At 44.4% G+C, this 61,306-nt stretch overlaps 1 protein-coding gene across 1 annotated transcript; it reads right to left on the minus strand.

Moving 5' to 3' along the window:
• Positions 1-22,560: 22,560 nt before the first annotated feature.
• On the minus strand, positions 22,561-51,001 carry KRT23 (keratin 23). Its single transcript, XM_063138096.1, has 8 exons — positions 50,522-51,001; positions 41,389-41,471; positions 37,900-38,056; positions 31,737-31,898; positions 28,963-29,088; positions 26,167-26,387; positions 25,282-25,310; positions 22,561-22,923 (listed from the first exon to the last, which is right to left on the minus strand). The coding sequence occupies exons 1-8, from the start codon at positions 50,933-50,935 to the stop codon at positions 22,829-22,831; spliced, it is 1,287 nt and encodes a 428-aa protein (XP_062994166.1). The 5' UTR covers positions 50,936-51,001; the 3' UTR covers positions 22,561-22,828.
• Positions 51,002-61,306: the final 10,305 nt, after the last annotated feature.

A 61,306-nucleotide genomic window follows, 5' to 3' on the forward strand; every position in this document is an offset into this window, starting at 1 on the left:
AAGTTGGGTTTTTTTGCCCCAACGTGCACACTGGGTTAAACATCTTAGAGTCCTCGGCAATGTTGGAAACCAAGTACAACTGGGCTTCTTGACTGTGGTATGGATTCTAAGTGTGTTCAACCAACACTCCTTTGCAAAGAATAGCCCATCTGACCTTCCCACTCAATTTGGGAAGGTTGGGGTGTGTGTGCAGGTGATGTGGACGTTGGGGTTGGTGCATGCATGCTTGCACCCCCTCCACATTTTATTCTCACATGTATTCCTTGAATGCCTTGATAGTGCTAAAGTGTGGCTTTTATGAGATTAGGAACCAAGGGGAGATTGGGCACTTTTAGGAAGCCCAATACTCATTTATAAAGGGTGTGGACTCTCCCTTGTTGTTTTCAATAGAGGGCTTTTTTTAGGGATGTCCGTAACTGTGCCATTCGGCCCTCAACACAATACTAGCACATGTGAGCTGCGGTTTGTGTAATTTATGCAAATTCCAACCACAAATTGAATAATTTATGCAAATCATAATTGCAGTTTGTGCAAATTACAGAAATTGCAGCTAAAAATTGCGTAAATCATGCAAATGGTGGTCGAAATTAACCTAATTTAATTTACCTAAATTAAAAAACAACAATGGAAAAACTTGTGGGGAAGCCAGCCAAGGTCCAGGGGGCCGAGCTGATGGAAGCTTGGCTTGCTCCACCCCCCCCATAAAGTGCACTTTGTCTGCTAGGCCTTTTCCAAACTAGCTGACATTTCTAGACAAAATGTAGCCTTTTGAGCCATGGTGCTTGTGAGGGGACACACAAAACGGTGGCAGAGTAGTGCTCTCCAGCCGATGTGTCCTGTGAGGATCCTAAAACACACTAGAACAGCACCTCCGATGCCCTAATAATCCACATCGATGTGCCCGTCCACCTGGTAGTTCCTCAAGGCAGCATCACGTCCCTTTTTCCAGCATAGCTTTCCCACTAGAGGTCGCCACCAGCCTACATGTTGCTACTATCTCAAGTGATGCTGCAGGCCTTTTCATATTCATAAGGCTTAGTTCACTTGCTGTTTCTGTTAACCTCTGATCGTTGTTAAAGCAGAAGGCAAAGGGGAGGCAAAATGTGAAATCTGCATGGCCCTCTAAGCCCAGAGTGAAAACATGTGCCAGTTTATGGATGGTCTTATTATGAAGATACAGGGATCTGCAAGTAACATTCTTTCACTTACTAAATTCAGCCCAACAAGTGTGGATTTCCTAACCTCAAGACTGGATGTTATCTCCAGCTAGCCACTTTAAAAGGGCTGAGACCACTCAGGGCTTTGCTAGACCTACCGGGTGTTCCATCGTTGAGGAGCGGTGAAAGCGGATTTTCCCGTTCAGCCGTGACGCCTCATGATCCACACCTGCCTTCGATTTGTGGCGGAAGTTTGCGCCGGTTGTGCTGCTGCCGCCGCGAGCACAGTTGCGCAGCCACACTGGCCTGATTGCTGCTGCTTTTTTTTTCGCTCGCTGCACGATTTGCGCAAGTCCGAAAGACCGCAAACTTGCGCAGCCATCAGCGATGCTGCCGCAGGCCCCGGCGGCGGCGGCGGAGCCGGCGGCGGCGGGGGCAGTGCCAGTGCCAGCTGAAGTGCTGCTGGTGCTGTTGAGGGCATTGATGTGCTCACTTCCTGATGGGGGTCGTGGTGGGTGTAATATGACCCGAGGTCAATCGTCTGCATGGGCACTCTGTGCCTACATCTCCCATCATGCCTCTGAGGTGTCGGCGGCGATGACTGCCTCTGTGCCCTGTGCCCCATCCCAAGGAGCCAACCCACATCTGGCCGTAGCCATGGCAGCAGCCCACAAACAGCTCTGCCCTCTGCCAGCCTGGTACCCACACTAACAGGCAGCGTACAGCACCGCCATTATGCGGCCACGGTAGCTGCCCACCGCAAGGAGTCACCAGCCACTTTTCCGTTCCTCCGTTCCTGCGCAAACTGTCACTGGGGGAATAAAAAAAAAAAGCCGCTCCGCCGCGCTGCCCCAGCTGGCGGACTGGGCGCAAATGGCGGAGGCGGCTTGACCAAAGCCGCTGACCACTCCCCTAGCACGCCTTTTCCTGCCCAGTGCGGACCGCAGTGACCTCACATCCTCCCACACGTACTCCGAATTACCGCGGGACGGCAGGAAAAGGCGCACTAGAACTCACTTTTTTAAAGTCGGGAGAAAGAGGCTTCACCGCAGGATAACGGCGGATCCTCGTGAACGTCATCTGGAAGCCTCGACGTGACTGTGGAAGGTAACGCGCGCTAGAGCCCCATCTAGTAACGCCCTCAGACTCCCAGCTCTAGCTTGGTTCTCTTAATTGATTTGTGCTTTTTTTTTTTTTTTTTGTCTGATCACATTCAAAGATGTGCAAAGGAGGCATCTGGCAGCTTCCTACCCCAACAGCTGAAGATCCTTAGATGGGGGAAGTTGCCACAGCCCAAGGTATCTCACTTGCCATGTTCATTTGCACTGGTCAACTTTGAAAGTTGGTTTAGCAAGCAGCCATTCCCCATTAAGATGCCTCTGTATGACAAGGTTAATTGTACGCAAGCCAGTAAAGAACTAATAACTAACTTACTGACAGCAACTAGATTGATGATAGCTAGGAAATGGAAGGAACAAGGGGAATATCAAATAGAAGAGTGGTATAAGGAAATCTGGGATATTGCTATTAATGACAGACTTACATGTAGTATAAAAGTTAAGGAAGGAGTATTGAAGCGGAATGACTTTGAAGAGATATGGAAACCATTTGTGGAGTTCGTGGAAAGGAGAATAAAGATCCCGGGGGTGGGGGCCACTTAGTACAATTATTTTGGTTAATTTCTATTAATTTTCATTATTATGTAGTACTTTAGGTTTTTTTAAAAAAAATTAATTTTTTTATTAAACTCTATTTAACAAAGCGGTTTAAAAAATTTATATATATATATAGACAGCTTTTCTAATAAATACACAAACACGATTTCTGTAGATGCCGAACCGAGCTTGTTTCCTTCAATTTACTGTGGTCAGAGGAAGATTTGTTGAACCAGAGTTGGATGCCACATCTGTACCATTGACGTAATCGAGAAAAGGAGACCATATTTCATTGAATGGGTCATAGCTAAGTTGGTCCGACGAGACTCTGCGGTGGTAGGTTAATTTTTCAGAGCAGGCTATATCCCACACTTTCCCTTTCATCCTGTGAGTGTAGGGCCCTTCGGATCCTTCCAGTGTTCGGTGATTTCTAAACGAGCTGCCATAAGGAGGATAAATACCAATTCTTTATGGGTAAGGGAGGGGTTTAGAGCATTGGGCAGGGACAGCAGGGCCAGGCTTGGTTCTGGCAAGATTATCTTGTACTTTAAGTTGATGTATGGCGATATTGTACTTGTTTATGTTTAATAAAAATTTAAAAATAAAAATAATAAATAAAATAAAATAAAATAAATAAGCACCATTTACATCAAGGGAAAAAAAAGATGCCTCTGGGTGCTCACCATTGTAGCCTGTGCCAAAGTATGAGGAAGACAAATCAGGTACATTTTATTTTTTACTCCTTCCTTAAGCTCGACAATGTGGACTAGGCAAAGAAAAGTGTTTCCTGTGGTCAACGGTGAGAACCACCAACAAAATTTCTATTCACCCGCAACAGGTGACTGGCTAGTCCCATATCGAATACCCAAGGAACACTAGAGAGTGTAAGGGTTTTCCCAGGGTTAAAAAGACCGTGCAGTCGGGAACAGAAATCCAGATCACAAAAGGGAAACAGGTGCAATTCAATTTATTGATTACAAGTATAATGTATTGGCCACGAGGTTACACTACAATGCATTTGCCCCAGGCAACCACACAAGTCTCCAACCACAACAGGGGATGCAATTACCAAACAATAATGGCACATGGTGACCTTGACAACTTCAGCAGAGGGGGATGGCCAGACCTCCATTCTCCAATCTCTGGGAGGAAGCGAGTCCTAAACCATTTCCAGTCAGTTCAGGGCAAGGTAGTTTGTTTATTGATAGAACAAGCAGACCACTGTGGGACCAGTTGACCAGGGAATTCTTCTTTAAAAGCATAAAGATCTTAAATCAACACAACTGGAACAAATTGTATTTGATAGTTCTTGCTTGCTCACTCACGTAACTTCCCCTTTGCTGGCCCCAACATTTATACTCTTTTCAGCAAAGCCAGTATACAGAGATGCAGACCACTCCGTATGCCATCCTGCAATGCTGAGGTAATCCGAACAATGTAGTGATGTCAGCAAACCAAACCAGAGGTCTGCACAAACCAATATAACAAGTTCAGTGGATCAATGTATGTATGAATCCTAATAAATGAGTTCACGTATGTCCAGCAGGTGTTGTGACTATAATTATATTTAGGTTTTAAGTATCATCTTAAACCACTTCTACCTCCTTAGAAATGCTTTTTTCTACTTCTTCGTGGACGGTGTTCTTTAGGCCTTCTCTTCATGCTTATTTCTGTGCTGCCCTGCTAATGTCATCAGCAGTAAAGTTACATGTAGATATTCATGAAACAAGAGCTGCTATCTGAAATTGTGTAAAAACCACTTTAAGCGATTATATATATATATATATATATATATATATATATATATATATTTCTTACCTGCCTCTCCCTCTGGATTGAGGCAGGGTACAACACAAATATAAAACACCATAAAATACATATAATTGATTAAAAACATATAAAACTAATACAGTATTAAAAGGCAGCACATTATTAAAAGGCATCTTAAAATTCGACTGGGTAGGCCTGCCGGAAGAGATCAGTCTTTATGGCTTTCTTAAATTCCAGAAGACTGTTAAGTTGGTGAATCTCCTCCAGCAGGCCATTCCACAGTCTGGGAGCAGCAGAAGAGACGGTCCTCTGGGTAACGGTTGTCAGCCTAGCAAGCATCCCGAAAGGAAAGGAAAGGAAAGGAAAGGAAAGGAAAGCGCTCTCTCTCTCTCCATGTCTCTCTCTCTCTCTGTTTCTCTCTCACTCCCCCCCCCCCCCCGAAAGGTCTAGACTCCAAGACTGGAGATGGATTTCTCATGCATTAATTGTTGCTTGGATATTTACTAGCACCCTCTGGTCTTGCCTCTCCATCACTTTCTTTTTTCTCCACGCATCATGCCCTGCTTTCTGAGAATTATATATTTTCTATACACATATCCTGGTCTTATGTAAGACTCCCAAGACTCCCATCCAAGGGACAGGTCCATGCCTGCTTGGCTGCAGCAATCTCGCTGCATCCACTGGGCCCTCCTTCTTGGTGTTTGGTGTGAAGACAGCACTGGTAGTTAAGGAAGTGTTGTGTTTCCCCCCAAGGCATTTCTTTAAACACGCATTGTAACTTGTAAGGGCCAAGTTGTGTACCATGCACATTTCTATCCTCGCGTTAATCACCACTGCCAGTCCTCCCGTATCCAGGATTGGAGAGGAAGTCTTCCAGGTCAGACAAAGTGGCTTCCAAGCAAGCTCGAATCGTGGCACCTTCCTTTTTTAGAAATTACAAAATATCCACAGTAGTATGCCAGGTACTGTATCTGGCACTGACATGTAACAGTCAGCTTTATTATTTCTGACTCTTGCAGTCAAATGCAAACTAACTGGTACATATTAATCAGGCTGTAGACATTCAGTTCAATTATCACAAGATTCACCCTCTCCTGCCCCCCCCCCCGCCCCAGTGCTGTGAGCAGGGCAGGATATACACTACTGCTTTAAAATGGTTTATAACAGTAGTGACAACTGTTGAGGTCCAGGATGCACTCCATGTACAGTTTTCAAAACGTTAGTGCTTTACCTGGTTGGTGTATATCTGGCCCAGGTCGCAACCTGGAGAATGTGCATATTCCTTTAAATCCCCTGATGGAAAGGGACGCAAGCCAGCCATGGCGAACCCTTACCATTTCCTGGTTCTATCACCTACCCCCTTCCCCACCTTCTGTCATGAGTAGGGTTGCTGGGGAGAGTGTGACAGGACCCTAGAGAAAAGTTGTGTGAGATCAGCCATGGCTGCTTTGTCTGAGGGGATCAGTCTGAGGATGACACAGAGAGACCATGAGCCAGGGCTGAAACCTAAGAGGACAACTGGACACAAGATTGCATATGAAAAATGTTGAAGGTGTTCCCCATCAGATGTAATTGGGGAGCAGGCCCACCCCCTTCATGCATCCTCACTGGCCAATCCCTTCCCTAATCCACACATTGGGGGGGGGCAGAGTGTTGCCTGCTGTTTGCCCATTGGCTGTCTGCATGAGTTGGAACTCTGATCACACAGGGTTCCGAATCACAGGGAGAGACAGTATACCTACTGCAGGATCCCTTTGATGGATGTTCCCTTCGTATATGGCAACTAGGAGTTGTGGCCAGTAGGGGCAGAAGCAGCATCCCTGTCCATGCAGTGGTGTTGTCAGGCCAGGACTTTGGGAAAGAGATCCAGAGCTCCGCTCAGCCAGTGGAGGCTGGTGGCTCCTATTTCAATCGGGGTAGTGAATTTGCTCTGGGTTTCAGTAAGAACTAGTCAGAATTCTAAAGGAGCTGTCCAAGGTGTTTGGGGATAGGGCTCAAGATTTTGGATACCTCCTTTAAGAGTTCTAACTGGTTCTCAATGAAACCCGGAGCAGATTTGTTGCCACCAGCCTCCACTGCATTCAGATGAGCAGCAGGGCCCACAAATACAGCAGAGCTCACGTACCACTTTTGGGAGTATGTAAAATAACACACCTTACCATCTAAAGTGGGCGGCAGGCTGTCCAACTGCGCCCCTGACACCACGCTAGGTCTGCTTGAGGATGAGGAATTAGATCTGTGTGAAATCTGATGTGAACTGACCGAATCCACACTTCCCAGGCTAACATGTGTATCGAAATGGAGTTATAATTTGGATTTCACACTTCTCTGAATTTTGCAATGAAGCTTTTTCACCTCAAAGAAGTACTAAGGTGTGTTTAAAAGTGCATATTTTACGACACTTTAGAAATGTATATTTTGAGGGAAAATACATTCAAAAACATATTTACATTCGTACTTATATGTGAATGTTTGCGCAGGTTTTAATTCCACCTCCCCCATTAATTTGGAAATAGAACAGAACAGTCTTATGAATGGACACATGCAAAACTGACACAGACCCTGCCTTCACATACACAGCGTTGGCGCTGCTCTGCTGCCAAACCCGACAGCATCAATGCTGTGGGGTGATGGCGAGTAATCCCCACTGGAGGAGGCAGCGTGGCTTTCTGGCAGCTATGTGGCTTGCTGGGCCTGTCTCCTGCCCATCGCCTGGCTTCCAGTGACCAAGCGGCGGTTGTCTTCTGCCCAGGAACACCCTCCGTGCAACGCCGGAGTGAGGACAGACAGCGGAAGAGCTGTAGTGACCTTGCTCCAGCAGGAAAAGTCGGGGTAAGTCCCTGACTTTTCCAGCATGCAGCTTTGCGGGAAAGCCCCGCTGTGGTTGCGAGGTGGCTGCTGACACAGCGCCACGACGCAGCCACCATGGGGCTTCTAAACCATACAGACAGCCCCACAAACTAGAAATACACGAAGCTTTGCACCGTTATGCCATATAATTGTTAATTGCATGGAGTGAAGGCCCACATAGGGTTTATCCCCTGCTTAAAACCAAATGCACTTCCATTTCAGTGGAATCTGCTTCTAAGAGTGCAATCCTATGTATATTTAGACAGAAAAACGTGCTATATTTTCCAGCATTCCCCAACCAGTGACACTTTTTCTGTCTAAACACGCATAGGCACCCTAAGTAAACTGTTTAGTCCTTGAATACACAGATAGCTTGTTGCCTGGCAAAGAGCTGTTTTATGACTTACTGAATTAGCTTTTCATTCAAAGAAGCCTAAATCAATATTTACCCTTAAGATAATGTTGACAGTTGTCTGCAACAGTGGGAAGCAAATATCCTTCCTCAGAAGATGAGCATTAATTTGAACAGGATTAAGTTGAAATACAGTAGGTACTTCCTTAGAAAAAGAAATCGGCAGAGGTCCAACAGTGGTCTTTTCAAGAGATTGGCAGAGGTATGATAGAAGCATCATAACCCGAGGTGTGCACACCATCCCACAATAGCCCCTGCTCACAGGTATTGCAGGTTTTTTGCAAAACCTGTTTAACCAGATGCAACAGAGGGACAAAAGAAATATGCCTCCACCCTGGAAACAATGCTTAGAGCAGATTACATTCAGCTCTCTTGAAAACTATTGTGTATCTCTTGACAAAGGAAATGAAATTAGTGAGGTTGTTGCTGATACCATAAAGGATGCAGTAATTAAACTGTGTTGTTTAGCTCAGAATGTAGAGTTTTTACGTATGCTAATGCCCCTCCAGTGTTTTAACTTCTCCCTTTTTTCCGGTTTAGGAATCCCAATGTCTTCCCGGTGACTCATCCACAGAACTTTGCATCACGTACATAGATGAGCAGAATGTGGCAAACTTTAGATTGGGAACCTGATAAGTGACATTCTTGAAAGTGATTAAAAAGAAGCAAAACACTGCAGTGAATAAAAGGTTGCAGGAAAATTGCTTTAAGGTGTTGCGTGCAGTGAACGTTTTGTGGTTTTTTTTGAGTAACATTTTCATGTGACTCATTAACAGCGCCTGAAACCAAGGTGGGGATCTCTATGTCAGGATTATTATTTTTGTTTCTATAATTGTAGCCCGGCTGCTTCCTGTGGTATATATTTAAAGAACACAACAACTGTTTTCTTCCTGCAGTCTTCTTCCTAAACAGCCACACCCTCCATATTTCTTTTACTCCTGCTCATCAGTTGTCTAACACCTGCACACCTGTCGCCCTCCATTGCAATGGAACTCTGACATCCACGTGACTAAAAACTGGTTCACATTTCTATAGCATATTTTCATTTACCAACTCTGCAACTGAGAAATAGGTGCAGCAGCCTTGCATTGGCTTTATTTAAAAAAGGATTATTGCTCTGTGCCGTGGCTCCTAAGCCATGGGGTTCCGCAGGGCTCTATCTTATCCCCTATGCTGTTTAACATATACATGAAGCTGCTGGGGGAGGTTATCCGGAGATGTGGACTGAGGTGTCATCAATATGCGGATGATACCCAGCTCTACCTTTCCTTTTCATCAAACCCAGGTGAGGCAGTGGTTGTTCTGAACCAGTGCCTGGGCACGGTAATGGACTGGATGAGGGCTAACAAACTGAGACTCAATCCAGCCAGATGGAGGTACTGCTGGCGGGTGGTTCATTTGTCCGGCGAGGTGATGTTTGCCCTGTCCTGGACGGGGTCGCACTCTCCCTAAAGGATCGGGTCCGTAGTCTGGGGGTGCTCTTGGATCCAGAACTGTCACTTGAGGCACAGGTGAACTCAGTGGCAAAGAGCACCTTTTATCAGCTTAGGTTGATATACCAACTACGCCCTTATCTGGACAGAGATAGCCTAGCTACAGTTATCCATGCTCTGATAACCTCTCGCTTGGATTACTGCAATGCGTTATACGTGGGGCTGCCTTTGAAAATGGTCCGGAAGCTTCAGCTGGTACAAAACAGGGCAGCCCATTTACTAACAGGGTCTGGCCGGCGAGATCACATTACGCTTCATTGGCTGCCAGTCCAGGTCTGGGCCCGATTCAAAGTGCTGGTATTGACATTTAAAGCCCTAAACGGTTTGGGGCCAGGTTATTTGAAGGAACTCCTCCTCCCATATGTACCTGCCCAGACCTTAAGATCATCTACAGGGGCCCTTCTCCGTGAGCCCCTGCCAAAGGAAGTGAGGCAGGTGGCTACTAGAAGGAGGGCTTTCTCCACTGTGGCACCCCGGCTGTGGAATGAGCTCCCCAGAGAGGTCCGCCTGGCGCCTACACTGTACTCCTTTTGTCGCCAGCTGAAGACCTTTTTATTCTCTCAGTATTTTAACACTTAATTTTAACTTAAATTTAAATTTTATTGTTCTAACTCTGTATTTTAATCTTATATCAATTTTGCTGCGTGGTTTTATCCTGGTTGTGCTTTTTATACTGTATTTTGTATTTGTGCTTTTAACCTGTTGGTTGTTTTATTATGGTTTTAATTTTAGTGAACCGCCCAGAGAGCTTCGGCTATTGGGTGGTATAAAAATGTAATAAATAAATAAATAAATAAATATTCGCTTGACTCTTTACCATGCTTCCACTGGTTTCTCTGGTTACTTTTACGTAAGATTGGTAGTGATGCTCAAAGATTCTGTTTGGTCCACATTTTTAAGCAAACCACCCTGGTTTACATTAATACATGACTCAGAATGCAGTTACCCTTGAGCTTTCACACTAATCTGAAGTTAGGAATATAGTTCTTGGCACAAAAAATGTATCAAAATGCATATAAAAACATGGACGTTAGGTTAAAATGCATAGAAAAAGACATATTTTAGAATAAAATGCATTCAAAAATTACTATTTTTTAAAAAATGTGTTAAAATGATGGAAGATTGATTTGGAAATGTGATGGAATGGATTATGAATGGACACATGCAAAACTGACATGGACCTGAAATAAGCTGATACGTTTATCCCTAGACACTGATGTATTTCTGGGCGTCACACCTGCATCTTAAGGTTTGGAATGACCATTCCCTTTTGACAAACAATAGTGCACAAGTAATTCAGTTTTGGGGGAGAGAGAAAGGTACCGTCATCTTCTTTTTCAGACATGGCCTACCCATGTGAGCAGTGCAATGAGGGAGGAGGGAACAGGCCCTTTCTACACCTAAGGATTATCCCAGACAAATGGAGGGATCATCTCTGCCTGCTCCCGGGATCCCCTGTGTGCCATTTGGATGCATAGGGATGATCCTGGGACAATCCCGGGAAAAAAAGGCAGGTGTAGAAACGGCCTCAGAGAAGACTGCACGCCAGCTTCGGTGTGCTGAAATTGGAAAGTGAGTAGATCACAGTTAAAAGCACAAGGTGTACTGTAACTCACTCTTGACAACATTGTCACAGAAAAGGTTTAATTGACATTGAACATCTTATGTATGTGATTCTGTGGTTTTTCTCCATGTGGGAGGAGAAAGAGAAGCAGATATATTTGCCATGAGCGTTGCTGGCTAAATGCTGTTCTCTCTCCCAACTTTCCCAATCTGGTGCACCCATTGGCATGGAGATTGCTGTGTGTAGAATTATTATTATTAACCTGTTGGTTGTTTTATTATGGTTTTAATTTTTGTGAACCGCCCAGAGAGCTTCGGCTATTTGGCGGTATAAAAATGTAATAAATAAATAAATAAATAAATAAATAAATAAATATCCTAGGAAACTGTTGGGCAGTGTCCATCACATCATAGGTGACAACAGAGATCAGTGGGCTGGCTTTGTCACATGGAAAAAGTATTTAAAATGTATGTTTTGGGTGGGTGAAAAATACAACTTGAGAGCTTTGACTGAAGCGAATAAATATTTTAGGCAGGATCTACATTATTGCTTTATAACAGTTTATAACAGTATTGACAAATGTTGGGGCCCAAGACACACTCCATATACCATTTTCAAACTGCTTTCAAAGTGTTATATCCTGCCTGGTGTAGATCTGTCCTTAGATCAACAAATGCAGTTTTAGCTCATCTGTATTACAGATCTGATATGAGCTACAGCATAACAGTCTCCGTCCTCATTAAACATGATTGCATTCACATAAATATTTACAAGAGTGCACTGCAGGCCATAGATTTTCCAGGGGATTTCCATGACTGCCATTGCTGCTTGTGACAATGCATAAATACTGCTACTTACAATGTAGCACTTCAGTGCAACACAAGGCGACTAGGGGGTCATCTACACCAAGCAGGATATTCCACGATGAAAGTGGTATATGGTATATGTCAATGGGCCCCAACAGTTGTCAGTGCACTTCAATACCGCTATAAAGCAGTCGTGTGGCTCCTGCCTTTTATATACCGCTTTCATACCACTTTCATAGTGGAATATCCTGCTTGGTGTAGATGAGCCCTAAGAATCAGCTAATTAATCCCTGCAATGGTTCTGCTAGCTCAGTGGATTTTATTCCCCTTTCATTAATCAGCAAGCTTAAAGCTGGAAAAGTGAGAGAGCATTTAACACCCAAAATAGTCTTAGGATGAGCAATCCTTTCATTTCAGTGGGACTTTTCTTGGTTTCACATAGCAGATGTGTAACAGCAATGATTAGAATTAGAACGACTGCTTTTGCCAGAATTTATTCTAACGCAGAGCTGGACACATTACATACACACACACACACACACACACACACACACACACACACACACACACACAGTTAGGCCTCATCTACACCAAGCAGGATATTCCACTATGAAAGTGGTATGAAAGCGGTATATAAAAGGCCGGAGCCACACTACTGCTTTATAGCAGTATTGAAGTGCACTGACAACCGTTGGGGCCCATTGACACACACCATATACCACTTTCATACCACTTTCATAGTGTTATATCCTCCTTGGTGTAGATGAGCCCACACACACACACACACACACACACACAGAGAGAGAATGTATGCAGTAAGAAGAATGCTTTGGAGCAGTTGAACATATGGGTTCTTAAAAACAAGTAGATGAAGATAAAAAAAGATTAAATGATGTTAAGAGGTTCCTTTGAAGATGAATTGATGTGGAAAAATAGAAAGCTTGAAATCCATGGCATTGCATGATAAATAAAAATCCTCCCTCGTTTGTTTTTTTACCTGTTCACTTGTTTTAATAAGTAATTAAAGGGTTAAAAACAAAAACAAAACCAGTTTCTAAAGGAATTCTCCTTGCCCTTTCTGGTAAATCCTGGCCCGCAAAACTTCAGTTGTGAGATGAGAGAGAGAGAGAGAGAGAGAGAGACCTACCTCACAATGATGTTTCAAATTAAAAATGCTGTTTAAATAAACAATGTCTGAGATGGATTTATGTGGAACTGAAGTCAATCCAGCGTGTGTATGTGAATCACAGCTTGGGTTGGGTTGGATCGGGGAGGACAAAGCCCTCTTGCTCAGTGCCATTCCTCACAGGTGACGTCCCCAACTCGGAAAACATTTGCCATGAGTTTATGTTGTTAGTGGTCTCACTGTAAATAATTGCAACATTCTTTTCTGAGGGCAGAGCAACTGTGCTTCCATGAGTCACTTGGGGCTGTCATTTGAGAGTGAGGCAAAGTGTTCTGAATGGGCCACCTCTGCTTCCTCCCCAGGCTGTCTGTCGATTCAGAGACTGGGTTCATGCATGACTACCATTTGGATTATTCCTGCGCAGCAGCGCAGGTTGCTGTGTCATCCGAACCAGGCACACGGTGTGGTGGGGGTGGCTTCACACCCAACCTACAGGCTATGATGTGCAGTAGAGGTTGTAAGGTAGATCTGAGACCCCCCCTACTGTACTGCGCACAGGGTTTGGATGACATGCTGACCCAACCCGTGCTGTAACTTGGGGATAATGCAAATGGCGGTCACATATGGGGCATGTGCGGGAGCGGGCGGAGATGCCATGATGAGTCCCCGCTCTGCTCCACCGCCGTCGTCACATGGATGGCGCCGGCGGCGCCAGGTAAGCCAACCCCCCCACCCCCTTAGCTGTGTCCGTCATCGCGGGCTTCAATTGAGGCCCCGGCTTGAAGCCAGAAGAGGCCTTGGCCTTCAGTTCTGGCTTCAAGCGGGGCCTCAATTGAAGCCTGTGATGACCGCGATGGACACAGGTAAGACTTCCTCCCCCCTGCCCCCTTACCTGGCTCTGTCGCCGCCGTCGCCACATGGACAGGTAGGCCAACCCCCCCACCCCTTACCTGCATCCGTCATGGTCCATCGCGGGCTTCAATTGAGGCCCAGGCTTGAAGCTGGAAGAGGCCTCGGCCTTCACTTCTGGCTTCAACCGGGGCCTCAATTGAAGCCCGCAACAGACCGCGATGGACACAGGTAAGCCTCCCTCCTCCCTGCCCACTTACCTGGCTCCATTGCTGTTGCTGCAGGGACTGTGGCAGCGGCTGCAGCGCCAGATGAGTCCCCCTCCCCCCACTTACCTGCATCTGGAGCTCCGGATTGAGGCAATCCTCTTCACCTTGATCCGCAGCCCCCCCGACTCGCTTCGCCTCCGCCTTTTCCAGAGGCGAATCAGGCCACCTCGCTATTGCTTCTCTGATGCGAAGAGAAGCGGATCACAGCCCTACTATGAATCCGTCACTATTTTGAGCTGCTGCTTACTCAGGGTCAAACTGTTTGTGAGTGCAGCAATTGATAGATTATGTTTTAACTTTGCTGAGTGCCATAATATATGACAGGCAATTAAGAGATATATTGCTTTCTGCATGCTGCAGTTCTTCTTCTTTTGGGGAAGTGCATGTAGGTCAAACTACATGAGATACAGGAGTGTCAGCTGGAACTCCCAAAAATGAGCTATTGAGGATTTAGACTGGAGCAGCAACATGGGGGAGGGGGTCTAACTCTCTGACCCCACACCAGAGCCTTGTTCCAATTTGTGCTTCTCCCAGCTGTCATCAGCCACTGGGAGGAAAATGAAGTTGTAAGTTGCCCCTCTGCAGCTAAAGAAGCTTTCAAAGGATTTGGATCCGGCCCATGATGTAGAGGCCCTCCCTCCTCATGCCACCATCATGTTCCAAATGCAAGGGGAGGGCACAGCAACTGCATTTTGTAGCACCCCGTTTTTAGAGATGTTTATATGGGGGGAAAAGTGCATCTTAGAATCGAAGAAATACAGTAATAAATTGCTATATTGCATGAGATCAGTGGTCCATCTAACTCAGTAGAACCCTGGTCAGCAACTAATTTTACTGGATGGCTACTTTGACTAGGGGGCTGGAGGATGGCAAACAAGCCCCCCCACATCCCGCAAAGAGTACCGCTGGCCATTCTCACAGTTACAGCTACTGCTCCTCTGTATACTTTCTTGCCACTGGGTTGGCAATTGCAAGTATAGATTATATAATTCAGAGATCCAGATTTGGCCATTCCTGAGGCCTAGTACAGGAGATGTTGCTGTTTGAGGCATATCGCATATCTAGAAGTTGAGACATTATCTAGAAGTCTGGAATGAGGGATATGTAAGTGGCTTGTACCTCCTCTTTGGGGATATCTTGTCCCGACTGTCACTATCTCTCCAAAATCTCAGATTGAGGTGAAATGTTCCTTTTGGTAGAGACACCAAAGTTTTGAGAAATGTGCCACCTGCCACTGTGATGTAGTCTGTCTCCTCCTTTCGGTATTTCTGTTAGTGATCTTGTTGAACAGTGGAATTTTAGGATGCTTTTAGGATGTTTTTTTTAAGGAAGTTTTAACAATGTATACGATGTTTTAAATCAGTATTTTATGTGTTTTATACTTACTGTTGTTCCCTGCCTCAATCAGGATGGAGAGGCGGGTAAGAAATAAAATTATTATTATTATTATTATTATTATTATTATTATTATTATTATTATATGCAACTTGATAGGGCTTGCAAGAGCCTATTTAAGTGGCAGAATATGGAGGCATGAGAGTTCAAGAGGAGGTGGAAGAATTGCTGGTAATATTTATGGACAGCATATTGCGAGAACTGATGAAACCTATAAGAGCACAAAGCAAGAACCAGTGTGTTCATTTCAGTACTTAGGTAAGTGCTGGAATTGCACATCAAATTCCAAGGAAGCCATTAACGCTGTGGGTGGTTTGTGATAGTGAGCGATTACCTAAGAATGATGACATCCTAGAACTGAATCACAGCTTTGCACAAGGAACCGACAGCTCAGGTGTGCACATATGAAGATGCTCTATTGCCAATGTCTGAAGTTTCCATATAAGCGGGTGTGTAAAAGTTCCATCACACCTACCCATTTGTCCCATAGCGTATGAAAGCTGTTGTTGTTGGGCTCCATTACACCAGCCTCTGCGCTCTGGGAGGGCTGGTCCAGGCTCCGTGGCGCTTGCTTGAAGGCTGCCGAGGGAGGCCCTGCTCCTTGTCTTCCTGTTTCGGCACATGCCCCGGGAGGGCTGGGCCTGTTCTGGGCTCCGCGGTGCTCACTTGGGGGCTCTGAGGGAGGCGGCTCTACTCCTCGTCATCCTTCCGTGCCCCCAGCGGCCGCTCAGAGTTCAAGAAGAATCACACTTTCTGAGAGGCAAAATATGTCGCTAAGAAGGGGGGAAGAACCACAATCACAGCAGGACATAGTCAACATCATCCGAGTCCTTTGCCGCGATAGGAGACTAAAAGGTGGGCATCATAGAATTACAGAATCATAGAATAGCAGAGTTGGAAGGGGCCTACAAGGCCATCATGGGAGTCTTCTGCATGAAATTCACCATGAAAGCTCTAAGTCTCATTAGAACATGTGCAAGTTTGTACACGAGCACATCATGCAACACTAGCATAGCCAGGAAATTATTCATTATGTTTATATCTCCCCAGAAGTCAAAATCTTTGCTAAATCCTTCCCCATTTTTCAACATCTTTCTTGAATTGTGGTGCGTGGAATTTCATGAAGGACTCCAGATGTACTCATACCAGAATGAAGCCTTAGAAACAATGCTTTTGTTGATACTAACTAAAATAGCTTTCGCCTTATGTGCTGTAACTTCACATCATTGGTTCATGTTCAGAGTGCTAGCCATAATAGCCATTAAAACTTCTCCAATTGCCTAGCAGTTACAGTATCTCCCATCTGAGAGGTGAAAGGTAGTATAGCATAACGACAAAAGTTATGAGCCAGAACGTCTCAGGTTCAAATCTTAATTGAGCCATGAACCACCTAGGTGGCCTTGAGTAAATTACTATTTCACAGTTTTAGTTCCCCACCCCCAGAACTGGATTATATAGGGGTAACAACATTGGCCTTGCTTCCAGGGATATTGTAAGACTTACCCAAATAATGTACAGAGTGCTTTTAACTCTTAAAATGCACTATGGTTGTTGTTATGTAATCCTGCTGCTGCATTTGCTCTGAGGTGTATAAAAAAATCGTGGTGCTTTTTCTGCATTTTTTTTAATTATTATTATTGCATTTATATCCCGCCTTTTTTCCTCCAAGGAACTGAAGGTGGTATACATAATCCTCCTCCTCTCCATTTTATCCTCACAACGACAACCCTGTGAGATAGGTTGGGCTGAGAGTTAGTGACGGGCCCAAAGTCACCCAATGGGTTTCCATGGCTGAGTGGGGACTAGAACCCGAATCTCTCGACTCCTAGTCCAGCACTTTAGCCACTACACCACACTGGCTCTTTTTCTGCATATGCAAACTGAACAAAAAAGTTCCCCATATGCAAATTGTGTTTGTAGAGTGCTGACATGGATACTATCATGGAAGGAGAGTTTATTGATTGCATGTACCCAACAGAGCAGGAAGGCTGTTCCAACTGCCCTGATGGAGAATGAGATGTTGTGCTTCCTGTAAGATGCCCAAATTCATGTTCTTAAGGATGCCTCATCCCTAGCCTTCAACGGGCCCCCGGACTCTTCCCCAAATCCCTGTCCTGACGGTACCACTGTGAGGTGTCAGGGAATGAAGATGCTATTTGAACAAATTGGACTCTGGAATAATAAAATGGACTGCAGACATCCAGAAAACAATATGGCAAATCCAAACTGTAACTGGAGAATTAAAGGGGTTTGCCCAATTCCACATTTACTCTATGGGTTCTCCAGTTCAGGGAACTTTGGTAGCACTGTGGGCAGGGCCGGCACCAGACTATTTTGCGCCCTAGGCAGGCACGGCGTACTGAAGCTGCCCCCTGCCCCCCGCTCCCGCTCCTGGCTTCGAAGCCAGGACGCTGGGGTTGAGGGGCGGGCGGTGGCTTCAGAATGGCGCGCCCGGGCGTGCCGTACTGAAACCAAACCCCGCACCTGCGCCCGCTCCTGGCTTCAAAGCCAGGACACTGGGGTTGGGAGGTGGAGCGGAGGCTTCGAAGTGGCACACCCAGAAATGGCTTCTGGGCGTGCTGTTCTGAAGCCCCCCCCCCCTCGGCATCCTGGCTTCAAAGCCAGAAGCAGCTTCCGGCTGGGTGCTGGTTTCGATGCCAGGACGCTGGGGTTGGGGGGCAGCCAGGGCGGCGGCTTTGGAACAGCGCGCCCAGAAGCCGCTCTAGGAGAGCAGCTTCTCCTCCTTTGCTTGGTGCTCTAGGCCACTGCCTGAGCTGCCTCTATGGCAGCGCTGGCCCTGATTGTGGGGTAACTAGGAGTGCATTTTTGTGTTGAAGGACTGTGAGTTCCGTTCAGTTCTGGTACTCAAATACAAATTCTTGTGCTCAGTTTTGGTGAGATGTTGACATTCTAGAAAAATAGATCCCACAAACCTGAAGTCTGCCCACCGCTGCAGTTGATTTGACAGTTCCTGAAAATACAGGCAGATGGTCAAGGAGCCTTTCAACCAGTTTGGCTTCCCAGGCACGAGGAATACATTGTGGTTTCCTATTGTAAGGCCTTCTAAGAACATTCTATCAGAGTTGGAGGGGGGAATGGGAGCAGAGAATGTTGCAGTGGCTGTTGGGACTGTCAGCTGTTGAAGCTGACTGAAGTTGCTAAAGAGGAAAAAAAAGTGTGTTGTGGGAAGTTGTAGAGGGACCAAGCGAACTGCCTGGGAGTTTTGGGGAGAGAACTGGATAATTACAGTGGATTACACAGTCCTGTGTGGATTGTCATGACCTTGTGGTTTACATTAACCTGGTGGATTATAGTAACCTTGTGGATTCATTTGTTTGTGCATTTATCATTTAAGGATTGATTTTCTCCCCAGGCAGACTTTTAACTTCTCCTTCTCTTCATGTGTTCCTATACTTTGCGTGCCTCCATGATTTGTATGTATAAGTTGTTTCTGTTTGCCTTTCATCTGTAAATATTCAGCTCTGTTCATTTATAAAGTTATTCCAAAGTCCATGTTGTGTTTGGTTAGTTTAAATGGGAGTGTAAACAGAATCCAGTCCAATCTTGATGTGAAAGTGAGAGCATCGACTTCAACTGGGCTTTCTCCAATAGGACCCCTGGGTTGTGAGGTGTGGAATTGTGGGCAGAAATTAGTTTTAACACTGGCTGTGTTGAACAGTGAACTTGGCAAAACATTTTGCAGGTTGCTGAGAGGCAACGCTCAAGGATTTCATTTGATCTACATTTTTCAGCAAAATGACCTAATTTGCACTTCCGGCACTAATTGGCAGATCTTCAGTTATTCTTCAATTTTTGCAGTCTCCTGAATTTTGCAAGACAGTTCTTGGTTCAAAAACCATACCAAAATGCATATTTTTGGTATATTTTGGCCGCACAGGGTATTTTATATATAGTCAGAATATAAATTGAATAAATACTACTAATATTTTAGGATGAAATGCATACAAATGCATGTTTTGGGATATCATTTGTACAAAATGCATACTTTAGGAATAAAATGAACAGGGAAATGTGTGGTTTTGGGTAATACACTACCGATTTTCCTAAAGTTGTCAGCTAAAGAGACTGAAAGTTTTGTAATGTTTGATCAAACAGTTGGGTATTCAAAGAACATGAAACTCATGGTGAGCTTTGTGGAGGCAAAACATAATATGTGAAAATTCATTAGGAAAAGCCTTTGATCTTCTTTCTCAATTGGCATTATGAAAGCGCGTTGGGTAGCCTGTGAAGGTTTCACGTCTGTCAGTGTATCTTGCTTCCATACAGAGGGAAGATTTGCAGCAGTTCATAAAAGAAAATAAGGCTCTTGTTAAATCATAATGGATATTTTGCTTTTCTGCTTTTGTCAAAGTTCATTCTCCCTTCCCCTCCCCCCCCTTCCAGGCCTGAACAAACATGAAACCACCACATGTTGTGATGGTGGAGAGTCTGTCCCTAGCTAGCAGATCTAATATTTAGAACAGCCCTCCATGCATTTTTGAAGCCCATTTTCAAAGCCTTCCCTGACTCAGGCCTTCTGCGGCAACAGGCTTCATAGGTTCATGACGGGTTGCATGAGGGAATGCTGTCCTTTGTTCATTATGAACCTGCTACCAATCGGTTTCATTGGATGAGGCCAGGTCTGTGGCGTGTTTAGAGATGGTTGTTAGTTTCTGTCTTTTTCATAAACCTATCTCATGTCCCATCAGGGCCAAACTAGACGTAATGCGCAATGAGTTCTGTCATTGGAGCTATGGATGTTTGGTTTTTTCTCATCCCAAAAGCAGCCATGCAAGGTGGGAGGGATTTGGATTGGAGCCACAGCACGCCCTCCCTATTCCTTAATTCAAATACTTCTCCCCACTTCAGACTCCCCCCCCCCCAGTATTAGCCACCAAAGACAAAACATACAAGCATCTGTGTTCTGCTGGTATGTTCTTTCCTCTGCACTTAACAGTAGCTTGGGTTGGGGAAATTTCCTTGGGAAATCACTGCTTGGGAAAGGGTTAAAACCCCTTCTTCCTGCACCACATCTAACCCCAGCTACTTTTTGTACATGAAGACATTGGGAGCTTCGATCACAGAACTACTGTGTCACATCTAATTTGGTGTTCAGTCCTCTCTCTTTAAACTAAGCTTAAATATTCCAACTGCTTAAGCCTTTCTTCATACTGTAGGCACTTCTGCACTCATCATTTTATTTGCCCCCTTTTTGTGCTTTCACTAACATTGCTGCATCCTTTTAAATGATTTGACAGGAAGAACAAAATATTGTGTGCACATATGAAAATAGCATTACGGCATTATGAAGCCATGCCAACCATTCTAATTTACCCAGGAGCAGTAACTCCCAGATCTAGCTGACTGGTTGTTGTTAAACTGAAAGAAGACTCAATTAGTCTGGAGCCATCTATCTGGTATTACTTGTTCTTCCCAGAAAACATTAGGTAATCCACTCAAGGTCTTTTGGAACCTCCCTTATGCAACCAGGGGTTTTGGTCATCAACCGGTCTTGACATGCCCAGAGAAAAGTTTGGCACATGGAAATGAATTTTGTATACAGCCTTCCTATAGGCAACTTAAAAATATGCTCCCATGGAACTGTACCAGTGGGTGTTGAGTGGTTTCAATTCATAGAAAAGTAAGCTGAAAGGAACAAAAATGACATCTTTCTTGTCCATACCTGCACTGTGATGCTGGGCTATCTTCATGCCTGCCTGATCATAGCAATCCCTGTCTTCAAGCCTACTGATGGAGCTGGGAAATGAAAATGGTGTGCAAGTATTCTGGTTATTGAGGAGGGTGCACACAGTGGCATAGGCTTCGCTCAGCAGGGCAAAAATCTTTGCAATTTTCTCTCCAGCTAAGTCATGATGTCATTGTTCATGTTTTTAAAAATTCTCTCGAATTTTCAAGACAGGTCCAGTCTAAAACGTTATTAATGCCATGTTGTGATAAGAAGCTTTGAGAGAGGAACAGCCTGCCTTGGGAGGTGATGGACTCTCCTTCACTAAAGGTGTTGAAGTAGCTGTCGGACAGCCATCAGTAAGGGATGTTGTTTTTACATGGCATTGTAGATCCAGCATCAATCAGGGGGTGGGGTTAGATGACCCCCAAGTTCCCTTCCAACTCTAACATTCTACGTGTGGGATTTCTTTCAACATGCAAAGAGGTTTTGCATTCTCCTATATGAGTCTCCCCAAGTCCCTGTGCATTCAGGTGGAAGGAAGGCTGGCATCCACTTAGCAAAGGGTGCCTCACCTGTGGAATCCTCAACTCTATGAAATGTGTGGGGCCAATTCCCTATTGACCTTCTGGAAGCCTGTCCAAAGCCTTGTTCATACACAATTATTGTACCACTGAATAATCTGCATCATGCCCTTTCTTCATTTTCTTTAGACCAAACTGGTTGTCGTGCCACCACTGGAGGAGTCTTTCTCAGAGGAAAAGCTACAGGCCCCAGAAATCCAGGGCACCACAGACCAAGGACTGCCACCAGACCCACAGGAGCTGGAGCCTTTGAGGGAGATGGTAGACGGGCCATCCCTGTCAAGGGAAGGGGATTATGCCCTTTGCCCTGAGGCAAAGTCTGAGCAATCCCCTGACCCCTGGGAACATCATCACCTCCAGAAACAAGCTAGTAGGGCTCCTGTATGAAGGAGTGCTTGCCTCCAGAAAAGGTCTCCTCAGGAGAAAGTGACTCCTCACGAGTAAGGCTCTGGAAAGGGAGGCTTGATTACTGCAGGTGAGCTCTGAGTGGGGTCCAGCAGGCTTTGGTGTTGAAAGCCTTCAATGAAAATCCAGCCTTTGACTTGTTTCCTGAATTGTGTTGGTGATTGCTGCTCTGTTTCCTGACCTTTTGGACTGCCCAATGACCCTGCTTCTGGACTGTGTCATGTACCTGACTGATTTACTGCATGTGACCTCTTGCCTGTTGTCATGACTGCTGCTGTTGTTGCCTGGTCCTCTTGTCTGCCTGTGCTCTGACCTCTGCTTGGACTTTAACCACTTCTGTTGTAGCCTGAACCCCATCAACTCACCACCTGTAGGCTTGAGTGTTTGCTGACTCCACTGCATCCAGAGCTTGCTACAGCCAAAGCAGGACACTGGTCTTTTTAAATGCACAGTTGTGCAGTATTTTTGACCTTATGGGACCAGCAAGCTTCTTTGTTGACTAGTTGCCATGCTTAAACTCCAGTTACCAGGATCAAGAATAAGTTAATGACATTTATTTATCTTGTGGTTTTTAAAGACGTAGGAGCCAAAAGAAGACAGAGCATTCTTTGCAATTGCATTAAATTAAATTACAATCAGTTTGGATAGCAATATGTAAATGCTAGACTGAAGAAAGCAGGTTCAAGGCCCCCGAAAGAGATGTTTAAGTACACTACTAAAATGAAGTAGAACTCTTTTCATTAGACAGTCAGACTTCCATGGTTTTTTCTGAAGATGAAAGTGCTTCTGTTCTTTGAACTAGTGAAGTCACACCTGCCGTTTGATCTCAGCGGTATGTGTGGAAACTACCTGTCCATTCACCGTCTCCTGCACAATTTTCTTTAGATTTTTGTTGGTTGGTTCTGGAAGAAATTTGAAGATGCATTATTACATAAAAAGCACTGTATGATTGATTATTTAGAAAACAATGTTTGGAACTGAGTGACCATCTCAAAGAGCTTCAGAAATGTTAGGGTACTTTCATGCATGTCTTAGAACAGGGATGGGGAAACTCTGGCCTATGGGGTTTCCCCATCTGGTCCATGAGCGTCTTCTTCAGACTCCACCCCTTTTCTCTTTAGCCTGGCAAGAAACTGCCACTCTTACCTTTGCTTGTTGTGTTCCACTTCTGAGCACTGAAGAAAAACAGGTTTCTTCAGCACTGCGCAGGGTAACCCCCTCTTATCTCCGCTCAATGATGGGAGATAAGAGAGGATTTAAAGGCATAAATACCCTGCTCTTTAAATACCTTTAAATTTTAAAGAACTTTATTTAAAGTATTTAAAGACCTTTAAAAGTTAAATCTATTTAAAGAGCATATTTTTTAAAACCAGGCCTGTGTAGAAACCCGAGGCTTGTGTTTTAAAAGTTTGTTTCTGTGGTTTAATTCTGAGCTCCATTTCGGTGTCTTACTGCTAAAACACCTTGATTACTAGAAAAATCTCAACACAGGGCATGTTTACATCAAATGGTCAAAATATTGGGCATTATGTTTTGGATGGTGTTATAGCATAATCTTATACATGTTCACTCAGAAGTAAATTAGAGAGACTGCCATGAGGCATGGACCTAGATAGGCTGCCTCAGCTTCTGTTCACTCAACTCAGTCATGGCTCAGACTGGAGCCCTTCCCCAAAGCAATTTTATTTGCTGTATGCAAAGCAAGCATTTCTACATGCATCTTAGGGTCCTTGGGATACTCAAAGCACAAATGCAAACTTTCAAACAAATACAGTAGATTTTCCCTGCCATCAGGGTTGCACAAAGAAACAGGCATTCTAAGAGTAGAATTCTGGATGGTGAGTGATTTGGCATCGTGTCTGAGTGTCCTCACCCTCCGCAGTCCACAGAGACTCAAAGCTTCAAGCTTTATGAAGCTCAAGGCAAGACTTTCCTTGCTGAGGATTCAAGGAAGCTCTCAAACTGCCCGGGGGCTCTAAATGACTATTCTAAGATCTCTATTAGGGAAGACAATCCATAGAGTAGTGATGTTACCATCCATTTGCCTGCAGACATCAACATTCAAACCTGTCTCAGAGTGACGCCCCTGCCTGAGGGTGGCTGTCTTCTACTTTGGCTTCTAAGAGTGACTGTCCTGGCACAGTGTTTCAGCCCCCTCCCTAACTCCACCCACTTCTGCCTGCTTTGACTTGTGACGCACTCTTCCATCTCTCAAGTCACGCCCTTCTTCCTCCTTCTTGGAAATGTGGGATCCCACGGCAGAGGGGTGCAAGCGACAACTCGGCCTGGTTCCATCTGTTTGTCAAGGCCCTGAGAAGACTCTCTCCCAATGCCTAGGGGCGCTGGGGTAGATTCCTCCCTTGTTCTCTGATCTAGCTGTTCCAGCTCTGATTCGGAACCAGAGTCATCAGAAAACTCAAAGGGTCCTGGACTCAACCCTTATCCCGATACAACATAACACGTGTTCACCTGAACAACTTACATTTGAAACTTAGCTCCAGTGGAATGTATTGCTAATTTGAAAGATCTCTCATAAAAATAACTTAAGTGAGCTGGAACTCACGTTCACCTAGCTCATATTCAGATGGTCAAATCTGTTTAGAGAATGGATGAGCAACATGTGACCTGTGGATTGCACATGGGGCGCTGTGCCCTCCTGCCACCAAAATTGGTGGCAGTAACAAAAACTGCTGATTAAATTGCCACCAAAAATAGGGGGCAAAGTGCTGTGAAATGTGACAATGGCCAACTTGAGCTTATTTTCAAGGTAAATTTAGCTTGATTGATTTTTGCTACGGATGCCTAATTCCACAGGGCGCCAGCCACAGCAGGGGTGTGGCCTGCTGGAGGTGAGGACCAGGGGTTGAGGAAAATGGTTCCCAGACCTCCCTAAGTTGCCCACCCCTGATTTAGCAGATGTGCTTCAAGTGGGTCTGTTTCACGGATATCCATTTTACACACTGGGACCATAAACAGAACACAAAAGAACATTCAAGATGTAAGACCATAAGAACAGCCCTGCTGGATCAGACCAAAGGCTTATCTAGTCCATCATCTGGTGTCTCACAATGGCCAGCCAGATGCCTACGGGAAGGCCAGAAGCACGGCGTAATGGCCTTCACCTGCTGTTGCTCCGGAGTATATAGTCATCATGACATACCACCATCAATCCTCCATGAATTTAATTCCCCTTTAAAGCAGTCTAACTAAGACCTTTTTGAAATAATAATAATAATGAATAATAATAATATGACTTTTACCTCTAAAGCTTGAATTGGAGTCTGTCATCCTGTGAAATGATAAGAGTAAAGGCAACATGAATCAATATGCTCAAAGCAAATTTATTTAATACTATTTCTAAGATGGTTGTTCCTTTAGTTTTGGCCAAGGAAAGTCTGTTTTTATTTTAGGTTTTACCCTGATGCTAAGGAACCCCACACCTTCTCCTTGTGCTTGAACAGAATATAAGGAAGGGAAGAGATAACATACACCCTCTCTTTGGACATGTCTACACCTCCCGGCGATCCCTGGGACGCACAGGGACGATCCTGGGATGATCCCTGGGATATCGCGCGGTGCAGACATTCCTGAAAACACAACTTTTTGCACAGGCTTTCCCTGGGCTATAACTGCTGCTGGGTTTTATTTTGGTTTTATACTGTGCCTTGTCATGTTGTATTTTATGGTTTAAACTGTCCAAAGAGCCTTGGCTATTGGGCAGTATAAAAATGTAATTAAAATAAAACAAACAAACACAGAGAAGTAGTTTGCGAACTCCTTCTATTACAGAAATATATCTTGAGCAAATGAAGTAATAACAGGTATCTTTAGATGTGCACCTAGCTTGTCTATATCTGCGGAGGGCTGCATGTGTGATGCTTTCTATCAAGCATACAGTTGCATGTCTGAAGGGGTAGTGTCTGGTGTATCATTGTTGCATGCCATGTAAAAGTAGCCCTAACTGCTGCATAAATTCTTTCAGGAATGTGCACCAGTATACTTTGGCCTGCTGTTAGACTTGTCCATTCACAGCCTCAGCTTTTCTGTTGTGCATTTCCCTTGCATAAAAAGATATCCATAATAAACAAACTCCAGGCATGGGTTTCCCCTTTCCCTTTTCATGCAAGAGGATAACTTTGCCTTACCCATCAACTTTTCCCTCCAGAAGCTGGCGATAAGTAGAAATCTCCTTCTCCAGCCGGGTTTTTATTCCAAGGAGCACCTTGTACTGGTTACTTTGAGACTTGATGTCATAGCGAAGTTGGCTGAGTTCTTCTTCACATTTGGAAATTAAGTGTTGGATGCTTTGAAGTTGGAAGGCGTAGCGAGACGTGGTTTCATCCAAGTTGTTTTCTAGGGCGAATTTCTGAAAGAGCAAAGAATTCCCATGATGTTATTATTTGAAAATATGTGTGGTGACGATATAGAAACCCAAGAGATCACAGTTATTTACTTTTGGATTTGTAAATTACAGCTTCTATCTATTTGCAGAAATCACATCTCTAAGTTATGCCTACAGGTATATTGTATTGTAGGGAGGTATTAACTGCATTCCTCTTCTTCTGTTGTCTTCCTTGCCCCTCCTCCTGATTTTGGAATGCTATCCTATACACATCTACTCAGAAGAAGTACAATGCGGTTTACTCCCATGTAAATGGACATGGGATTACAGTCTTTGTTTTTGTTTCTATTTATTTAAAGTATTTCCCCCACTCCTCTGCCAAAAGGACTCCCAGAGCAGCTTAGGTGCAGTCATTAAAATGGCAGCTCCTGTCTGCAGTTTTAGAATCTAAAAATAAAAACACCACACCCAAGGAAAAAGGGATGGGAAGGGAAGAGGAAAAAATTAAGTAGTCTTTCAGCAGGGCTGGTGGAATGGCCCTGCCTTCCCTTCTCATCTTCTTCTGTACAGCCTGCTGGAATGGGCAAGGACACGTCTTTTACAAAGTGCCATGAACATCAGCAGCGGTATGATTTAATTACTCTCCATTGTTTGCTCATCGTGTGGAGAATGCCTATCCTATGATTCCTTGCAGAATATGTGGTGAGACAGAATTATCCCAGAACCATCCCCATTGTGGGCAGTGCCACTTCCTTGATTATGATTGGCCCTTTCAGCAAGACCTAATCCATGCTAGGGTTCAATGGTGAGGAATACAGACACCAGCATTGACTACTATGTGCAGAGTCCCTTGTCCCTCACCACCGGCTAATCACAACCACTCTGTTTGCATTGAGGATTGGATAGATGTAGGCCACAGCTAGACCTAAGGTTTATCCTGGGATCATCCAGGGTTCGCCCCTGCCTGAGCACTGGATCCCCTGTGTGCCACCTAGATGAACAGGTTTGACCCCTGGACAATCCAGGGATAAACCTTGGGTCTAGCTATGGCCCAAGTTTCTGGTTACATAGGTGTGGTTTCCAGGCAGACTTAAACCTCAGCACCTTCTCTTTAAAAACTAACCACCGTCTTGCACAAAACAATTACATGGGAAATATGAACCCTACAGTAGTAGGTATGAATATGAGAGTTCTGTCTAGAAAGTGATGGTAAAATGCTAGTGAAAATAACAGCTAGCTTGTTACTGCTAGGCTTGATAATAGGTGGCTTGTCTGTCTTTCAGAACAACGTTCGAGTCCTTGGCCATTCAAGGAGCTACTAGGACATTGTGCCCCTAACTTCATCCCCAGTGGCTTATCCCGCTGACTGCTTTGCATTTTTTTTCTTTGTGGTGATGATGCTCATAGAATGTTATTGTAAGTTTCCATGAGATGCCATATTCCTGGGGTATTGTTCTATCAATGGCCATTAGGCAGAATAGCCTAACACAATCTACCCCCAAAGGTCAAATACAGGAAGGCCACCACCCTTGTATCCTGCTTGGGGGCTACCCGAGGCATCTGGTTGGCTGCAAAATGCTACGTGGGTGTTGGTCTGATCCAGCAGGCTGGTCTTATTTGTATGTAACCACAAGTCATTACAAAGAAACAAAATAGGATGTTACCAAGAGAACGCAGCAGGACACACATTTATAACCCAACTGAGCACCTTCATTTAGCTCCATATAAGTCAGCAGTGAGCAACCTGCAGCCCTTGACCCAATCTCATGAAAAGCCCTAAGCAAGTAATCATTTCAGACCTCTGGCAAAAGCAGTTCTGCCTCTTGGCCAGTAGCTTGAAGGGCAGGAAAGAAGAGCCGGGGTTGGGGGGGGGGGGAGAAGGGGTGGTGCCTGCTGTCTTTGGACCCGCCTACTGCCAGCATGAAGCCCCCAACAGCTTACCCTTGTGGGAATGCGGCCTTTGATAGAACAAAAAAGTTGCCACCCAATGTAAGCAAGGCTTATGTTCTTTGCTGAAGCCAAATTTCCACTGCCGTTCTCCTCTGTACAACACCAGCAGGGTCAGCCATGGGTGCACATGTGTACAACCAGAGCTAGTTGTGGAATGGTGGATAAAGAGCTCAGAAAACTGATCCAGGGGGTGTCTATGCACCCTGTCTACCTTGTCGTGGCGGCACAGTGGTGCTGCGCAGTCACGCTGGTCGCCCCCCCCCCCGGGAAACTGCACTTTTAAAAAATGTTGATTTACGCCGTCTTTTTCCTTTGCTCCAAGGTCACCATGCTTTTTCGTGTGTCAGTGGTGGCCTCGGTTCAGGTTATACTGGTGGGTGGATCGGTAAACATTTTCTCATCAGAACAAGGGGTTGGCTTAACAAGCTGAATGGCTGCTGGTGCTGTGGCTTTTAGCCTGCACTTCCTCCTGCCATCTGATGTCACTTCCTCCTGCCATCTGATGTTGTCACTTCCTCCTGCCATCTGATGTTGTCACTTCCGCCTTCCAGCTGTGAGGTTTTGGGGGAATGAGGTACCAATGCAGCGTCGTATAGAACACACCCACCCACCCAGCCGGTGCATGCCCTCCTACGCCCTTGGTAGTTACCTTGTTAAGCTGTGTCTGAAAATCAATTTCTAGGGTTTGCAGTGTGCGATTCAGCTCATGGATTTCCTTCCGGCTGCTTTGTAGTTGATCCTGGTTGGGGCTTTCTTCCTGTGATTCACTTGCAATCTGCGGAACAAAAGCAGATGTAATAGCTGTTGTTGCTGTGAGCAGGCTCAGCCGAGCGTGTTTTCAGCACTCTGTTTTCATTGGGTCTTGTGAGTTCCAAATGAGAATTCTGTTTCTCCAGGCTTTCTCCCCGAAATGGCTCTTTCCTCCGCAGAGTAGGAGTCTGCTTGGAGGGCTTGCTAAGGAGAGCATACGAAGTTTGCATAGCCTGTTGCCCCTGCTATCTTTGTGTGTGGGCTTCCCACCCTCACCTAGTACCTACTCCATTTTAGGATGGTGATGTTAGCTGAGCAACTCAACAGGAGGGTTATATTAAATGTAGAGTTCTGCCAGTCTAGAACACTTTACCCAAAACAGTGTTTTGATTGGAAAACAGAGAGAAGGAACAACAAGCACTTGATTTAGGAAAGGAAACAAAAGGCATGCAGTTTTTCATTGTCCTACTTTGCCTTGGCATTGGTATAGTTAGTTAAAACTAGATGCAATTGGCATCTTGAAATCCTTCACCGGGTTTCTGGGCAGAGAAACTGTGGGGACTGTTTCACCAAATTTCTCCAGGGAGAGGAGAAATTCTCCAAAGATTTCTCACCAGTAGGGTTCATCATCAGTAGCACAGGGCCTTTCTTTTTTCCTGAACCTTTTAAAAAATTATCATTATTTGCTGTTGTTGCAAGTGGCAGCAGCAGCCGCTGTGTCGGCACCCTCCGAAATGCCCTGAACCTTGTGTCATTTTAGAGCATTGCAGGAAGGCAATGGAAGTCTCCACCAAAAAATGATGGAGAATATTTGGAGAAAATTCTGCAAAGTGATGTTCTGTTTCTAGGAGGGTGAGCAAAGGAAAAATCTCAGGCATTTTCTCAGAAAGAAGTCTTCTGAGAAACCCTGGGTCAGCTCTAGTTGAAATAGCCCAGAAGACTTCAGAATGTTATGAGGCTACGAATCATTACAGATAATTCATATCAAAAAGACTGACAGCCTTCCCTAGATGGCTGTTGCTTAAAAGCCATCCTCCCGTCCTCCCCTCTGGAAGAATGATCTTTGGAGGATGAGCTGGTGCCACCTGAGCCAGAGAAGCAGCCTGTGTCAAGGGAGACTCAGTTCAGGGGGATCAGGGACAGAAGTTGACTCTTCCCTTCAGGACGAGGATATCCCCCTCTATGAATCAGAGGCAGACACCAAGTAGCCATCTAGCCCTAGGGAGTGCAGGCGCCTAAAGGTGCGCGCTCAGTTGGCCGGGAGATGAAGATATGCCTGCTGCAGGAACAAGGACTCCTTGTGAGTAAAGTGATATTTGCGAGCAAGACTTCATCACAAGTAGACCATTCCTCAGGTGTTGCTGAAAGACTGCAGCTGTGCTCTGAAGGATCAGGCTTAAAAAACCCTCAGTTGTAGGCAGAGAGTGCTGGAATGATGAGCTCCAACATCGCAGTGTCATCCTCCCTTGTTTATCTTTTCGCCCAGCAACAGTCATATGTCGTCGTCCCTGTCCTGCAGTTGTCTTGCCTCTTCCCCTCCCTTTTCTAGCTTTTTCTAGAGTGGGGAAAGTCCGGTTTATTTCCTCCATGCGAAATAAAAGCGCCCTTCCGTCCCCGTGCATTGCGGTCCTCATACTATGTTGCTCTTATTGGGGCCGGTCCTGCTGATGAAAGAGGAGGGCGGGGCAGTTCTCCTCCAGCTTGCTGAGTCTGTTGGTGGAACGAACGGACTTGTGCTGAGCCTGTCTAACAGACATTTGCTGCTCCAACCCCACCCTCATTGCCCACAGAAACGGCACCGATTAAACACTGAATCAGTAAAAACCCTAGACAACAAAACCAGAGTGAAGGCAACCACATCTATCACCCCACAAGAACCAATGAACTGGAGGGGGGAAGAGAAGGGGCAGGGTGGGGCAGGCACAATAGCAGGAGAGCAAAGAACAGCGGCAGTTATGAAAGGGACCAGCGCTTGCTGTGCTATTGAAATGGAAGTCAAAATCCCGGGTGCAAACCAGGAAAAAAAAGTAGGTGCGATGGAGCTCAATGTCTGTGTACCAGCTTCTGTTTCCCTCGACTAACTAGTGTTTCTCTGCACTACTGCCTTTGGTATCTTGCTAATTCCTAGCTGCTCTGTGTTTGCACTGATGGAAACAGGATACTCTTTCCCTGGGAAAACCTCTGTTTTTCCAAATAACACTTTTGGATGTAGAATTGATTAGGCTTGGATGTTGTCACTTGCCAATTTTTGTCTAGGCGCCGAGAAAAGTTTTTATGTCAGTAAAGTCAGCATTGGCACTCAGGTGAAGAAGTGATGCTTGTTAACTATGCACACCTAACCAGGCACGTTATCTGTGTGGAAGTAAGCTCATTGGGAATGCAGGGACAATGGGTGCGAAACAATTCCCTGGGGCACTTCAGCTTCCTAAGAATGGGATTAAATCAGTTTCCACCTAGCACCCTCAGGCCAGCTCCTAATTTGTAGATAAGTAATTTATCAAGACTGCCGTCACCCTTCCCCAACCTGATGCCCTCCAGATGTGTTGGTCTGCAACTTTCAATCTCTAAGCTTGCAAAGAATTATGAGTGTTGCAGTCCAACACAGCTGGAGGACATTGGGGTTGGCTATTGTAGCCCAACAGGGCTTTTCCACCTCCCTTGACTTAAGGCTACCTGTTGTTGGAACCAGGCATCCAGACTTTGGCGGTTCTTTTCAATAATTGCTTCATAATCTGCTCTTATCCCTGCCAGGACCTTGGCCAGATCTTCTTGTGGAGTTGTTTTCACCTTCACGTTCACCTTCAGTTCCTTGGAAGAGCCATGTGCTTGCATATCCTATATGTGAGGCATAAAGAAGGACATCAGTATATACCTCATCAAGAAGTGAGGCAAGCAGATTACACCATTGCATTCCTTCCTATCTGTCACCTCTTCTTTTTAGGTGGGAAGACTGACTTCTCTCTTTCTGATTTGTACATCTGCACTCTAAACTTTGCATTTATTCTAAGCAGTTTCATCTTAATTGACATTTTCCAAAGTAGGGGTGGGCAACCTCCAGCCCGTGGGCCTAATCTGGCTTCCTGGAGGCCTTCCTGGGGAGGAAAGGGGAAAGGAATCCCTGATGGGAGTTAACAGGACAATTCCTGTTACCTAGCATGCCACTCGCCCACCCAACTGGGAGGGGAATGGCACACTAAACGCTTTGCCTACCCTGTGTTCTCCCCCAATGGGGCAAAGTGAAGGGCAGGTGAAGGAAACCTGACTGAGGCACAGCGTGGAGTAGTAGTCAGGGCAGCTTCAGTGTGCACAGGCTATCTTTGGCTGGGGAAAGACCTGCACGCCTTCGTTGGGCTCCACATGGAAGCATGGGGATGGGTCTCAACATGGGGGAATCCTTCACGCAGTGCGTCAGCTGGGGAGGCTTCTTTGCATATGGACTTTCTCAGGCACACACTGAAGTTGAGTGACATGAGGGATGTGGCCATGCCCCCTAATGTCATTTGGCCTGTGTAGGCATGGGGGGGGGAGAATTCAGCCCCTGCCCCCTCCAAAATTCTCTACCCCGTCTCAAACAACGTTAATATTTAATTGAGCAGGCCACAGTGCCAATCAATGTTCTCAAGTTCAAATATTACGTGAGGGGAGAGAAAATCTTCTCTCAATACACTTTCTACACATCATGCAACAACTTGATAGACCTATATATCTTCCCTTTCTACCGTTTCCCCCCCTAAACTAAAAAGCCCCAAATATTGTAGTCTCTCCTATGTGGGGGAGGCTCTCCAGTCCTCTGATCATTTTGGTTGCCCTTTTCTGTATCTTTTCTTGCTCTACAATATCCTATTTGAGATGAGGCAACCACAAATATATAGTATTCCATGTTTGGTTGCACCATAGATTTGTATAAGGGAATTATGATATTGGCAATTTGTTTACAGTCTTCTTCCTAGCATGGGATTTCCTTTTTTTACAGTTGTCACATGCACTTTTCATGGAGCTATCTACCACACTCCCCAAGATTTCTTTTCTGGTTAGTCATCCCCCAGTTCAGGCTCCATCAGTGTTTATGTGAAATTAGAGTTCTTGACCACAATGTGCATCACCGTAAATTTCCTTCCTTTAGAAGTTTAAAACAAATGATGCTAAACTTGAACTCCTAGGAAGCGCAGATATAATCTTGCAATGTTGCCCTTTTAGGGAAGTTAACTGCCACAGGTACCCCTCCAGTTTATTTTAATGAATATTTGCAAGCCTGGGGCATTCTCCTTTACAGTAAACCTGGAAAAGCATGAGGATATGAAGTGAGAATGAGAAGACCAACTGCTGCTAAGCAGGTTCTTGTGAGAAAAATACAGACGTCTAACGGAAGCCCCTTGGATTGGGGGAAGTTCTCAAAACAATGGTCAAGGAAAAAAAACTTTGTGCACGGCCCATTTCTAAAACACAGATGTTGGGGTCATGGGCAGGACATAAGCCTGGTAGTTAATTAGAAATGGGATCAGCCAAAGTGATCTGGCTTAAAAAGGAGCTGACATGTTTCAGTTGATCATTTGGACCTGAAGCTTCCCAGACTCCTTAGAGCGCTTTGAGCATGAAGGGAAGGCATTATATTTGTCCATCATTTGATGGATTCTCCTTGGAAACACCTACTCAAAGATATGGACTACATAAGTGCTAAAAAGCCTTCTAACGGCCCATATTCATGCTCTCCATTACTTTTCATGAATTTCAGGTTTTATGTGCTTATTTCAGAATCCACACTGCACATATTCAAGTGTTTCAAGGCAAGGGAGAAGAAGTAGCAGATCTCTTCCTGAAGTTGGAGTGGTGGGACGGTACCCTTCCAAATGACCCCTGCCTCCTCTCTTTTACTGCCAACAGTGCACTAGCCCATGCATACTGTGTAAAAATGGTGCAGTGTTTTTCTAAAGAGGTCATGATGTGCAGTTAAATAAGACTATGTTTGGAAGAGAGATTGTCACGAATTGGTAAATAGTTGTGTTGACAAAGGAGAAGCGGATGGGGTGGAACTAGAATGGTTCAGCATAATTTACACCTGCTTTTCTGGCTCATATTTCCACCCATTAAAATGTAATTAACCCGGAATTTTAGCCTGGAGAGAGATCCTAACACCCTATTCCAATCCTGGGAGGGTGATGCTAGTAAAACAGGCTTTCCAATCCTCATTTGAAGGTGACAAGATTTCTTCATATTTGATTTTTCAACCTGGGTCTTGAGTGAGAATGTTCCCTTAATTAATTCCCTCAGAAAGCAATAAAATCAACAACTTAAAACTCAACCTGACATATTCCTCACTTTTCTAATTGAATTTGCTTATCCTCCATGGATACATGCATGCCCTTGTTCCTGCTGATTGGTGATTTTAGGTGCTTGTTTATTCTTTTTTCTCATTTATTTCAAGTACATCCATCCCACTCTTTAACAGAGTTCTTGGGGTGGTTTCAAATGAGAATGTCAAAACATTTAAAATAACAGACCTAGCATTGATCACTTCTTCCTCTAAAGCTAGCTCATAACAGAAAATTGTTTCCCTGTTGGCTTTATCTTCTTGAGAGTCTTTAAGTAGCTAGAAATATAAGAGCAAGGCTGTACATAACAAGAGTTCCCTAGCTCAAACCCAAATTACTGCACCAAATAACTCACATTTTGCATACAGAATGATTTAGCGAAATAACCCATAATTATTACTTATGTATTTATTTATTGCATTTCTATACCGCTCAATAGTTGAAGCTCTCTTGGCGGTTTCATAGATTGTGAAAATTGGTATCCAAGAGTAGAGTTTTTAAAAATGTTGGGCAACGTTCTGATGGGAAGCAGTGGCATGGAGCTCTATAGCTTGGCAATGAAAGACGCATTGGCTATGTTCGTACAACACAACCCACACTCAAGGTTTAGTATGGGCTAGTTTGTGTTATCTTCGAACTGTGAGTTGTTGTGTTGGGTGGTTTGTTAGCATGGTTGGGTTCACACAATATGACAAGCCATGATTCAACAACAACCCATGCTCAATCCATACTCAACCTCGAGTATGCGTTGTCATGTTGTGTGAACCCAGTCAATAGCAGGAGATGATTTGGATGCTCTGGGGGGCGGGTCTTGTATGTACCAGCCGTATCCCTGCCACTGAGGCCCTGTTTGTGGAAGACCAAGCAATTAGGACATTTTTTAAAATAGGAGCATTACCTTCTACTGAAGGTTGAAAGGATATCAGGGCAGGGCCAGAGGCATATTGCGAAAAATCTGATTGTCTGAAGCACAGTTAAATTGGGTTTTAGGAATCCTGGATCCTTGCTGAAATATAACTTGAAACATTTTTGTGGGAAGAGCAACATCCTCTTTTAAAGCTGAAGTAGCACCTTTTATCTCTATCATAGAATCATAGAATAGCAGAGTTGGAAGGGACCTACAAGGCCATTGAGTCCAACCCCCTGCTCAATGCAGGAATCCACCCTAAAGCATCCCTGACAGATGGTTGTCCAGCTGCCTCTTGAATGCCTCTAGTGTGGGAGAGCCCACAACCTCCCAAAGTTAAAACATTGGATATGTTTTGTTAAAACATATCCAATGTTTTAACAAAATTGGATATGGCCATGTTTCCATACAAAAGCCAATGAAGGTTCTATATAATTACTGCAGGAGCCTAATGACTATGTAAACAACCTAATTATTAGACAAGCTGAACTGGTTTGGTAAAGTTCCCTTCACTGCAGTATCATCTTGTGGTTTATGTATTGCTAGTGCCTCTGGGAAGCAGAGAGAATGAGGTTAAAATCAGGCAGGATTCAGAGAGCCTAAAAGCTATGATGCACGGTGCTGATTGCTCAGTTAAAGGGGTCGGCAGCAATGCCTCTTTCTAAGCTCTTCTAAGCACAAAATGGCATCAGTGGAACACAGTCTGATATTGATTTCAGGTTCTACATTTATTTGGCTTGTGTTCCATTTGATATTTAACTGTAAGAACTACCACTAGGAATGGGTATGAAGTACATTCTGTCTGAATTTGTATGTGAATTTACCAAATTTGCACCTCATGAACCTCCCCAGAGAGGTCCGCTTGGCGCCTACACTGTACTCTTTTCGTCGCCAACTGAAGACCTTTTTATTCTCTCAGTATTTTAACACTTAATTTTAACTTAAATTTAAATTTTACTGTTTTAACTCTGTATTTTAATCTTATATCAATTTTGCTGCGTGGTTTTTATCCTGGTTGTGCTTTTTATACTGTATTTTGTATTTGTGCTTTTAACCTATTGGTTGTTTTTATTATGGTTTTAATTTTTGTGAACCGCCCAGAGAGCTTCGGCTATTGGGTGGCATAAAAATGTAATAAAATAAATAAATAAATAAATAAATACGTGAATCAGATCACATTGCACACCAACATTTTCACTTTCCCAAATTTTGTGATACAGTTCTCTACTCAGAAATATGCACATCAAAATGCACATGTTAGGGAAAAGTGCACACAAAACAGTCCATATGACTTGAATTCCATTTTTTGATTTATACCCTGCCTTTCTACCAAACAGTAGGAGAAAGTGCACAATACTGAAAATTATGCACAGAAATTCATTGTAATAGGGACTATAGCTTGCAAAAATGCATGCATTTGCAAAAGGCATGTACAAAAAATGTATACTAGAAGTGTGCATGAAAATACATATGAATTTTCATGCAGACTTAGATCTGAACACTGATGTAGAAACAGTAAACAAGTTAGGAGATAAAATGACAAACTTGAAAAAAACGAGAAACTGAAATATTTGTCCATCCCTAGCGACCACCAGAAATTTTAATACTACAATGATTGGATTTCATCTGAAATGCTGGAATCAGTTAGCTGAACTACGATAAAGTTGCCTTTGGAAGATCCAGAAATAGTTCTTTCCTGTGCACCCAGTGTTAAAGGGACATTAACAATGGTCTAAAATTTGGGGGTATTTTGATGCGTCCTTCCCAGTAATAATGGCTGGCTAGAGAATAGTTTTGAAATAAGCAGAATTTGCTGGATGGTCTTACTCTCAGCAATAGAGTATACAGTAGCCGTACCACTCTGTGGTGAATCTTGTGGGCTTCTGATAAGCATCTGTTTGGTCACTGTAGGAAACAGGAAATTGGACGAGATGGGTCTTTGGTCTGATCCAGCGTGGCTTTTCTTATGTTCCTTGGTTATGCAAATGTAACCCCTGATCACCAAATTGTGATATAAGTTGGCACCCAGATGTGCCAACGGCGGTGTAGTGCGAATGAATGGCAAGGCATACAATCAAAGGAGTGCTGTGCACGTCTATATAAGCAGGGTGAAAATTCAGTGTGTCAATTTTTAATTGACAGGAATTAAGCTCGTTAAGTGCTTGCTCAGCTGTGGTTAACAACTGTTACAAAGCTTAATGGTCCTACTCCTTGGAGATTTAAGTCAACGTTTTCTTTCCTTTGTGACTGAATTATATTTAGTCTCCCAATGGCTTATGACTGGAGCCTTATGGAAAATTTGGAGGCTAATGAGCCGCAAATGGTTATTTCGTATATTAAGGATTGCCGAATGGATAGGATAGGGCCAGCCCTTGCCAGCCCTGGACAGAAATCTGCATTTTGTGTAAATAATAGTGAACTGATAATACTCACTTAAGTGTCCTGGATCCCAGCAAACTCAGAATAAGTTTGAAATGACTTAGAAAACTGCTGCTTTCAACCAGACACTAAACTGAAGAGGATTACTGGGTTAGCTGTTTTTAAAAAGTGTAAGAGTTAATTAAATAAATGGAGATCAACCTAGGCAACTCATTTTAGCAGCTGTGGGAATGTATCCTACCTCCTCATGTTCTTTCTTCTTGAGTATATTATCTTCTCGCAGACCTTCAATCTCCATTTCCAGGTCTGTTATTATGATTGTCATGTTGTCGAGTTCCTTACGAATGTTCTCAACATCATCCTGCACACATTGACGAAGAGCTTTTTCTGTCTCATATCTTAGCAAAGAAAAAAAAGTGGTATAGTTGAGTGGGTTTGAGACCGCAATCCCACTTGGGATTTGCGCCTACAGTGTTTAGGCATTTTGCCAGGGTTAAGTTTTCCTTTCCCCACCTTCATGCCATAAAACCAGTACAGGTTAGAAAGACACAATGGAGCATTATCCACCCAAGGGTATTCGTGAGGGCCAGTGGAGCTCAACAAAACCACGGCGAAGTTGACTGATCAAGCAGTATTAGTACTGGGGCCAATTAAACATTGCCCCAAAGGCACTGCTTCCAAAAGCAATTTGGTGAGATGTAAAACTCATGGGGCAAGGAGATGATCAGATGGGGGGGGGGGGTTTCCCTAAAAATATTCAGTGTCCTGATGCGATACAATTCCCTTGCAAAAGCACACATGCACAGTGCAGTCCTCTTAAGACAGACGTATTGCTCCAATTTAATTTTGTCCCATAGAGTAGGATGAAAATGCTAAAAGACATGTGGTGGAGCTATAGGGAAGGGCCATAGTTCAGTGTTTTGTTTGCAGAAGTTCCAAGGCTGAATCCCTGCCTTCTCCAGTTAAAAGGATTAGGTAGAAAGGTAACTTGTCCTATAAAGGTAAAGGATATACTTTGCATGCAGAAGATCCCAGGTTCAATCCCAGGCATCTTGAGGTATGGCTGCCAAAGACCTCTGCCTGAAACCTTGGAGAGCTGCTGCAAGTCAGTGTCAGCAATACTGGGCTAGTCTCACTTGGTATAAAGCAGCTTTCTACGTTCCTATGGTGCAGTCATCTTTTACCATTTCCACCTGGGGGTAGCTGGTTGCCAGTCTTGCATTTGCCTAGAACCTGGTAGATCAGGTATTTTGTGAGATTGTCCTAAGGAAAATCTAGTCAGGGCAGCCTTATTAATCTATATTACATTAACTCAGGAAGAAGCCGTTTGGACGGTTTTAGTCAGCTTTGCTCCAGGGAGAACTGAAGCAGAAAGAGGTTTGTTCAAAATGCCAGTCTTTAAGAATGCATGGAGTCTACGCCAAGCCAAATATTACGGTGAGTCTGAGATAAGGAATGGGATATACCTTGAGGGTGACTTTAGCTTTTTTTAAAAGCTAATTACTCTTGCAATTTTTTCCATATATTATTCTACTTTTTTTATGCAGTGTTGACTAAAGGCGCTACACAGACCCCTGCTAAACTGAGAGGGTTAAACCCTCAGAAAACATTCAGGTTTGCAGCCTCAGGGTTTTTCCTGGATTATTTGCTCTGTGTGTGGTCGGGGGGGGGGCAACATTCACCCGATCCTCCTTGTGAGAAAGTTGTGACCATTTGGGTCAGATTTAGATGTCATCGGTGCTTTTGAAACCTTGAGGTTAGGCTCCCATCCCATTGCTCTCCATTGGCTTCCCTTCATGGTTGCTTGGGAACTTCAGCCAGCACTAAATGGGACAACTTGCCTTGTACTGTGGCGTGCATGGATTGCCCAGAACCTACTTGAAACCAGTGCTCCAACATCCACAGTGGTTTCCCATTGTCTTCTGGACACAAAGAAATGTGCAGGTCCTGATCCATGAAGCCCTAAATGGCTTGGCTCCTGCATACCTAAGAGATTATTGCCTTTGTCCCACTACATTCTCAGATAGGTCATCTGATGGCCAAACCAAACACATACATGTTTATTTACTCATAAAATGGGGTGGGTGGGTTAAGTTTGATTTTTATATCAAAATTAATATGTGGGGGAAGGAATTAAATTTCTCTCTGCAACTTACAGCTGCTTGAAGCCATGTTTCCTCTAACCAACTCCTATAGCTGGAAGTGAACAGGGCTGGTGTGAAATGGCATAAAGCAGCAAAGGTAAGGTGGAAAAAAGATGGCTTTTGCTCCTCTTCCTTTGCACACTCATTTTGATAGCAAAAGTCAACATTTACATCTGTGCTGTATAGGTAAACGGGTCAGCAGCATGTGTTTAGTAAATGCACATGTCTACTTTGGCCCTGGTTATACCCTCTTAATACCACTGATCTATGAGCCAGAGGTTAGGGTGGCCTTTTAGTAGGGCTGTGCACTGTTTCAGACCCGAACACTGAATCTGAGCTGAGGTGGGCTAATTTGGCCTGCATTTGTCCAAATCCAGATCGGGACCGGATCAGGTCAAGGGGGTTTGAAATGCTTTGGGCCGCCTTGGGGCAATGGTGAGCCGCTGCCCCCGTTCACCCATGGAACTTACCTGAGCTGTCCGGCAGCTGCCCGTCCTCGATGAGACCTGCCATTTTAAATGAAGATGGCGGATCTGGAGGTCTAAGGTCTTAAACTACAACAGCTGTAAAGGGCCATTTCTAGGAATAGCCCTTTATGTTTAAAAGGGTGGCTCTCATTGAGGATGGGTGGCTGCTGGACAGCTCAGGTAAGTCCCGTGGGCAGGGGCACGGGCTCTCGGTATGGTGGGTGAGGAGGTAGGGGGGAATCCAAAGGACTCTTGGTTGGCCTTGTGCCCGGCTTTCCCAGGTGTCCACTGAGCAGCAGATTGGTGGGTGCCTGGGAACCCACAATGGGCAGCCCACTTTGGGTGTCTGGATCGCTCTTCAAATCCAGATCTGAAGCAGGTTGGCCTCCAAAGTGAAGGGGGTGGTCTGTACAAAACTCTACCTGTTAGCCACAATGAAACTCCTCATAACTAGCTCCAGGAGGAAGGAGAAATGGGCAAATACAAACAGGTTGTGTTGCCTACATCACCTGAGGACAGACATCACGCTTGCAGCATCTGCTTTGTTTTTTACTAGAACCCGGAGTTCCACCAACTGGAACCAGGTACAAAATAAAGGGAGAAGGGCGTTGTCAGACATGCACAGAATTAAGGAACAGAATTCCTCTGACTACTTGCTCAGCCTAGGAATTTGCTTTTGTATCGGAATTACAGCCTTTTGGCATAAAAATTCACTCCTGCTCCTGCTCCTCAGCTTTCTCAATTTAAGCAACCTAATTTATGTTTTTGGTGATGATGGTGGTGCTGGTATTTTTATTGCTGCTATTTTTAAACCATTGGGAATGGGAAACCCTTGCTGGTCTACTGCAACTCACCCCACGATCCACCAGAAGATCCTGACCTAGTTCCAGCTTGCCTCTGGCCTACAGAATTCCTGAGGTCTCCTCTCCCATTCAGGAAAGGCAGCAAAGCTTTCAGCCTTAGGTAGCTATGTCTACGCTGGCAGCTACAAACGAGTGAGTGGCAGGGAGGGAAAGCCAAAGCCACCCATTTGATAGTTAAGAATGGTTAGGGCCACATTCTAGGTCCTTGTTCATCTCTGCTTTCAAGGACAGTTGAGGAATTCAAGAAAAAACTTACTTGAGCCTGAAGTCCTCAGTTGCCATCTTAGCATTGTCAATTTGCAGCACGATGCCTGCATTGGTTACCCGTCCAGTCTCGATCTGTAAATAATAAAGATAGAATTATTCTCACTGCAGAGTGGAAATCTCAGGATTTGGAGGTTTGGCTGATGGTAGTGGTTACGGGTAGGGCTTTAATTCTAAGCACATTGGATCTGGAAAATACAAAAAAGAGTCCTATGGCATCTAAAAGGCTAATAGGGTTGGGCATAATTCTTTTACACTCCCCTAGCAAAACGATGAATACCATCACACAGGATCTAGGAAAAAATCTAGGAATCCAGGATCTAGGATCTAAAATCTAGGATCTAGGAACCCTGTGGTTCCAACAGCAGAAGCCTTCCTCTTAAGGTCCAAGACGGTTTAGTCTCCTGAACTTCCATGAAACTTTTGGGTCCTTCTCACGCCCTCAGTTATTTTCTGCCTGGTTACTGATTGGTTAGAACCTTTGTATAAGTTTCCTCTTCTTGTGAAATACTCTGATTGGCACTGTGTCAACAGAATGCTGGACTACATAGACCCTTGGTCTGATCCAGCACGGCTCCTCTTATGTTCTTATTTTAGGGCTGAAAAAATGGTCCACAAACATTTGGGATTTTCTAAGTTTGGCATTTCAAATCTTGAATGAGAAATTTCAAAGCAAAATTCAAATTCATATTTTTGAAAGTGCCAACTATTTAACTCAAAATCCAGGACTTGATTCTCTTATACTTGTTAGCATCTCTTGTTTTGCTTTTTAAAATTTTTGTTAGCTTCTCATCTGAATTCTCAACTGCCAAATACTAATTACCATTGCATTTTACACATGTTAATTATCACTGCATGCTACATTTCTCAATAAGAACAGATGAAAGACAGCCTTCAGAATACTGCTGATTTTCTTCTGAGATGTACATGGGTGTGTGTTGTAGAACTTGCTAACTGTTATCAGTTTACAAGAGAGGATGGTGAGGACTTACAGTGCCTCATGTGAACTGAGAGCATGACTAGACCATGCCTTATCCTGGGGATCGCCCCGGGATCATCCCTGTGCATCCACATGATGCACAGGGCATCCTGGGACCAGGGAGGGATGATCCCTCCCTTGCCCCGGGATATCGCCCTACCCGTTTCCCCCGCTTTTCCCGCAGTCTTGGGATGATCCCGAGACCGCGGAAGGTGTGGCCTGCCATCACTGGTATGTCCCGGCTCCTCGCAAGTGACTGCGAGGAGCCGGGACCCAGGCACGGAGCTCCTCAGGAGCTCTATGCTCATCAGGGGTAGGGTAGGGGGGAGCGGGAGGGGTTTTTCTCTTAAAAAACTCACATTTTGCGCAGGAGCGCTCCTGCACTTCTCTCCGATTTAAAAAAAACACTAAAATGGCGGGTGCGACGTCCTCTTCTCCCTGGGGCACTGCGCGCCATGTGTAGACGAGGGGGATGATCTCGAGATCATAAAATCACGAGATCATGGCCCGCCATCCACCTCGTCTAGCCATGCCCTGAGAGTGCATCCCACAACATGTCGCACAATTCTCTGCAATGTTCAGGAATTCTGTGGCAGATTCACAGATCTGGGTTCAATCGTCTTGGAAAATGAAGATGAGCCAGGCTGTGGCGAACCTGCAGCTAAACAGGAGATGCAATGAAGCCTGCTTCCTCCCTTGTCTTAGCCCCACCTCTAGTCTCCAGCTTGCATCTGGAAGAAGGTGTTTGGGCCAGCCTCTGCATCGGACTGGTGTTCCAAGCTTAGAGCACCTATCAGGTGCAGAAGCTGATGAAGCCCCTCTGCCCCCACCTTGGCTAGCTTGGAACTGTTGGGGAGTAGGGACTTGTTTTCTGCCTCCCCCACCCCCAGTTCAATGCCAAGAACGAACATCAAATTATGTCAAGATTGTGCCCTCAAATGGGAAGCTAAATGTTCCTGCCCTGGGATCTTGTTCAGGAGTGGGAAATAACAGAGGAGTTGTGGTAAGAGTGGTTCTGGAGGACGGAAGGTGCCAGGCTTACAGAGAGGTTAGTATATGGTGAAGGAATAGACAGAGCTCAGCTTATTGAGGGTGGGGGCAGGGGAAAACTGTAATGGAATCACAAGCTCCACCTCATAGGTTCCCCAAATAACTAAGGGGTGATCGCAAAAGGTATGGGAGTGTGGGGCTTCTCTGGCTCCCATGCAATTTGTACACTGGATGGGCAGGATAGCAGGTGCACCGTGGGTCTCTGTGAAATATTTTTTTGGGTAGGAACCTGAGATACCCTTGACCTGTACCTAAGGCATCCCCAAGAGGTCCTCCCCTGCCGTTCCTTGAAAGACCTCAGCAGTATTACAGTGCTGGGAGGACTCGTGTTTGGAAAGTATTCATTGAGCAATAAGAGGGAACATTTCTGGGCAGGTAATGTACACCTCTGGTGATGCCAGATGGTGTAATGCAGAAGGCCTTAAACATCTCAAGTGGTTCAGAAATACAATTAACGATCATTGCATTCCATTTTTAAGGTGTGTCGTTGTTGTTGAAATGTAGAACAGGAAAAGGACAATAGCTAAAATCTTGGAATCAATGACCTATATTTTCATGTTTTTGGAGACATGCCACATGATGGACTGTTATGATCAAAGACGCTTAGCTGAAAACGTGCTTACCTAAATCCTTAAGTTGCTGGGAACCACAGTGACATACCGATCACTATCTATTTAAAGAACGTAACACACCTGTCAGCTTCTTCCTCTTCCTCCCTCAACCTATGCAGCCTAGAGTACCATAAGCAAAGAGGCTGCACAGTGAATACCTCCAGCAAGAGAGCAAAGCCACATGTTACAGGACACACACACACACACGGACTTCTCTCAGGTATGCACAGTGCTGGCTCCAGGTGTTTGAGGGCCCTTGGACAAGGCACCCCAAATGGGCCCCCTCCATCAGTAAGTCTACCTTCTTACTGCCATGGTCACCAGCTGCTATTGTTCCTCATTGCTGCCACATGTGAGCTCTACGGGCTGAGAGCCAGTGAGCACGTAGGCTGTGGCATCTGCTGCTTCTCCTTCTCACCATCACTCTTGTCTGGTCCAGAGCAAGAGGCAGATGAACAAACAGGCTGCAATGGTGAAGAAGAGGAGAAACTCCAAGGGGCTCTTGCGGTGGCCATGTGCTGGGATGTGAGCTCTCAGCAGCTGCCCAACCACAAAACTGCAAAACACAAATGTGCTGCAAAGCATTTGCAAAATAGAATTGTAAACGTTTCTTCCAACTGCCAGATGAGCAGGTTCCATCAGGCCTGAGGTCTGGTCTGGGAGCGGAGGGGCAATCTAACTTGCAGTAATCACTTCTAAATATTTGAGTTATGAAATTCAGTGGAACCAGACTCCATACTAAAGTACATGATGATTGCATAGAAAGACAGAGATTACAGGGGGGGGGGGGGAGAATCCAGGCTATTTAGGCAGCTTGAGAAGAAGTGAAAGGACACCTGGTACATAACCAGATGCTTCAGAGGAGCTTTCCTCAATCTGGTGCCTTCCAGATAAGGTGGTGTACATCTCCCATTATCCCCAGCCAGCATGGGTGGATCAGTTTATTTCTGGTCCATCCATGTCAGCTTTGCATGTCAGTCCATGCTGTATTAATCTGTGAATCTTTTTTTTCAATCTGCATATAAATTCCTATTTAAATGCATATTTAAAATATGTATTTTTAAATGTGTTTTATCTCAAAATACATATTTGTAACCTTATCTCTTTTCACAGTATGCATTTCTGAATGTATTTTATGCTAACATATATGAAAATATTTTTGTACATTTTTTGGAGATCACAAGTGCATTGTACAATTCAGAAAAGTGTGAAATCTGAAGGATAGTTGTGTAGCAATCTATACATCAGTCCAGGAGCTGCAGATCAGTTCAGTTTTCTTTAAAATCCTTGAACGAAATCCTTAAGTATCTCTAGTTATTTGACGCAGGACCAGTGGTTCCCAAACTTTTTCAGGTAACTGCCCCCTTGTTTCCACAAACTCATGCCCAATGCCCCCTACCCTACCCTATAAAAATCATTATTCAGAATAGCAATTTTCAACGACCCACTAAGGAAGATGATAACAATAAAATTCAAAACAGTAACAATTGAATATTTATTCAAAATCCAATTCCATCTTTCCCCTCCCTCCCTTGGCAAGCCTGGGGTGGGTGCTTCCTATTTAAAGGGGCCGCGCTCCTCTGGATCCGGGTTTGGGTGCCAGGGCTGAGCAGCGGTGGCAGCGGCGGTGGCCGGGCGGAGGAGCTGAGCTGAGAATGAAAAATGGGAAGCACCCACCGCAGGCTTGCTGAGGTAGGGAGGGAAAAGAGAGCGAACACCTCTGTTTTGCAGCCAGCGTGGCGGGGCACACCAAGAGGGTATGTCTCTTCATTAGCGTTTTGGTGCTTTTGAAACATTTCACTTCACTGTTAAAAGGACTCTTCTTAAACGGTATTAATACATGTGTGGATTCTTCCCCTATATGGCTGTTTGTGTCTGTTTGGCATATATTATCTGAAGTTTATACAGTTAGCACCCACTCGCACAATAATTCACCTCACTTTAATTTATTATTGAAATCCTTCTCCATTTAACCCCTTTCTCCACATAGTTTGGAGAAAGGCGATGTTTGTCCCTCGCCTCAGGCGTATCAAGCGGTGGTGCTTGGCTTGAGCAGGGAGTAGCCGCGGCCGGGTCTGTTGTTCAGAGCCTGTGTCGTGGCATCTACATTTATAACTCTGTGGGTGTCGTTATATAAGAGCAAAAGAAGAGCTGTGCTGAATCAGACCAAAGGCCTTTCTAGACCAGCATTCTGTTCCCACAATGGCCAACCAGATGCCCACAAACACAGCCTGAGTGAAACAGCAACCTTCCACTTTTGCTCCCAAGCAACTGGCACTGAGAGGCATACTAACTCCAATTCTGGAGGTAGCATATAGCCATCATGACCAGTAGCCAACGGTACTATCCTCCATTACCTAACGTGAGTTTTTACCTTGGCCCAGGAAGACAAATTCTTCACCTGGCAGGGCCCCCTTTTACTCAGTTCAAGCAAACGAAAGCCTGGGTCAAAATTTGAGGAGAGAGTTTACAGGCACAGCACCGGAAGATGAGACCTGAGGTGAGAGAAGGTGAGAAGGGAGAGTGTACTAGGAAAGGCCCTGTTTGAGCTGCCTTTAAAATGCTTGTGTAGCACTTCTGGCCTGGGCTGTGGAAAACCATTCAGGGCCTAAAAGACATGTAACCTGAAGAGACCTTTATGTTGGCTGACTGGTTCAGGCTTCTTTTGTTGGCTCTAATCCCACACAGGCCAGCACAGAGGCTGTTAACCGTGCAGAAAGAGTTACCTAACCCCTGGGAGCAGTCCCACTGCTTGTCATCTTTCAGATCTGTCTGTGAAAAACCTCTCACGATTATGGGAGGTACAAATTACTACCATTCAGAACCAGAAACGCTCTTCATAAGCTAAACCACAATTCTTCGTAAAGCCTGGCTTCTTGCCTTATATGGAAGCGTGAAGTTAAGAGTAATTTAATCTGATTCATCACAAGGATTGTTGCTAGTAAGATAAGTTTTATTATGACAGGAATCCAAATTAACCCACACCTGTGCATGGGGACACATGAGCTTGAAAAACATATTTCTAGTAAAATTCTGGGTAGGATCCATTAATTGTTTTTAACTATATGGAAATTATATATTTGCAGTATTTTTTGTTTGGTTTTAAAAAGGATTGTGTTTTCCCGCCTAATTTAGCATGGTATGCCCATTTTTCCTGTATGGCTGGCTTCATATTTACTCAGAGACATTCATTCTAGTAGTACCACTTGGGGCTAAACTACATGCTACATTAAATATGTAGCATGCAGCTTATCCTTACTATGTTGTTTACCATAGTGTAAGCATGTGGGGTCATGATCCAGACTGGGTCTGCTGTGCATGGCTTGGGGAAGTTTCAACTTTCCCGCTTAGGCACTCCCCCCATTCATTCCCCCCACCCCCGCCCATACACTGGGGTCTGAAAAAAAGAGAGAAATCCCATTGGCACCAATGGAGTTTTTCTTCTTCTGTTTTTAGTCCCAATGGGGGGAGTGGTGGTGGGGGGAAAGGGTTAAAACTTCCCTACACATGCAAAATAGTCCCAGTCCAGAGCAGGGCACTATGCCCTTAAACCAAGGTAATCAAAATGGTGCACAGATGATGTATTTAACATAGGATGTGTTTTAATCCTTTGATTATGGAACATAATTGCAGACTGACCCACAGAAAGCATCTGCAAAAATGGTTTTATGGGGCCAGGCATTGACTTGTTATCACTTTACTATGAGCTGCTTACTACTGTGTATCTGAAATATACTGAAAACAATGTGTTGGGCATGTGTCCTCCTTTACAGGAAGACTGTCTTGTGTTTGAGGAAGGACTGTCCAGTCCAAGTCTGTTTAAAAATAAAGAACAATAAGAAGGGAGAGCAGCCCCCCTGAAGTTTTATGTTTATTAATTTCTATAAATATTGATAAGCCACCTTTCTACCTAAGCAGCAGACTGAACAAGTACACAGGCAGGTCACAGAACTTGTCACTAGGGTGAGATGTATTGTATTTTTATTTAATTTATAGTCATGATTTCTAAATGTTTGTCTATTCATATAAATAATTTTAGCAAAGGCAATTTTATGCAAATCTATGTCAGCTTTTGTTCCCTCTTTTTGGAAATACATAGGTGGCTAACCTAGGCAGTATACAACACACAAAATCCTTGCCCACCAAGGTTTACAGATCTGGTCAAGATGAGGACCAGTTCTGATGTGTTGTTTCCTAACTCATGGTGTAAAATGATAGGAATGTGCTACATCTTCAACACTGGATGGGTCAGGTGCAGGTAAGAGACACGGGCCTTCTAAACTTTCTGAACCCTTCCCAGCAGTTCACCTAATCCATGCCTCCACCAGCTGTTCCTACATATTTAAAAAACAAATGAACAAACACCAACCAACAAGTAGTGAAATGAGATATCAGAATCAGCCCTAAAACAAAGAAAGAAACTATTGATAGTTCAAAGATTCCTGAGGCATTAATATATGCCAAGTTCAGGTCCTTCTTTATAGCATTTGTAACTTGACCTAACTCTGAAAGGGTCTTAGTTATCAAAAATAGCAGATGGGGCGGTAAACTTCTCTGGCCCCATTCAGAAGGCACCTTAAACCACAGCTTTAACCATGGTGGTTAAGCCAGAAAGCCAGACTGTGTTCAGAAGACACCTTAAACCACAGCTTTAACCATGGTGCTGTGGTTTAAGGTGTCTTAAATCACAGCTTTAACCAGAAAGCCTTATTCACCTTGGTTAAAGCCATGGTTAAAGGTGTCTTCTGAACACATGCCTGGCTTTCTGGCTTAACCACCGTGGTTAAAGCTGTGGTTTAAGGTGTCTTCTGAACAGGGCCTCTGTGGACTGTACCACTTCACACAGAATGTCAGGGAGAAAGCTAGAGTGGAAGCTTTCACTCAGACATCTTTTTTTTGGGGGGGGCAGGGCATTGTTTAGAATGGAAGAGCTTTCAGTGATGGGAGCCCCCTCCTACAATCTAAAGTGGCATAGTTCCAGACACATATTTATGTGTGCCTGCTGTTTCTGAGAACTAGGCCAAGATTACTGGAAGGAGATGGATGAGCTGAGCCAGGACCATCCAAAGACATTTTGCAGCCTGAGGCAACAGACAAGAGGACAGCCCCTCTCATTCCATGTACCAGAATGACAACTGAATCTTACTGACAGTTGAATTTTACAGGAGAAGAGCTAATGTCTTGCACTGCAGCTGAGGGTGGCAGAATAGCTTGGGGGTTGCAGGGCGGGCCATGTGGTCCATACAGCTCTGTCCTCCAGTCTCTTGCTGCCACTTCCCATCCTCCAGCATCTGCCATCTGAGGTAGCCATCTCACTCTACCTAATGATAGGGCTGGCCCTGTAGATAATTAATACTAATGATAATTAATAAATTATTTTTCCTCAACAATGCTTGATGATGCTATTTGCTAACACAAAGAAATTAGAAAAACTCCACTATCTCAGCTGCATAAGACTATTTTCAGCATAATGTCTTGCATCCATTGGATTACTTTTTAAGTCCCATAGATAAATATTCATGGACATATTTTATTGGAATGGATAATCCATTCTAGTTGCTCAAACACTATACAATTAACCGGATTTAACAGCCATTTAGGATTTACTCATACAACTAATCTCTCAATGGAATCTGTGAGAGGCATGCTGTGCAGGAGGCAATGAGATCACCTAATAATTATGATTTAAAAGATATACAGGTGTATGTGTGTGTGTGTGTATACATTCGCCATATAACAAGCAAGAGAAAACAGCATTCTCCCTGTTTAGAATTCAAATAATGCTTTATGAAAATTTGAAATGCAGAGAGTAATTTGAATCTGAAAAGTTGAATTTCAATCCCCCCTTCCAATATCACTTTTAGAGAAGATTGTATAAAACTACATCTTTCATACTGCTTATAAAAATCTCAAAGAATAATATTAAGCATTAACTTACCAAATCAAATACTTTGGCAAGTTGATGCTTAATATTGTTCTTTGATTTTTTATGAGCAAGATAGATCTAGTTTTATAAAATTGAAATTTGAAAAGAAAATGAAATTATTCATTGCACTTTCCAATTACTCACAATTACTATATATTTTCCTTTGTCTTGTCCTTCGTTTGCCATGTATTGTTGTTACTTGCCTAATAAATCTTAGTTGATGGATGTTTTGTGCTTCCGAGCCCCTAAATTCCACATGGTCCATAGCAGGAAGGTTGTTACAATCTTGGGAACATATACACACACTTCTCCTCCCCAAGCAAAATATTAGGTAGCTTGAGAACTTTTTCTTCTTAATTAATTAATTACTTTCAGTGCTACTGCCCCTTCCCCCTTTCCCACCCTCCGAGTCCACACCTTTCCTTGAGGACATATCTTCTGCATGACTTCATTTGGGGCAGTATTTCAAACATTTATAACGCAGTTGGCTGCATTGAATGAGTTCTTGAATTCCCCCTAGGGAGGGAATGTAAAACAATATACATCTTCGTTGACTTACCCGCTCATGCATGTCTAAGATGTTTTGCTCGTAATCCTTGAAGTCATGCTGGGCGCTGTGAGACCTCTTCTTGTGCCACTCCCGGATGCAGCCCTCTAGCTGAGTGTTGGCCTTCTCCAGAGAACGCACCTTGTCCAGGTAGGCAGCCAAGCGTTCGTTCAACTCCTGCATGGTCTGCTTCTCGTTTCTTCCCATGAAGAGGTTCCCATGGCTCCCACCAAAGCCTCCCCAACCTGCTCCTGCATCAGAGGCCAGCCAGATGGGTCCTCCAAAGGACATGGGAATGTGTGTACTGCTACTTTCTCCGTGGAAACTGGAAGCTCTGTAGGGATCTCCCATATGTGTGAAGCCATATCCTGCAGCACCCCTGAGAGATCCGGAAGAAAAGTGGTAGATGCCTTGGCTGCAGCTCATCCTGACAGCTATTAGGAACTGAATGTACACACCAACTCCTCTCTCTCTCTCTCTCTCTTGACTTACTGGCACCGTCTGAGAAGTGTCTCAACCTTCCTTAAGCGCTTTTAAGCCTTTCCCTGTGGGAGTTCCCTTGTGTTGAACAACTATGCCAACAAGGATTGTGTCATCACAAAATATGCGTTTCCTCTTGGTCAATTCTGAAACCCTTATTAGCCTGCAAATACGGTTGTCATTCTTTGGAGCAACAACAACAACATACCAAGGGCTTTCTCTTCTCCCTCCCTCTGTCTTTTTTTCTTCTTCTTTTTTTGCTTTTTGCATTGTAGCAGTGAGGTGTGGCTACCAAAGGGAGGGGCGAGGAGCAGAGCTCAAGCAGCTGGGTGTCTGCTTCAGGTTTCTTTCAATGACATGGCTCAGTGTGCTCAGTTTTGCTGTTTGTAATAGCAAGAAAAAACTGCCTGCGTTACACACAACAGCAAAGGCCAGAAAATGGGTTAGGCTTCCTCAGGTGTAGCTTTCACATTTTAGAATGTCTTTTAAACATTTTAACAGCTTGCGAATCCCCAAAGCACTATGTGTACTTATCAAGTTGTTATGTAAACACTTTGTAAAACATATATAAACCCTTTTAAGAACATGAGAAAAAGAAATCTTTGAATCATTCCGGGAGTCCTATGTCAACTGTTGTATTTCTAAATATTCTTTTGCGCATACAGGTGTGTCCGGGTTTGAGGAAGCCCTGGGCAAAGTGCCCTTTGGTGAGTCCTCTCCTCCATTGTTAGGCCTGGCGGTAGTGAGCCCCTGAGTCCTACTTTACAGAGGGCACCGGACAGTCCTGTCTTTGAAAAACTGCCAGATGACAGATCTCTCTTTGAAGATGTCCTCTGGTTGAAGGACTGCCCAGGACAGGCCTACTTTCAAGTTCAAGAAACCTAAGAAGGGAGAGCAGCAGGGCTTTGAAATTGCCCTCCCACATTTAGCACCCAGACAGGAGGCTAAGCAGGCACACAGATAGTCATTGTTTTCCCCACTATTTTTAAATTATATTTATATCCTGCCTTTTTTCCTCCAAGGGACCAAAGGCGTCATACATAATCCTCCTCTCCATTTTATCCTCACAACAACAACCCTGTGAGGTAGGTTGGGCTGAGAGTCTGTGACTGGCCCAAAGTGTTGGCCTTCCTTGGTCGAGTGGGGACTAGAACTCAGATCTCAAGACTCTCAGTCTGACACTCAGTATTGTGAAATGTGTTTATATTTTTATTTAAATTAAAGTAAGTTTTTTCTGTATTGACAAATAAACATATAAATTGGCACATGCAAATCTGTTTCTTCTTTTTAGATGATACATAAATGGCCACCCTGCCTGGTGGACATCCTTGGGCCCTGAGCCCAAGTAAGTGTCACCCCACCCCCATTCTTTGAGCAGTGCTAGGGAGTGGGGAACGGGATGGACAGACACTGTTTTAATTTCCCACAATGCTCCAGAGTGATGCTACGGTGGGAAATTAAAATAGCAATTAGATATTAGACTCAGCTGGCAGGTGCTGCTCAGAGTGGTGGGCCAGAAAGACAAAGTAAAGGGGTCCAAGGATAGGCGTCAGCACCTGGCATTACCATAACCCCATGATGCCAGGTGCTGACACCAGCCTGGTGTGCATGTTATTTAACACTAATACTAATCCAGGATGCTAGGTGCTGAACAGAAAATTATTAATAGACGTTCTATCTGTATATATAAAAGGCCAAAGCCACTCACTGTCTTGTGCTGCATACTCTAGCATAGTCTATATACTGAACCCAGGAATGGAGCTATAGAGATGAAGGGAAGAAGAGACTATCCAGGCAGGAATAAGCGTATTACTCAGAGTCAAAATCGACGTAATGCTAAACAAGTTGCTTGGAATCACATCAGTTAATTTTGTTTTTAATAACAGCCACAGGGCAGCCAATTTTCATTAGGAATGCTGCACGCAGGGAGTGAGTTCACACCACCATATCTTATCTCCTTTTGTTTGTTTTTGTTTTAGCAAATATTTTCCAAACCTTTACTTGGTGTTAAACCCACCCTGGTGCCCCATCACAATTCCTAACAAATTCTGGACCAATTCAAAGTTCAGCAGAATTTGTTGCACCTTCTTCTTTATTGTTCTTGCTGCTATTGTCTAAATTTTAGACATTGAACACAGCCATGCAGGCACCCACAAATCTGCTTGCCAAGCTGTGCCCTCAGCTCTCTGGCCACTGAGACACCCGGCACCAGCCAATTCCCTACCTCAGAAACCTCATTCAACTACAGTTTTTGAGCAGGTCCATTCTGATCACTGGCAGAGACTCACATTGAGCCTTGCCTTCTTCAGATGTAAGTGAATCTCTCCAGAAGATACAGGTGACGTGTTTGGTGATGACCACAAATAACGGCTGGCTAGTAAGCCAAGCCAACATCTGTGCCAAGCCAACATGTGTGCACCCCTTTAATTATCTATACTCACATTTCACTCCCTCTCCATTGTGAAGGTAGGTTATTCTAGATGGAGACTTTTATTTATTCATTTCATTTCATTTCATTTCTATCCCACCTTTTTTTCCTCCAAGGAACCCAAGGTAGTGTACATAATCCTCTTCTTCTCCATTTTATCCTCACAACAACCCTGTGAGGTGGGTTGGGCTGAGAAACTGTAACTGGCCCAAAGTCACCCAGTGGGCTTCCATGGCCAAGTGGGGACTCAAACCCGGATCTCCCAACTCACAGTTCAACACTTTATCCACTACACCACACTGGCTTTTTTATACAGCCTTCTTCTGGCTTGTGGTAGGTGACCAATGCTTTCAGTACCGTGTCCTAACATTTGGCCTCTCTGCTTTCCCAAGAGTTTTTATGAAATGAGTGGCAGTGATAGCTGCCCAGCACCACCATCATGGTATAACAATTTTCCTATGTATTGATTACTAGCTACTAACAGCAGAAATCCAAGGTGCATTTCTCTGCAGTTTAGATCCTACATTTTCCCTCCTGCAAATGGTGGGTGGGGTGGGGTGGGGGTATTTTGATTCTGGCCTAAAGTTGTTCTGAAGATTTTGACCATTTGCAGGCCTTTGGCCTCATTCTTTCCTCTCCTGCGTGATTGAACTAGGCAGTAATGGATGATGGTGTCAGCTTCTACATAAACAATTCCTGGAGGAATGACTTTTCGGTCTCCTTGCACTTAGGTGATGGCATTCTTCCAGCAGGGACTCCTCAAAGGTATTATTCCCAGGGTGATAGATGTAGTGGCTCCCAGCAACTGCTTAGCAGACACCTTGAGCAAGGCTGAGGAAGTGGCCCATGCATGGTCCCTTAGTCCTGGTTACTTAGCTCCCGACTTGAAACTCCGGGGGCATCCTTACCAATCCTGCAAACATGAAATTCCACAGCAGAGCAGGCACAGATGCCCAATGCCTGTCTTCCCTCCTCTACCGCTAAGCTGCAGCCTGCCATACAGTATTGCTACTGATCACACAAACTGTCTCCTCATACCAGAGTGATGGCTGTGACAACTTTGTTTCTCCAACCAGATTCAATTGGTGTGGCATCTTTTCCCAGCAGTATTGTGTGCAGTGTTCTGGAACAATGGGAGGAGCATACATCCTGGTGCCCTCCATATGTTTGGACTACAACTCCCATCACCCCCAGTCAGCATGACCAATGGTAAGGGATTAAGCATTCCACTCACTGCTAGGAATTAATAAGTACGCAAGTAGACTTGTCTTTCGGAGTTGGCTGCTGCCAAACGATAATTGTCATGGGTAACTGAAATAAGCAATGAAACTGGCATGAAACATTTTCTTTTACATGGAATTGCTCATTTGTTTTTCTCCCCAAGGCTTCGATGTTAAACGCAAATTATATCTGATACTGAAAACAAGTAATTTGCATTTAACCCTGAGGCTTTGAGGAGGAACGTTTTTGGGACTTCTGTAAAGTTAAAACAAATCAAGAAAGTTGAGGCTAGTGGGATGGTTTACAGAGAGTATATAATGCCAGGAATACTGTCTAATGGGGTTGGGGAGCTTCTCTGTGTTTAGTCATATCAGTTCATTGCCCAGTTGCCTTCTTCCCATCTCTGGGGAGCTTCCTGGGGTTTATCCCAAGTTACTAGAAGAACCTTTGCAAAATACTTCTTGGATGCTTTTGAAAAGCTCTGTCTGAACTGTGATTATTGTCCAGGACCTGGATAAAGAAAAAGAAAAAGAAAAAGATGAAATTTCGTGTGACTTTTAATTTGAAAAGGCAATGCGAAGGGGCAGCCTACATTGCCGGCAATGAGCTTCCTCCTGCCCCCTGAAAATTTTCTGAGAAAGATCCTAAGAAAACATTGAGCAGATTCTGAGTATAGTATAGGGGAGCATACTTGCCTACAATTAATTGGGGGGGGGGAGAAAGTATACATAATATTAGGAGGAAAAATAGCACTGTTGTAATGCAGAGTGGGGCTACAGGACAGCTGTAGCAGGTACAGTTTCTTTTGTTTTTTGTTTTGTTTTTAGGATGGCAAAAGATCTAAGCCTTGATTCCTGGATATTGTTAAGTGATGCTTTATTCCTGTGCTTTCAAGCACCAGATCCCTATAATTTCATTCTGTCTCCAGCTCTTTTCTTGCTGAAGGTGTTGCCTCCATGGCATAGTTGCTAAGAACAGTTAGGAAGAAAATCCCAATGTGGTTACTAATTATAAAGCAGCAGAGTGAATAGCAAAGCTTTACAAAGCCTTGTCCAAACAAATTCTGACTTGTCTTATGCCTACAACCTTGTTCCATCATCGTTAAAGGCTGCCAAATCTGCCATTATGTCAACAGCACCTTCATTTCCGTGTCAATGGATCTTATCTTTTTCACATACTGCTGCTGAACAGGCAGGCCCATTGTGCCCCTCACCTTACAGCTTACCCCAGGGGATCTCCTTCCTGAATATTAATTTTCCATGAAGAAATGGTAGCGCAAATGATCCCTTGTTGGCTTGAGCGCAGTGGGGCAACTTGCCTTGAACACCTGTGAATGTGATGGGAGTTATTGGGAGAGAGTGAAAACAGGCATAAAGCATTCACTGCTCATGGGATGTGTCCTGATGTTGGTTGCCAGCTTTTGTTAACAAAAATTATAGGGATGAGTGCCTTTGAGCATCTGCAAAGTGCCCTTTTTTTTGCGAAGAAAATGCTTCCTCACTTTTCACTGAGGACCAAAGAGTGGAATGCCCAACTTGTGGAAATCCGTCAAGCGCCCTCTCTCTGGTTTTGTGGGGAAATCTACTGAAGATCTTTCAACAAGTTTTTAGTGTTTAATTATCTGGACTACTGCTCTTAAATTTATATTCTGTAGAGTGGCTGTTTCAGTATTGGGTTAATGTATTGTTTTATTTTTATTTTTCATGATTTTGATTGCACTGTTTTAACCCTTTGAAAGATGCTTTGGAAATTTAAAATAGAAAAGTGGAGGATAATCATCATCATTATTTGCCTGCTCTAACAGGTACATGATATCTTAGAAATCTAGTGAGATAGCTCATGTTGGTGTATTTGCATACATTTGTTTGCACTGTATAATCTTATCAATGCTCTCATAATCTCTCAGTTAGACTAATGCAATGCATTGTACATGGGGCTATCATTGAAGATGGTTTGGGAACTGCATCTAATGCAGCTGTGAGATTTTTAACTGGAACAGCTAGCTGGGAATGTATCTCACCAATTCTCAAATAACTTCACTAGTTCCCAAATTTACTTCTGGGCCTAATTCAAGGTGCTGGTGCTGACTATCTGGCCCTAAACTGCTTAGGGAGAACATGTGTTCTACTTTACAGGGGAGAGCCCTTTATTTGAAGGGTTGTCTAGTCCAAGTCTGAATTAAAGGTAAGTAACCCTAAGGAGAGAGAGCAGAGGTCTTGAACTACCCCATCAACACTTAGCACTTGGATAGCAGACTGCGCAGGCACACAGGACACCTGGTCACAGATGTCCCACTATGGTGAGGTGTACTAGATTTCTATTGAAATTATGGTCATTATTTCTAAATGTACATCTATTCATATGAATTTGCACATGCACATTTTATGCAAATCAGTGACCCCTTTTATCTTTTTTGGTGATGCATTTCTTCTATTGGCCAATGTGTAAATGCTTGCGTCCCAGTTATTTAAAAGGTATCCGGATATTATGCTTGTCTACCGATGCTCTTCAAGTCCCCATATCATTATAGCTGATGCAGGTGGTAACCAGGGAGACGGCTGTGATGTCCCTCTAATAGAGCTTCCTCTCCAGAGAGGTCTGCATGGCCGTTAGGTGTCGGCCAAAAAGCTGTTTGTTCTCCTAAGTTGTTTAGGGACACTAGATCTCACTCTGTTCTGTTTGTTTTTATACCATTTTGTTTTATGTAGGATGACCCTATGAAAAGGAGGACAGGGCTCCTGTATCTTTAACAGTTGCATAGAAAAGGGAATTTCAGCAGGTGTCATTTGTATATATGGAGAACCTGGTGAAATTCCCTCTTCATCACAACAGTTAAAGCTGCAGAAGATATTCTAGAGTGACCAGATTTAAAAGAGGGCAGGGCACCTGCAGCTTTAACTGTGGTGATGAAGAGGGAATTTCACCATGTTCCCCATATATACAAATGCCACCTGCTGAAATTCCCTTTTCAGTACAACTGTTAAAGATACAGGAGCCCTGTCCTGCTTTTCATATGGTCACCCTAGTTTTATGAAGTCACTGAAACATTTCAGTAAACAACCCTAGGATCTTTTGTGATGAAGGGTGGTATATAAATTCCATGAATGAATGAATGATGTATCCTGCTTTGAAAACTCAGGCTTTCAAAGGACCTGGAATTTTTTGGCCTTTTGGGGAAGAGATGGAAGGCAGAAACAGTATGGAGTTTAGGAAAGTCCGGCAGCCAGGTGGTAGCACCCATGTATAAGGGTCTGTAAAGGGCATTGGAGCCATGCCCTCCTGACCACTGGAAGTCTTATTTAGCCTTTGCCTGCCTTCCAGGGCTCTCAACTCAATGGGCAGCCTGTACTGCTTCAGCATTTTAAGTTATCAGCCACAAATGCTAGAATTTTGGTGCCACAACTCAAAAGTTGCGGTTCTCAAGATACCAGATGCCAACTTGCAAGAATGTGTGCAAAACATACTGCCCTCCGTACAAGCAGTTATCTAGGAATAGGGTTCAGAGTGCTGGATTCAGAATGCTGGATTGAGCTTTGGGTAAGTTGCCCCAGGCTGCTGCCAGTTATGCAGAAAGCTTAGTCATCTGTGCTAAGTGAGTCATACTTCTTCAGAACACACAGCTATATATAGTAAGTATGACAGTATGAGATAGTGGTAATGCACGTTTCCCAAGATCCACCCCTGAATTTGCTGTCACTGCCTCCATATTTCCTTATGATGTGTGCATAGATGACTAGCAAGCACACTATCAAAAAGAAGGGTGAGCCTAGAATCGGGGTGTTTGTGGCCATCAGCAGAACCAAAGACAAAGATGGTTCAGCCAGCCAGTAGAAAAAGAACTCTTGGTTTGTGTAGCTTGCCTCATCCTGATCCTGGACAATAAATATTAACTAGTGATGGATGAACTGCCCCCATCCCCTTCCCATGTAATTGGCTTGGTTTTACTGAGCCTTCACAGAGAATTCTTGGGAAAACCTGAAGTCTTTCTGAGCTTTTCCTAAGAAAGCTTAGGAAATCATAACCTGGTAGAACACACCTTCAACCCTCTGTGGCATTCCCCTCAACTCCAGAATTTATCCTGGCTGGCTGTGGGGGCAGGAGGCACTAGCAGGGAGGGTAGGTGAGCAAGGCTTAATGCCTCTCAGCTTAATGGATTGAATCAGGAAAGCATTAGGAATTCTATTTCCCAGATTCCCCAACAGTAAGCTGAGCATGCTTGTATAAAACAAGAGGTATCTAAGTCTGGGCATTTATTTCCATTTTATATCCCATCTTTCCTCCAAGGAGCTCAAGGAAGCAAGCTTCACCCAAAGTCACCCAGTGAATTTATTTCATGGCACAGTGGGGCTGAGAACCCAGGCCTCCCTAGACCTAGACCAACACTCTAAGCACTGCTGCACAGTGGCTCTCCACGCCAGACCAGCCTGCTGGTGGTCTCACCCTTCCGGAATAAGTTTTGGGAGGGGGGAGCTGGCAACAGTAAGGGCCATGTGGTTGAAGATGTCTCTACACCAAGCAGGATGTAACACTTTGAAAGCAATTTGAAAATGGTATATGCAGTGTGTCCTGGGCCCCAACAGTTGTCAATACCCTTATAAACCATTATAAAGCAGTAGTGTAGATCCTGCCCAGGTGAGGAATTGTAAGCTGGGCTTGACGTTTTGGAGGGCTTGGGCTAGGCTCATAATTGAATGCTATTTTCCAAACTGGAGGCATCGGTCTCTGAACATCCCCTCATGACCCACACTCAGTTTAACTCTGGTTGCCAAAACAAAGCCTAGATTTGAAAGTGAACCTATGAGCACTCTCAAAAGTTACTCACACTCCACTTTTAGAGAGTCTCTAGAGGAAAGGAGGGTAACATTTGTAAGTCTACCAAAACATAGTTCTCTACATGTTTCATTGTTGTCCTAACTTGGTCCTTTGATGATGGTATTCAGCGGATACTCCCAATCAGTCAAAGATGGTGCAATGTATATAGGAATGTTGGAGGAATCCATTTGGGGGGGGGGGGGCAGCAGAGCTTGACAAGCTTTCACTGTCTTAGCCCCCCCCCCCAGGGTATTGTCTGTTTTCCACTAACTGGCCTGATTTGATCTGCATCGAGTCAAGCCAGTTAGTAGATTTTCCGTGTTCTTTAATTTGTGGAATTACAGCTGCAATTTGTGCATAATTTCAATTTGCACTAATTGAATTATAATTGGTGCAAATCTCTCAAATTGCAGCCCAACCCCTCCAAAAAGAATGCAAAAAGTCCATGGCTCAACTCGCAAATGCAGGTGGGCAGAGGAAATCTGCCGAGGCTAAAAAGAGGATTGGATTTCCAAGTGACAGACAGCCCTTGATATGGCATTGAAAAAGAGGCTGGCCACTCCATACATGCCCAGAGCAGTTGGATCTGTGTGCCCCATATGGTGAACCACTGAACTGCAGGTGGCAGCTTTTCAGTGAAATATCTTCACTGATTCTGCAGATCCAGGGTAGCTATTGGATCATCCTAGACGGGTGGGTGTATAAGAAGACTTCCTGTTCCAATTGAACTTTATTTGAGCTATAAGGTCTTCCTGAACTCTTGTGCGTTCCTGTACCTTTGGCCTAGTGACTACTGGCTCGTTCCATGGCCCCTGATCCATCTCAAATTGCTGCCTATGGTCCACAATGACAGTACGTTGGGCTTAAACCATTTTGGAGCTTTACAGGCGCTCAAGAACAGCTTGCTGGATTATGCCTAGAAGATAAAGGGCTAACATGGGTGGTGGTGATAGTTGCTGCTCTTAATGCACAAGGGTGGTTCACACGAAACTGTCCCCAATACACTGAAAGAAGGGTGTGTGTGGCTCTGTGGGCTCGCCCTGCCTCTTGCCACTGCTGCACCTGGGGACCATCACCCCTGTGGCCAGCTGCCATGCCCTCCATGTGTTAAGGCCACCTTGGAAGTTGTACCAATGTACATAGACCTCTTCCATGTAAGGTGACCCTCATTGGTAGATGAGTCCCTTCTGATGTGGTCCGGATGCGACTGAGTGCATCAGCAATGGGGGCCTGTTTTCCGCCATGCCCCCCTTGTGAATTCTGTCAATGTGTGGAGGGGGTTGTGTGAGTCCCCTGTAGTCTAGAGGCGGGAATAAGCGAATGTGGATTCCATTTCCAAAAATTTGCACTAAAAGCTTTTTCATAATATTGTTCTTCATGTGGATGGAGTAAACGCAGGTCCAATTTTTGGTACAATTTTATGGCCAATCTTCTATGGACCCCATCTTTACTATGTTTGTTTGCTTTAAAAATCCCTGCATGTTAGAATATGGTGATGGCTGTTGCCTTCTCCCAAGAGCTGAGAGCAATGGCTGCAATTTCTTGTGCAGTAAAATGTAAGTAATGGGCAGCCATACCAGTTACAGGGCAGATGGTTCAGATGGTGATGGTTTGGGTGGAAGGGATGGCAGGTGGTGGGCTCTCCCACACTAGAGGCCTTCAAGAGGCAGCTGGACAACCATCTGTCAGGGATGCTTTAGGGTGGATTCCTGCATTGAGCAGGGGGTTGGACTCGATGGCCTTGTAGGCCCCTTCCAACTCTGCTATTCTATGATTCTATGATATGTGCTGTTGGGTTGCGTTTGTTTGTGTCCACCTTGGCAGCTGAGAAACAGTGTTCTGTTTCCCAAGCTTAA

The sequence above is a fragment of the Elgaria multicarinata genome, chromosome 11 (assembly GCF_023053635.1).
Source record: "Elgaria multicarinata webbii isolate HBS135686 ecotype San Diego chromosome 11, rElgMul1.1.pri, whole genome shotgun sequence".
Classification (NCBI taxonomy): domain Eukaryota; kingdom Metazoa; phylum Chordata; class Lepidosauria; order Squamata; family Anguidae; genus Elgaria; species Elgaria multicarinata.

What these genes read in the sequence shown, in the direction of transcription:
- KRT23 (XM_063138096.1), bottom strand. Translation starts at nt 50,935, where the DNA reads ATGAGCTGCAGCCAAGGCATCTACCACTTTTCTTCCGGATCTCTCAGG. An exon ending in ACTGAGGACTTCAGGCTCAA is followed by an intron (nt 38,057 to 41,388) that starts GTAAGTTTTTTC and finishes TTCTTTGCTAAG; the next exon opens with ATATGAGACAGAAAAAGCTC. An exon ending in ATGCCTGGTTCCAACAACAG is followed by an intron (nt 29,089 to 31,736) that starts GTAGCCTTAAGT and finishes TTTGTTCCGCAG; the next exon opens with ATTGCAAGTGAATCACAGGA.